General features: G+C 41.2%; 10 protein-coding genes across 13 annotated transcripts; 5 read left to right on the forward strand and 5 right to left on the reverse strand.

The window, feature by feature from the left end:
* The first annotated feature begins 14,111 nt into the window (after window positions 1-14,111).
* Window positions 14,112-16,092, forward strand: LOC108602703 (putative uncharacterized protein DDB_G0288537). The gene is made up of 4 exons (XM_017990855.2): window positions 14,112-14,306; window positions 14,612-14,910; window positions 15,004-15,319; window positions 15,375-16,092. Exons 2-4 carry the CDS (start codon window positions 14,628-14,630, stop codon window positions 15,892-15,894), a joined length of 1,119 nt encoding a protein of 372 aa, XP_017846344.1. The 5' UTR covers window positions 14,112-14,306; window positions 14,612-14,627; the 3' UTR covers window positions 15,895-16,092.
* Window positions 16,093-17,744: 1,652 nt separating this feature from the next.
* LOC108604222 (poly [ADP-ribose] polymerase tankyrase) lies at window positions 17,745-25,549 on the reverse strand. Its single transcript, XM_017993586.1, is given in 7 exon segments — window positions 17,745-19,548; window positions 19,609-19,765; window positions 19,828-20,120; window positions 20,178-20,984; window positions 21,040-22,319; window positions 22,379-23,161; window positions 25,054-25,549. Coding segments are annotated over 7 exon segments (4,809 nt in total). The 5' UTR covers window positions 25,244-25,549; the 3' UTR covers window positions 17,745-18,249.
* Window positions 25,550-25,909: 360 nt separating this feature from the next.
* Window positions 25,910-28,684, forward strand: LOC108601899 (transcription factor mef2A). Its single transcript, XM_017989876.2, has 5 exons — window positions 25,910-26,265; window positions 26,344-26,747; window positions 26,815-27,517; window positions 27,578-27,876; window positions 27,938-28,684. Exons 1-5 carry the CDS (start codon window positions 26,194-26,196, stop codon window positions 28,278-28,280), a joined length of 1,821 nt encoding a protein of 606 aa, XP_017845365.1. The 5' UTR covers window positions 25,910-26,193; the 3' UTR covers window positions 28,281-28,684.
* Window positions 28,685-30,489: 1,805 nt separating this feature from the next.
* Window positions 30,490-40,115, forward strand: LOC108602590 (relaxin receptor 2). Its single transcript, XM_017990729.1, has 10 exons — window positions 30,490-30,577; window positions 31,828-32,100; window positions 32,558-32,738; window positions 32,799-33,083; window positions 33,641-33,712; window positions 34,635-34,706; window positions 38,560-38,631; window positions 38,695-39,138; window positions 39,195-39,264; window positions 39,319-40,115. Exons 1-10 carry the CDS (start codon window positions 30,490-30,492, stop codon window positions 40,048-40,050), a joined length of 2,289 nt encoding a protein of 762 aa, XP_017846218.1. The 3' UTR covers window positions 40,051-40,115.
* A 276-nt stretch (window positions 40,116-40,391) lies between these two features.
* On the forward strand, window positions 40,392-41,025 carry LOC108602229. 2 transcript variants are annotated; one of them, XM_017990275.1, is made up of 3 exons: window positions 40,392-40,600; window positions 40,691-40,885; window positions 40,935-41,025. In XM_017990275.1, exons 1-3 carry the CDS (start codon window positions 40,481-40,483, stop codon window positions 40,962-40,964), a joined length of 345 nt encoding a protein of 114 aa, XP_017845764.1. In that variant the 5' UTR covers window positions 40,392-40,480; the 3' UTR covers window positions 40,965-41,025. The 2 variants fall into 2 exon arrangements, with proteins under 2 accessions (XP_017845764.1, XP_017845766.1); XM_017990277.1 differs by having other exon boundaries at window positions 40,944-41,025.
* LOC108602228 (S-adenosylmethionine mitochondrial carrier protein homolog) lies at window positions 40,970-42,380 on the reverse strand. The gene is made up of 4 exons (XM_017990274.2): window positions 42,093-42,380; window positions 41,753-42,019; window positions 41,270-41,688; window positions 40,970-41,201 (listed from the first exon to the last, which is right to left on the reverse strand). Exons 1-4 carry the CDS (start codon window positions 42,159-42,161, stop codon window positions 41,087-41,089), a joined length of 870 nt encoding a protein of 289 aa, XP_017845763.1. The 5' UTR covers window positions 42,162-42,380; the 3' UTR covers window positions 40,970-41,086.
* A 161-nt stretch (window positions 42,381-42,541) lies between these two features.
* LOC108603792 (isocitrate dehydrogenase [NAD] subunit gamma, mitochondrial) lies at window positions 42,542-45,321 on the forward strand. 2 transcript variants are annotated; one of them, XM_017992887.1, is made up of 7 exons: window positions 42,542-42,696; window positions 42,821-42,898; window positions 42,966-43,745; window positions 43,807-43,993; window positions 44,055-44,130; window positions 44,682-44,998; window positions 45,093-45,321. In XM_017992887.1, the coding sequence occupies exons 1-6, from the start codon at window positions 42,640-42,642 to the stop codon at window positions 44,710-44,712; spliced, it is 1,209 nt and encodes a 402-aa protein (XP_017848376.1). In that variant the 5' UTR covers window positions 42,542-42,639; the 3' UTR covers window positions 44,713-44,998; window positions 45,093-45,321. The 2 variants fall into 2 exon arrangements, with proteins under 2 accessions (XP_017848376.1, XP_017848377.1); XM_017992888.1 differs by lacking the exon at window positions 44,682-44,998 and having other exon boundaries at window positions 42,543-42,696.
* Window positions 45,322-45,533: 212 nt separating this feature from the next.
* Window positions 45,534-46,519, reverse strand: LOC108603793 (60S ribosomal protein L27). Its single transcript, XM_017992889.2, has 2 exons — window positions 46,434-46,519; window positions 45,534-46,034 (listed from the first exon to the last, which is right to left on the reverse strand). Exon 2 carries the CDS (start codon window positions 46,024-46,026, stop codon window positions 45,619-45,621), a length of 408 nt encoding a protein of 135 aa, XP_017848378.1. The 5' UTR covers window positions 46,027-46,034; window positions 46,434-46,519; the 3' UTR covers window positions 45,534-45,618.
* Window positions 46,520-46,527: 8 nt separating this feature from the next.
* Window positions 46,528-51,338, reverse strand: LOC108603791 (maker217). Of its 2 annotated transcripts, XM_017992886.2 has the most exons (7): window positions 50,856-51,338; window positions 47,929-50,797; window positions 47,376-47,813; window positions 47,175-47,314; window positions 47,004-47,109; window positions 46,910-46,944; window positions 46,528-46,607 (listed from the first exon to the last, which is right to left on the reverse strand). In XM_017992886.2, the coding sequence occupies exons 1-7, from the start codon at window positions 51,300-51,302 to the stop codon at window positions 46,581-46,583; spliced, it is 4,062 nt and encodes a 1,353-aa protein (XP_017848375.2). In that variant the 5' UTR covers window positions 51,303-51,338; the 3' UTR covers window positions 46,528-46,580. The 2 variants fall into 2 exon arrangements, with proteins under 2 accessions (XP_017848375.2, XP_017848374.2); XM_017992885.2 differs by lacking the exon at window positions 46,528-46,607 and having other exon boundaries at window positions 46,855-46,944.
* Window positions 51,339-51,522: 184 nt separating this feature from the next.
* LOC108602158 (probable cardiolipin synthase (CMP-forming)) lies at window positions 51,523-53,159 on the reverse strand. The gene is made up of 5 exons (XM_017990190.1): window positions 53,004-53,159; window positions 52,286-52,903; window positions 52,015-52,230; window positions 51,816-51,951; window positions 51,523-51,755 (listed from the first exon to the last, which is right to left on the reverse strand). Exons 2-5 carry the CDS (start codon window positions 52,826-52,828, stop codon window positions 51,640-51,642), a joined length of 1,011 nt encoding a protein of 336 aa, XP_017845679.1. The 5' UTR covers window positions 52,829-52,903; window positions 53,004-53,159; the 3' UTR covers window positions 51,523-51,639.
* Window positions 53,160-63,278: the final 10,119 nt, after the last annotated feature.

Below are 63,278 nucleotides of genomic sequence, written 5' to 3' on the forward strand. Positions count from 1 at the left end.
ACGTACACTGAAATAAATGAAAAATTAAATTTTAACAAACGAAATTCTATTTAATAAATATAAATATAGTACTATATTTTATGTAGAGTAAATGAATGAGACTAAAAATAAAAATATACTTATACTATAAATTAATCTCACTGTTTTTGAAATACAGGAAATCTATTAAAAACTGTACGCGAATTTGCTCAAAACTCGTTGAAAAGCAATAAAACTACGCATTGAATTGCGTACACACATAAAATAATTTATGCAACCCCCATGAACAGGACACAATTTGCGCATTGGATCGCGGGGAGGCTGTGAATGGGGTGGCTCTGTGGATACCTTAACAAAGTTTGGCTGCTCCTTTTTGTGTGATGATGGGTTGAGTATTGCGTCGTTGCTGAAACATTTCTCACGCTTTATGCGCAGCTCCTTGCCCGCGTTCTCGTTCTCGTTCTGGCTGTCGTCCTTGTCCTTGCCCTTGTTGTTGTCGGCTTTGATTTGGGTAGGCCTCGGCTGCTGCATTGCGTCTTTGTGTCTCGTTAGCTTCCTGGGCCAGCTCAATAATTATATGTCAGCCTTAGGCCAAAAAAATGCATTCATATTTAAATTTTCTTTATTTATTTATGAAGTGCAACAAGAGTTTTTTTTTTTGCCGCGACACATCCGTTTAATTGTTCAATTCATTTGTTCATTTTGTTTATTTGCTTGTTGGCTCATAACGGTTTTAAAGGCTCGAGATTTCCGTTTACATATGTAATTGCAATATGATGTGATTTAAATTGGATTAGCATTATCCCATTGAGCGGCTGTCGCCCTATTGGCAGCTGCTCCTCGCTGTCTTATTTTTGCCAACTTTATGAGATTCCTTAACGCATAAACATATCAAATTACGAGCGCCGGAAGTTTTTGAAAACTTGTGCGCGCTAAAAAACAAAAGCTTGATTTTACATTTCATATATTGTTTTATATATATTTTATTCTCATAAATTTTTGGGCATACTGAGTTTCATTGGCCTCGCTGTGTGTGCCCTTGAATTGAAGCGCTAAGGATCACAGCTTGAACTTGAAAGCCTCAACTCAACGCGCTTGATTTCATTTCATTGCTGTTGAGCGCAAACAAAATTTCAGTTACATTTTATTTTTGTTTTTGCCTTAACGCTTTTGTATTTATTGAGCAAACATGCGATCACTCAGCAAACAGCATCCCAGATCGAAGATCGCAGATCAGCAAAGATCTTGAGCTTGTAGCAATATGGTAACCATAAGTTCATTGACGCCCAAGGCGCGTCACTTGTAAAAGATTAATAATAAAAGCTGCACCAAATCGAAGAAAGATCATTAGTTGAACTCGATCTTGACGAGCTCTTTTTAGCATAACATGCTAATTAGCTGTTGCTATGCGCTTCACTGCGCTTTTAGCTGCCGCATGCATAGATCTGTCCTTGTAGATTAAAACGATCATGCCAAATTTGCACCCCAGTAATCGGCAGCTTAGGATCTAAGCAAATGCATTCTCTCATACCCTGCGGGAAAATTGGCCAACAGCAATAGATCGATCAAGAACGAAGAACGAAAGAAAACTTGTGTGTTAGCTAAATGAATTGTAAAATCCTCTTGCGCAAGATCTAAAGCAAGCAGATAGATCTTTTCGCAGGCTGCGCTGCTTGGCCAGTTCCTTTGTCTTTTGGCTAAGCTGCAAACAAATTTACGTAGCGCTCGAGATCAATCATTGCTGCTAGTGCTGGGAGCAAAGTACAGCACGTATTATAAATCAAAGAAAATGTTTTGTGCCCATGTAATGTGGTTTCGTTGTGCAGGACTCTTGGCTAACGTAGCATGTCCTTGCATGCACAGCAGTAGGCAGCTGCCTATTGTGAGTGTTTGATCCTTTTGTGCTGAGAATGTTGTTTTCGTTTCGTTTGTTGTTTTGCATTTGCAAATGCAAAATATGAACAAGCCAGCGATAAACAGATTCAGGTTCAGGTTCATGTCCAGCAGAGCATACGGACACATACACACAGATACAGACACATACGTATGTATGCATGTGTATTTGCTTTTGTCAGAAATGTGCGGCGATCTTCTGCTGCGATATGCAAACATCTGCCCAAATTGCCGGTTGGTCTCGCTGCTTGGCGTTGACTGTACTAAAAGCTGCACGGACGTAGCTACAGGTGCCGTTGGCTTATAATGCATAATCCATCAGTCATCAGTGCGATACGTGCTTCCTGGAACATGTAAGCAGATATTGGGGGCTACCAAAGGTGCATAGAAAACTAATCACTCCACACCTGTTATTTGGACAAACATTAGGGGCAAGTACGTGCGCCGACGCGTAGCCAATTTATAACCCTTACCATATAGCTATGCGTGATCCAAAAGCAGACTGAGAAAATGAGAAACCTGTTGGCTAATGCGGCACACATTAATTCAATAGCCCAGACACGCAGATCACCCGCAAGCAAAAGCAAGAGCAAAACCAGAGCAAGCGCAGGTAGAAGCAGCAGCATATTGTCTGCAGGATTAGCATTAGAAAAGAAAAAGGATACGCATCTAAGTAGCCAGCTTAATGTAAGCCAGTTCAGACCAAGCCAAGAGCCCAACGGTGGCCAACTCTGAGCTCATTTAAGCGGAAGTAACAGCTGCGTGTTGTAAAATGCATTCAGCTGCAAAAGTTTTGGGACTTGGCAATTATGCGCAGCTGTAAGATCGAACAACCAATAACATGCCACAAAACGGATCGAAAGCTACGCTCCCACACAAGGCACCAACAAATAAAAAAAACCGAAACCAAAACCAAAAGCTTCTGCCAGCTTCCCAGGCTGCTGCCAGAGATTCTGTGGTTTTGCTTTTTGGCTGTTTTATTATTTTTTTTGGGCCAGTTGTCGACATGGTCGCACCTGTCGCACAATTTATTTTACGCCACAGACAAAGTGAAATGCCCCAAAAAAAAAAAAAAAAAGCCAGAGCAAACCACCAAAACAGTTGCTTGATGTGCAACGCATATCCGTTTGTCTTTAGCTTCCTTTTCGTAATGACGACGCAACAAGCAGCAAGAAGCAGCTGCCAGCAGCAGCCCAAAAAAGAAGCATTATCTAAAGCCCATTAGTTGGCATAATACGAATATTAAATATGCTGCAAAAGTTGCAAAAAAATTTAAAAATAATGCTTAAGCTACAATACAAAAAATATTATATGCAACAAAACTTTTCGCTACGCAACTTTGACTATTTCCAAAAGTTGCAATACCCTGACTAGCAACAAATGCTATTGAGAGGTGCTCCAAATGCTTACTACTGATCGCCAGATGCACTTCCCTTTGCAGCCTCTTCTCAGCTGCATATGTTTTAAAGTCGATTGGTTTTATACTTTGGCTGTGCGAACTTTGCTTGTAATTTGCAATCGTTCACATGTTGTTCTTGTCTGATTTTATTTACTTTGATATGGCAGTGGCCTTTTTTATCTGTTTGTTGTTGTAGGTTTTATTTTGGTGATCATAAAGTTTGCCCTGATCACCTTAAGTAGCTTTTGCGTTTATAAAATTGCCGAAATTTACGCAAACTGTCTCCCAGTAAGATACAATGCAGCCTTTTGCTGTGAGAAACAAAGGACTGAGACGATCGTTATATGCGCTGAAATGGGTTGTAGATCAATGTCATTTTTATGTGTGCGTGTGTGTTTTTAATCTAATTTATAACTTTATTAAAAATATGTTTATTTAGGCTGTATGAACGAAGGGGTTATTATTATATTCGCAGCAGCAACTGTTTGTGATGCACGTTTTTAGTTTTCTTTTTTTGCATTGACTGATGGCTTTTGCATTTCCACGTAGCAGTCAACCTTAACCCTCAGCTACTATATATCACGTTATAAATTGCTTAGAAAACATAAACAAATTACAAACAATTAATAAAAATGTTACCTCTGAATGGCAGTGTGGCGTGTAATGGCCCATTTGATGGGTTAGAGGGCTGGCTGGCTAGTCAGGCCAGACATCGTGCCACATCGAGGGGTGGCAATGGCTTGTAAACGACTTTGTAATGCTGTAGACCCAAATCCGAAACCGAAACCCATCAAGCAAAACATAGACTGTCAAAGGTGTGAAGACAGTTTGCAGATTAGAGAATTTGGCATGGTTCGTTAGGAGTTCGCCAGTTAAAGCATATGGAAAATCAAAACATAATTTTCAATGCTTCAATGAATTGCGACGAATGCTAGTATGAGGAAGCCTTGGCCCAAGCCCATGCGCCCATAACGGTTACCGGTTTTCAAAGACCACGACAAAGACGACAGCAACAGAAGCGAGGAGTAGCGAACCGCAAGGAGACGCAGGAGAGGCTGCGGCAAACTAGTTTCGCTGCTGTATTCAATCTTTGTTCTTTGTGTGTGTGATTCTCTATATATGTATGTATGTGTGTGTGTTTGTATGCGTGTGCTTTCTTTGAGCGAGACAATGAGGTTCATTAGAAATGCAGAGGCAGGATCACAATCCTTCGGGTACAGCTGCGCGTCTTAAAACTTTGCAAGAGCTTAAGCAAAGAGTAGTTTACCCTCATACAAATCAATTGGCATTTCGTGTGACGCTTCATGTGGCAGCTGCTGTCCTGGCCTGGTCTGGCCTGTGCTTGTGGCGCATCCTTTGTAATTAACAACAAGAGCAACAACAGAAACGCAAGCCAAACGACGCTGCCGCAGGCACGGGTTAAACTCATTAAAGCCAATCGCCGGCTGTGGCCTAAAACTCAACTCAACATGAAAATGAAATGAACTGCTTGGCCCGCTGCGTACAGTTGCCAATTGTATGATCGGGCAGTCAGTCAGTCAGCCAGCCAGCCAGCCAGCCAGCCAGTCAGTCAACCTGCCACCAGCCGAGCAACTGTTTGTCGGCCTCACAAGCCATCACCTGCCATCGACATTCCCATCCCCTTTTCCTCCTTTCCCAATCCACGACCCAGTCAGTGTGTGTCTGTTAATGTGTTTAATGATGCCTGTGCCATTCGCGCAGTTATGCTAAATTGCTGCTCTGACTGCCGCTGCCCCAGCCTACAGCACATGTCGCCATTGTCCTGCATCTGCATGCACACCAAGCACACCATGCGGGCATGCCCAAGTCTCTCTCTAGCCACGCGCCCGATCAAAAACAAAAACATAAACCCGAAACAACTCTTGATCGAACACAGCGCAACTTTCCACATGATTTGCCCATTTTTAGTGATAAAAAAGCACCTGCCAGTTCCGACAATATATAGTAGTCCTCCCTAATGGAGTTGTCTTGCGGGTCTCTAAAGTTTCTTTTTGAACCTTTGGTTTGCGCAACTTGTGAATTTTTCAGCCGCGAGCGCACACATTAATTACCGAAATTTGTAGCTAATTATTTTAATATTTTATTCAAAGTCTAAGCCTTTGGCAAGGCTTTGTCTTTGTCATTACGTGTCTGGGAATTTGTCATAAAAACATAGTTGAGTTATGTTTATTGTTGTTTAAAATTAAAATTAAATAACTTACTTTACTAACAGTTACAAATGTAGCTACAACTAAAGAGTTTACCAGATACTGTCTCTAATAAACGTTAAAACTATTAAAATGGATAAGATTGTTTTATAGCTAACATATATTTTAGTTTAATTATACATACATATGTATGTATGTATATCAAAAGTATTTATATAATGTTAACTATGGACAGTTGACGGTATATCAAAATGATCAAATTAAATAAAAATATATTCATTAAGAATACTTCTAGATCTTTTTAGAATGAATGCTATGGAATGTAGTCGAAGCGTATACAGAGTTCGGCGCATGCGCATTAAGGATACAGTTATGTCTAGATAAAGATACAGTGTGCACTAGAACTATTGAATGTGTATGACTGTATGATTGTAGTTAAAAAAAATAATAATGAATATTGTTACAAAATTTAATGCTAAGCAAATAGATATGTTTAATGTTGCGTAGGTATATATATTTTTTTAGAATTAAGTTAAACTACATTTAAATTTATATATCAAAGAACACAGCTACATACATACATATGTATAGCTATGTATGTATATATTAATCATACATATATACGTTTGTTGGAGTTGCTCAGGTAGGGATGTATATGGATATTTAAGCAAGCAGCGAAGGAAAGTCGCTCTTCATGCTCAAGTCATGCGCTCTCGCTCTTACGATCTCACTTACGCCCTCTCGCATGTACGCTCTCATTCTTGCGCTCTCTCGCTCGCTCTCGCTCACTCTCTCTCTCTCTCTATCTGTGTATGAATGGTCTCGAGAGTGGGGGCAAGTCATCATACAGCAGGAGTTCTTCCTCTTCTTGGTCTGGCTTGTGCTGCTGCTGCTGCTTGGGCTCTGGCTGACGCTTTCGAGCTGCGCTGTCGCTGAAGTAGGAATCAATTGCGCGCGCACCATCAGCGAGGACGGTTGTGCCTCTGCCTCTGGCTCTGCCTCTATCGAAAGCAAGCGAATGCAAAGCAGAAGCAATAAAGAAGTTCTTTTTTTGCAATCTCTCCGGTTGGCTCTGATCGTTGAGTTAAATTTGCAAGTTGTGTTCGGTGCCTAAGTGTTTGTGTTTTTATTTGTTAACTGCAGAACCGTTACTTTTAATGTACAGATGTAAAGCCTAAAGAGACAAAGTGATGAAGCAAACGCAACAGCAACTAATTGTGTTTGCATGTGTGTGTGTGTGTGTTAAGTGCAAAGAGACATGACAACTGCAAATAAACAAATATGCCAAAACAACATTGCGAATGCTTCCAACTTTACAACCGACAAACTAAAAAAAAAAAGAACAGCAACAACAACAACAAAAGCGCAATGCAGATGCAGTTAACGATTTGGTGGGTGCGGCGACGCGACTGCGACTGCTGACTGCGGCTGATCTTGAACTTAAAGCAGAGGCCAAAGCTAAACTTCGCAGCGTTGAGCTAACGGTGCTAGCAGTACCTCAGCAGCTGCTGCAAGTGCATGAGCGCCATTGCATTTCTTTTGATTGCTTGTGTATCATCTTCGGTTGATCTTGGCAGCCTGCGCCTGCGTCTGCGTCTATTCTAGAGACTTCGTCTGTGCCTGCGCCCACTCGTCCGTTAAATTTTCGTCGCCCAAATGGTTTTCTTTTGCACTCGCTATGCTTTTGTTTTTGTTGTTGTACTTTTTTTTGTCGTTTTTTGTTTTTGGCGATGAAGAACAAGCTGAGGCTATGGAACGCAAGAGGAAGAGACTTGTGCACTCAAAAGGTAATCTTATGCTTGAGTTATAAAACTGCCGTTAGTTTTTATGTTTAACCGTTTGGGTGCAGCCAGCAGCAGCAGCATCCCATAGAGCTACACTCCAACATATTTTACAGCCAAATTCCTTATATCTGTTTAGCCATCACCATTCGCCATCAAATAAACTGACGCTTGCAATTTTAACGTCACAGCAACTCTCTCGCCAGTAAGTCTATGACGCAACACAGACAGAGAGACACACATACAAGCGTAAATGACAACTGTATGCGAGATGGCAAAAGAACCAAGAAAAGAAAGCCCTTGGGCAAAGCTTTTTAACGACGCAAAAAGCTTAAGGCCAACAACGTCGTCACTACATTGCTTTCATTTACTTTTTGATTTATGTTTGAACTACATACAAAGGAAGTAGTTCTTTGTGCTCAAATATTTTCATATTCTGAGTCATCCTTGCTTTTTACGTCTTCCTCTCTTACTTACTTCCTGCTGGCTGGCAGCAACCCTCAACTCCCCCACATTTTGAACTTTGTGCATTTTGCGCGCCAAGAAAACAGCAGCAGCCAAAGAGAGAAAGCATCATAATCATCACGTGTCTCTTATGTGCTTCATATTTTGCTTTGGCTTTTGCTTTGCGCCGCGCTTCTGCATTCATGTCAGCGCCTTCATTATTATAATTTTTATTGCTTATGCATAAATCAAAATGAAAAAAAAAAAGCATAATAAAAAATCACCTTTGGCCGCCTGCACTAATTTCGCAAAATGTTGCTGCTGATCCTTTTTTTTATGTGTTCCGCATTTCCGTTAAAAAGTTGGCTCTTTTGTTTTTGTGCCAAATCATTGCCAGCCAACATACAAAACATAAAAACTCTCTGTGGTTTGCATACAAATTCATTAGTGCCGGCAGCGCTGCTTGCAACATTCGTGGCCACAAGCAGTCCACACACTGTTGTTGTTGTTTTTCTCCTCCCCCAATTCCATTTCTTAGAATTCTGCAGAGCACCTTTCTTACAGCGCCAGAGGCCAAAAGGAACTCACACGCTGTTTGTTCTTTCTGTTTTCTGTTGAATTGTCATCATCATCCAAAGCTTTCTTTGCCAAAAATCAACGATTGTTATTTTAATAAATCGAAGTATTAAAATTGATCAGAAATGCTCTTAGGCCCATCATTGCAGCTTTGTTTGTATGTCAAGCACACACTTCAGTATTGAAACAAGATTTCTCACTTATAAGAAAACGTTTAGCAAACCTTTTCCACATAAATCTTCGTTATAGTTATCTCAAATCAATCTTAATACATTTGCCTAGTTTGCAGATCGCTCTGGCACATAAATTAGGCATCAACATCAACACTTTTAAGCTGCGACGACGAGCATGAAATTTATAATGTTGAAATTAATTTTTGTTCACATACCCATTCATATATATATATTTTATTTTTTTATTTTTTTTTTTTGATTGCTGTGTAACCAAAAATGTGACCCGAAACTCGTTCTGCACGACAATTTGGCCACTAATTTTGGGTCCCAAATGCCTGAATACGAATACCTAAATACAGTTGTCGGTAAAATTTTATTGATCTTCTTGCACAAAAATATAAAATTGTTTCATGGCTGCTGCCCCTTTCGGCACAGCCTTGGTAACGAAATCGAAATCGAAAACGCAAACGGAACGAAAAGAGTCCAGAATTTTGAGCAGCGGGACGACGACTGAATCTGTTGTGTGTATCTGTAACTTGGAAGTTCGATTCGCAGACGTCGTCGCCGACCATAACAACAAGAACAAAATACTAATAATACTATAAACAACAAATACGTTGGCTTAGAAGAGTCCAAGTCCACTACTGTACGGATGCTGCTAGCAGCTGCCGGCTGGGTCGATTCCCGGATTGCCAAAAAGGGCAGCCGCAAAATATTTTTATCTTGATAATTTTGTTGTTGTTGTTTTGGCCCTGGCTTGCTGTTCTAAATACGCCAAGAGCTGCTCTCAGGGCATAAATATATGTCTTTAGTGTGGCATGTCTGGTTGCGTTCTTGTTTTTTTTTTTCTTCTGTTTTGAGCTTGGTAAATGGGCCAAAGGCAGCAGCAGCCTGAGCCTGAGCCTGAGCCTGGGGCTGCTTTGGGCCTTGAATTGAGCTTCGTAGAACGTACGACTTGCCGAGTGCCGAACGTCTGCCGAAATTCAAGGAATTAGTTAACGATTAATGATTGGATATTGATTTCGTTCCGTGTGTGAACAGCGCCAAGTTATTTATGGTGCAGCTTGGCTTTCAAATGCTCATTAATTTCACAGCTATAAAATGTGCAAATTTAATTGAAATATAGCAACAAAAAAATATATACATATGTATATATGCAGTCTGGTATGTAAATGTCTTTGCTCTAGTGGCAACCACTGTTGAGTAATCTATTCGCTATAATTCTAACTTAGCATGTCAAGCCTTTCTACTGCCTTAACTATCGCAGCTTTACGATCGTCTCGAAATGAACGACAGTTCATAGACTCTAAAACTTAAAAGAGTAAAAAGCAGCTGCCCAGGTAGCGAATTTTTAAATGCTGCCGCTTCCTATGAAACTGAGTATATGCTCCTTGCCATATATCAAATTGGCGCTATCGAATACCTAAATACACAGACACTCACTTTGAGAGTTTGCCCCACATAACTATGGGGCCTGGGCCCGACTTAATAATAAGCGGCAAACACAAAATTTCTGCTTAGCTCTTTGAAATTTTGTGCGAAACTTGAGGCTTAAATTCTAACCAAAGCACACACATAATTGGTCTACATTTAACGTCACGTTATGTGGCTGGGGCTACACAGCATCAGCAGCAGCATCAGAATTCAATATCTGTTTAGCTGCCCAATCTCTGCAGATTCTGTGTGAGAGAATCTTGTGAAATGTGAGAAGCAGCAGCCAAGCGGATTATAGTGGATGTTGCCGCTAATGATTTGCTTACTGGCTACCTCTATCTCTCTCTCTCTCTCTCTCTCTCTCTCTCTCTGTTTTTCTTTCTCACTTGCACAGTGTGCAGGTCAATTAATTACATTTTGGCCAAGGCGACTACATTTATTGAGTTGTTAAGCATTTAGTATACACATGCATGTATTTCTCCCTCTCTCCCCCCTGCCATTTGCATCGCTCTCTCTCCAGCTGTGGGGCGCGCAATTCACAGAATGTTACTTTTATTGCTAACGAGCTGCGCTGCACACTTGAGGCGCTCGACAGGATCGAGTGTCCAAGTGAGCACCCCGCAGTTGTTTATGCAAATAAAATGTTGGCAGTTGTTGTAGCCTGTCGTAAAAAATGTTCAATATTATTTAACAATAGTTGGTAGTAATTTGGTAAATAACGGTAAATGCTGTGCTTACACTTTGAACTCAAAACATTTCATAAATGCTGTATAATTTATTGGCAATTACATAGCTTTGGCATAAAGTGCTTCGAAATTATTTCAGCCATTAGGCTCTGAGTATTGAGCAACAATTTTGTGATCAGCAAGTTTTGAAGATGCGGCCAATAAAAGAAGCTGGAGCTGAGAGCCGCTGATGATTGGTCATTTGCATTTGATTGCAAGAAAGTATTGCCAAACTGCTGCTGACCGTTGCCGAGCCATAACAATATCTGGCCAAATGACTGGGGCAACAACAAGAACAAGAACAACAACAACAACAATAAGTGCATAAAGAATGCTTTTGTGTGTGGATTGCCTCAGCATCCAACTAGGAGACATGCCCACTTATTTGCGCCAACTAATATTAAAACACCGTTATGTATATCAGCCATACACACACACACACACGCATACACATGCATAACTCGTACATGGCGTCTCGGGCGATAGTCTTGGCCATGGCCGTAACCCTTTAATTATGGCTCAAATGCAACGGCAAGTCCAGGCCAACGTCAACGCCTTTCGAATGGCACTCGCCCAGTGTGCTAGACACTACACATTAGATATACTACTTTCTAAAAGCCAAAAACTGTCCAACTGACAAAGCTACATATGCACATATATATATATCTGTATATCTGTATATATGGCTATGACTGTGAGAGAGCCTGCCAGAGCACTGTTGGCTTAATTGCATTTCGATTACGAATTACGTGAATTGCCACAGACAAAATGCAAGTTGGCAACCAAATCTGAGAGCACTCAGCAACAAAGTAAATGTTGCTCTGGTAACAGGCACACAGCAATGGCCAAACAGCCAAGAGCAAACAGAGGCGGAGACGTGGCCACCAAATAGACAACAGATATGAGACAGCCAGGCACGGCCCCAGCCCAGGCCCAGCATAGAGAAAACGCCTTTTTAAGCAGCACCACCACCAGCAGCAGCAGCAGCAGCAGACTCTCAAACTGGTTTGCCAAAAGGAATATCACACGAAAGCTGCTCCAGAGCAACAACAAGACTCAAAGTAGAATTGTAACAGACTGTGGCTCTGGCTCTGGCTTTGGCTTTGGCTGTGTGTGCACAACCTTTCTACTGGGCCCAGCCAGGACAGCACCACGAGCGCACGATCAGGTATGGGGCCCATTTAATACAGTTATTTTTCGCAGCAGCGCGCGCGCGCAGACGTAACAACATAACTCTTATGGCTAGCAGGCCAGCTGACCCGCATTGCTGCTTTCAGCTTTCGGCTGCAGCTTCCCCTGCAACATTTTCTTGGCAGCATTTGACGCTGCACTTGGCATTGCTCTCAGTCATTAAATATGATTCGCCTCGAACTAGAACACACAGCCAGGCAGGCTCAGGCTCAGTCTCAGACTCAGTCTCAGTTCTGCGGCCATCATCAGCAGCAACAAACAAAAGGCTGTTCCGCAATCATAAGCAAAGCTTCCAAGAACTTTACAAGCCTGCCTGACTAGCAGATACGCTGCTCTAAATTGTTTGACGTTCCCAAAATCCCAAAGGCATATATTTCATTTATAAAGCAATTATAAATGAATTTTCCAGCCTAGCAACTAAAAATATTTAACTGACATTAGGTGAAACAAACTTCCTCTGAATACAGATAAAAATCTGTAGCATAATTCTTTACACATGCCCATCAAAAACTCTGTTGTTCTTAAAGTCATGTAACATGCTCGTAATCAAACTAGTTGGTAACCATCACCTGCGCCTGCCCTGCTGCTGCCCCTCACCTCCTCCTCCTCAGCTCCTCCAGCGTGAGCGTTATTGTACATAAGCGTATTATGGAGTTATGGGGCCAGTTTGTTGGCCCCCCACTGGCGTCGTTGCTGTCTTGTCAGCTGTTTGCTTAAGCAAATATTATTACATGATAGTGTTGCCGATCTACGCGCCACGCTATTGAATGAATTATTAGTTATTTTAAATTTATGAGGCGTTCTTTTTTTATTTCTGTTGCTAGACTTATTATTTTTATTATTTCTTTTTATCGCACGTCTATTTGCGTTTCCGCTTTCCGTTATTATTGGCATGGGCTGCTTTAACAATTCCTGAAGGCAAAGAAACCAAATCCAAAGCTGGGGCCACTCAGTCAGTCAGAGCTTATTGCTGCTCTTATTTGTTGCTGGTTGCTGGTTACTGTTGTTGTTGGATTGGGGGCGTATTTGCCTAAGAAAAATAAATAAATATGAATTTATTGCAGCGTTTGTACGTTTTTCGTCTTCGTGGGGTGTTCACATGTGTGTGTGTGTGTGTGTCATTAAACTTAAAGCTGCGATCATATAAACAAAAATGTGCGAGCTAAGAGCTACAGCTCCCCCTCTTTATTTCTCATAATTCTTAAAGATAAGCGACATAGAAATACGCTGAGCAACATACAGCCACAAAAAAAAAAGAACTTAAGAAAATAAAAGAGCACAAGATTGAAACTTGGCGCGTTTTTCGCAGCCCCAACGACAGAATCAGCCCCAAAGTCCCCAGTCTACAAATACACACATATACATATATTCTGTGATTTTTTTCTGCTGCTTTGGCAATTCCGCTCACATACATGAGTAATATGCATATGTAATTCATAATTGAGCGAGTTTTGCTGCTGAGGTCCAGTTGGAACATAATCTACAGAGTTTCTACGAATTTGTCACGCTTTGGATTTCAAAATTTGTTGATGTTGGCCAACTGCTGTTAATGGACCCAGTGCACAACACACACACACACACATATACACATAATGGTTCATAAAGTTGTATGAAATTCTTTGAGGCGTAAGTAAATGGCATTTAACGCTTCATTTGCAGAGTTTAATTTTACCTGCGATGTACTTTAGTTTCTCAACGCAAATCCCTTTAGATCCTTAGCGACTATTGTTCTGACTGTCTACGCCCGCACCAAGTTATAGATCGGGATCGGGTTCTCATTGTAGTATGGAGCGGAAATTTAATATGAAATAAGCATTTTTCGTTGTTGTTGTTATGTGTTTTTGAAATATGAGATTCTTAGGCACTGATCTGTGGCTTTGTCTACCTGTTCAATTTGCAGCTTCTTTTTTTCATAATTATATTGTAGTCCTTGTGAAACTCAATACGAAATACACGGTATACCATAAATTTCTTGCAGGACGGGAAGGTGTCAACGTTTTGCATTATGAATAAACATTGCACTTGTCCCGGCCTATAAGCAGTTTGTGTCATCAACAAAATCAAAAGAAAAGTAGTAAATACTAAGAATATTAATTTGCTATAATCATTAGTTACAGCTCTGCAGTTCGAGTACAGTTGTGCTTGAATACTGGTAAGTGCTAAATATAAAAATCAATTTTATTTATTTTATTTGTCAAATTCAAACAACTAAAAACTAAAAACTAACATTTGTAAGTAAATGTCACTAAATAATGTATTTTATTTACAAGTTGTGCATAAAAAATAACAATTTTCAAAAAAAAAACTTGCATTCAAAGCCAACGACTTTTCTCTCTCGCGCGCGCTCTCTGCGGCCAGCTGATTACCAGGGTTACTTTGGTATTTTGGTATTTTTTTCGACGTGCCTTTTGTGCTGCGAGTTTGGTACATTTTGTGTGCTTGCTTTTTCCCCCGTTTAAAAATATAAAAACAAATTGCTTTAAATTAAAATAAACCGTGTCTGTATACTCAAGCAAGTGCAGTTAAGTCGATAAAAGTGAACGGTAAGTAACAATAATAAGCATTGTTTGGCACACACACATTCATTTGGATACAGTTTTATATGAGTGTGTGTACATATAATTAAGAAAATGCCGCACACTGAGTGCTAAGTATTAAAAAAAGCACAATCTACGAATTTTTTTTTTATTTTATACTTTGCTTTTGCGTTTGTATTTTTTTTATTCATTCCGCGCGCTTATTGCTCTGTTTACATGTTAGCGTATAAACAATTGGAAATTAAGAACACAAATGTGCTTGCAGTAATTTAATAAATAAAAGTTTTCAAAAAAAAAAACAATTTACACAGACAGGCAAAAAAAAAAATGGACCGCACTTCGTCGCCGTTGCTGGTTGCGCAAATGGCACAACAGCAGGCGCAGCTGGGTCACGTGTCGCTGCCCACACATCCGCAGCCGCCGCAGCATGTGCCCAAAGGACGTGGACGTCCTCGTGCCTCCTATGCGCAGACAGGGGAGTTTGATTTGGGACTCATACGCGAGTTTCGCGGCAGGCCAGCGCTGTATGATCGAGCCAACAAACGCTTTAAGGATAAAATGCATGGGGCACAGCTGTGGATGCAAATCTCACACAAATTGGGCTACGATGGTAAGGCCAAAGCCTCTCTCTCTCTCTCTCTCTCTCTCAAAGCGCCATATTGTAGACAACTAATTGTTTATTTTATGCTGTAACTTGCGACAGTCTCGTTGCTGCGGGAGCGCATGATTACGCTGCGGAATCGCTACAACATTGAGAAGCGACGTGTGGAGAATAGCGGCATTGCCATCTCGCAGTGGCCGCTGTACGATAATCTCAGCTTTCTGTCGGAGCACATACGCAGCCGACGCACCTACAAGCCGCAGTCGCGTGAGGGCGATGACGACGAGGAGCCCTATGATGTGGACAACGAGAGTCAAAGCAATGGTCACATGAAGAGCATTAAGCATGAGTTCGATCCGGACTTTGATGAGGATGATATGGATTGCGATCAGCCACTGCCAGTAACTACGCTGCTAACGTAAGTGAACTAAGCACGCTTGCTTGATTTATTTAACACATCCATTTAATTGCAGCATTCCACGTAACCTGGATATGGCCAATCATCAACATAACTGCAACGGCAGCGAGCTAGTCAATGGCAAGAGTCATCCTACGAGCATGTTGAGCACGTCTTTGGGCTGTCGCCAGCCCGAATTGCTGGTGGCCAAACAGAAGCGTATGCTGCCAAGGCTAGAGGAGGATCCGCCGGCAGCCAAGCGCACTGCTGTTGCTACAACAACAACATTAGCCGAGGCCACAAACACGTATCCAAAGTTTCGCGCCTTTGGCGAATTCGTTTCACATTCGTTAAACGAATTACCGCATGCAATGTCCATGCGTTTAGTTGAAAAGTTTACACGCGAGCTAGTGCAGGCGGCCATTGCCAGTGAGCAGCAGCAAAAGCAGCAGCAGCAACAACAACAACACCAGCAGCAGCAGCAGCAACTAGATAAACAACAACAGCAGCAGCAGCTACTGGATAAAGAACAACAACAACAGCAGCAGCAGCGAGACTCCATAGAGCGCAGCAGCTTGGATGAGCTGGACGATTAACTAGACTATAGACTTTAAGATAATCCAATTTTCAAACCTACACACACATACATACACACACATACGTACATGCAAACTTGTATGCACCTATACTCTAACTTACCTTTTCTACGATATGAGGCTCTTGCAGCAATTATCTTATGTTTGTGTATGTATAAAATTAGAAAAGCAAATTGCCAAAAACTAATAAAACCAACAAGAAGCATTTTCTTTTGGGGCGTTTATTACGATCTTACTTCCAGCACTATTAACTATGTTAATTTATGCAGTGGGACGAGCCTAAACTAAACGCTACTAGCTGCAAATTTAATACGGCGCGCCGCCGGCAAGTTTTTATTATAAATGTGTCTATATTTTAATTGAATTACAGCTGGGCAATGCTGCACTTGTAATTACAACCTGTCCTGGCTTATTGATATTGCTATGGGTACGTATATAGTGTGCTTCTAATTGTCTGTGTCTGTGTGTGTGTCTTAAGTGGCATGCAACATTAAAACGTCACCTGATGTAGGTTGTGCCTGGTGCTTATTTGTTGTTATGAAAAGTACAAATTGCACTAGTCCCGGCCTGCAGTGAGTGTCGCTAACAACGTTCCTCTGACCGCAGCCACAGCCACATGTGGCAAGTGGCATGCATTTGGCGTCTGCGTGTCAAAGTCAAGCTGGCCCAAAACGCCGAAGCATGTGTGTGTAGTCTGTAATTATATAATTTAATCAAATTACTTGCATATGTTGCCAAAATGGAAAAGAAAAAGTGCCCAAAGTATAAGCCCAAAAACGAAGAAGACCCGAAGCCAACTCTCGCAACTTGCAACATTTAAGTGCTGCATTTTGACAGTGAAATGTGATTATGTGCGTGGCCGAAAAAAGTAAGAAAGAAAGATATTTGCGTATTTTAGCATTCATCATCATTACTCTTAAGCTGCTGCTGCTGCTGCTGCTGCCGTCGCTGCTGTTGCTGCTGCTGCTGCTGCTGCACTTTTTGAACATTTCCAACCTGACAGCAGTTTGACAGTTGCAAATTACCGCTGATGCGGCAAAGTGTTTAAAATTTTAAATTGCCGTTAGTAGCAAACTGCACGCTAATTTATATAAATTGCTTATTACTTTTCTTCATTTAAGTTTAGTCAAAGCGTTGCTATTAAACAATGTTTATAACCAAATAAAGTGAAGCTAATTTAGTGCTTCAAGCTTAGCAAGCTTAACATTAATTAATCTTTATTGTCTTATTCATATAGATGACGAAGTAAACATGAAAATGAAATTAAAAACACTCTGTTTGATTAGATTTTAAAATAGATTCTTCAAATTATTTTTGGAATTTTGTGCATTTACAACCGAAAACTTTTCTTGCAAGGCTTTCAAATATTTTATTTGCCACAATATTATCAAATTATTCTACACCTATTTAGTTGTTATTCAAATAAGTAAGCGCATTATAATTAATGATCCAACTTCAATATTCAATGCAAACATGCAAGTTAGCAAAATTAGCCTCATAGCTTCATTTCATTCAAAATTTGTTTAAATCGCGTGTTGCTTAGCTAAGCCTAAAGGCAGTCTACCTCTCATTCTCAGTTTCTATCTGCAATCAAGACAAAACCCACTCACCACCACCCATAGCCCACAGCGATGGAGCATAGGAAGAAAAGACTTAAGCCAGCAAGCGAGGCTCTATTCAGATCAGTGCATGGGCAATTAAACAAGCAGTGAACGAGTTGCCAGAATAATAATAATAATTAATAATACATTTACTTAACTATTAAGCCTCATTTATAAACTTATCGCATCATAATTTGAAAATAAAACACCATTTAAAGTTATTTGTATAATATATATATATTTGTATATTTAAATATAATTGGAGTTTCAATTGTTGTCATTTGAATTAATTAGCTAACTTTAAACAATTAGGTAAGTAAACGCGTGCATATTGCATTCCCGTACTTAGAAGTTTCTTCTCGAATTATGTTTTTGTTTGTTTTAATGTTATCGTATAATAATTTGTTTTATGTATATATGTATATATAATTAAATTACAATAATTACTCGTAGGTCGAATTAAAATCACTCAAAAAATGTGCTGCTCTTTTGATTTATATATAGTAAGTGTATATGTATATATCGATCGATCGAGATAATGCGCCTTGCAGGGCGCTAAGATAAACGACAACGACACACAGTACACGACATTCATAGCTAAGAAGTGTAATAAAAGTCTAATAAGAAGCGAAAGAGTTATTAGGTATTGACCAACAACAAATTGAATTACAACAACGACGACAACGACGACGACAAAGACGAAGAAGAGATCAAAATGCATTTCCGTTTTACTTTTAGTTGGCAGCGGCCACCGTCACAACTCGTACGTAATGTTGTTCAGATGATCGCGTGTCTTGCGCGGCTTAAACGGCGCCGCAAAATGCTCGTAATCATACGCCGTATCCGCATTGTATGAGGAGCAGCGACGCAGCAGACGATGCTGCACAAAGGAGCTGCTAAAGGGCGCCTGATTGCCTGAGTGACCACCAGCGCCAAAGCAGCGCATTGCCGCACAGAGCAGCGTGCACCAGCGCCAGGATGAGAATGCATAAAAGCGATGAGCACCGCGGCCCCCGCCAGTGCCGTTCTTATTACTCGACAGCAAGTGCTGGCGGCTGTGATGCAGATAGGGATTGTAATTGGAGCGGAAGCTGCTGTCCGAGCTGTGGCCGCTGTCATCGCTGCTGCTGTCGCTGCGACGCAGCCCGGCGCGAAACAGATTCCCATTGTTATGCGCTGCATTGGCAAAGTCCTCAAAGTCCAAATGCGTTTCATACTCAAAGTCGCGATCAATGGATACAGCTGGGGTTATTATCATGAATTGACTGTACTTGCGGCTGTGGCTCTGCGGACGCGCTGCTGAGTGCTGCTGCTGCTGGTGCTGAGCGCTGCGCTGCTGATTGGCAATAGAGTTGAGCAACGTTTGATTGGTGTCCGCCGAAGAGAAGCTGTTGCTGATCGACACTGGCGACATATCATTGTTGTTGTTGTTGCTGTTGCTATTGCCGTTGTGGCTGTTGCCGTTGCTGCTGTTGCTGCAGCGACTGTTGTTATTGTTGTTCATCACGTAGCTCTGATTGTTGTTGTTGTGCGTAAAGACGCCTGCTGGCGTTGGCTGCGTGGTGGTCACCGCTGGCGCCGTCTGCTGCGGCTGATAATGTTGATATTGTAGCTGCAATGGCAGCGCCGGCAGCTGCATTGGTTGCAGTCGTGGACGCGGTCGCTGCAGCTGCTGGTGCTGCTGCTGCTGTTGTTGTTGTTGTGGTTCGGGCGGTTGTGGCAATTGTGGTGATATCCTGGCAGGTATTTGCCGCTGCAGATGTAGCTGCTGCTCTGGCGTTTGTGGCAACTGTGGTGTTATTCTGGCAGGTATTTGCCGCCGCTTGGCAACTGGAGCTGGAGCTGTGGCTATGACTGCGACTGTGGTTGTAGCTGTTGCTATCGCTGGAACTGGAGTTAAAGCTGAGGTCTGTATTGTTAGCGGCTGTGGTGCAGGCGATGTGGTTGTGGGCGTGGAGCCAACCGAAGGCATCCATCATCTTGTTTCCTCGGCCCCGCTACTGTTGTCATCGGGCTTGACAATTTGATACGTTATCAAGTACTCTGGATAAGACTGCAAGCGAAAGTGTAAGTAAGTTGCAAGTTGATTGAATTGCCAAAGCATCAAACTTACCTGTTCACCCCGATAGACAACGTATTCAGCAAAATGCAGTCCGCCCGCTGAGGGATGTCCAATTACGGAATGATGTCCCGGTGGTGCATGCGCCATTTTCATTGCGCTATATTGCAAAAAGGATTTGCCCAATGCTACGCGGCACAGCAACAATTGCCTGCAATAACAAATAAATAATTAAATACGCAATACAAAGCGCACTTTTTACTCGAAGCTGACCTTGGGCATATGTAGCAGGATTTATCCTTGTGCGAGGGGCAACCAATGCCGCCGCCAATACCATAGACATACTGATTGCTCTTGGAGCTATGCTCCGCAAAGTAAATGCCCGCACCAAACATGCCGCCAATGTAGGCATGTCGCTCGTCGAAGCCACGCTGCACAATTGCATTGATGAAGGGACTGCCATGGAAGAGCATGCGCTCGTTTGACTGCACAAAGTTCTCCTCGGCAATCTCCTGGCGACGATGCGCATAGCGCTCCCACAGTTTGCGATTCTGCACCTTTTGCACCTGTTGGTAAACATTTAGTTAAAGCAGCGAGTAAACAACTTCAGCTGGCAAACTTACGCGCACAATATTGTAGCGTGAAAAGAAGCCGCCTGCCTGGCCATTGTCGCGATGCTCGCGTATTGTTGCTTGCATCTCCTCCTCGACAGCCACAAACTCCTTATCGTCGGGCAATAGATCGACGAGCAGCGTGCATAGATTCACATTGTTGCCAATGCCAGTGGTCGCGCGCAGCTGCACAATGCCCTTCAGTATCTTGTGGCGAAAGCCGTAGGCGGAAACGCCCACCTGCTTGAGATCATCATGACCCATCTCGGCCAGTATGTCCAGCGTGATTTGCTCACGCTCGAATAGCTCAATCAGATGATGCAATTGCTGGCTGCTCAAGAAGCTCGAGACAGTAGTAATGGAATCGGGATCACTGAGCATCTCCTCGCTGCCTGTGTTTTCGCCACCGCGCGCCTCTGCGCCCTGGGCAGGACTCATGCGCGTAGCACAGCTGTTCAATGGCAACGGCACTGGCACACTCAACGTCATTGAAGCACCAGACGGCAGCAGCACTGTCTCTGTGGTGGGTGACAAAAGCGCAGCTGTTGCTGCGGCTGCTGCTGTTGTTGTTGTTGTCGACGAGACAGCAGCGCTGCCTGCTGGCACCGCCAAGCTGCTGCTGCAGCCAACTTCTTGTGCTGCTTGCTCATCAGGCAATGTTTGTGTTGAGGCATTAAGCTCATGTTGGCTAAGCGATGTGGCCATTGCATCCTGCAGCAAACACTTTACATCATCCGCCGTGGCCAGCTCAATGGGCGTCTGGCCCTCCTGATTTTTCATATAGGCGTCTGCGCCATGAGCCAACAGCAGTGAGCATAGCTAAAAGTAAATTTGCATTACAATTATGCACTTAATTTATTATTAAATGATTTACCTGCGTGCGTCCCTTTTGCGCAGCTTCGTGTAGTGGAGTAAAGCCCCATTTATCGGTGGCATTGACCACTGTCTTGTGCTTGATGAGCAGCGCAGCAATGTCCAGGTGCCCATAGGAGCTGGCGTTGTGCAGCGGTATAAGACCGCCTTTATCCTGCGCATTCACATCGGCGCCATGCTCCAGCAGATACTCGGCGCATTCAAAATTGTTGTAGCCCGCAGCCAAGTGCAGCGGCGTCGAGTTGCGGCCGCTCATGTCGCGGCAGTTGATGGTTTCTGGCGAGACCAGACGCTGCACGCGTGCCAGGTTGCCCTTCTTGGCGGCATCCAACAGGGCTGAGGGGCCGCGCAGCAGCTCGGCCACATCGTGATCCGAATCCTTGACCAAATCAGCCGGCGTCGCACCATCGCGATTCTTTTTCATCGTATCTGCGCCATGCTTCAGCAGCAGCTTGCATATATCGTATTTGCCCTTGGCGGCGGCCTCATGCAGCGGTGTGAATTTCCACAGATCAGAGACATTGACATTGGCGCCATGCTTGACGAGCAGCTCGGTGACCTCGTAGTGGCCATACGAGCAGGCATTGTGCAGCGGCACCAGGCCGCCCTTGTCGGCTGCATAGACCTCGGCGCCATGCTCCAGCAGAAATTGCACGACAGGCACACGATTGAAGCCGGCGGCAAAGTGCAGCGGCGTCGAATGACGTCCATCCAGGTCACGGCAATTGACTGTCTTCGGATCGCTTAAGACAATGCGACGCACGGCATCCAAGTCACCAGCCTTGGCTGCCTCCAACAGATTCGTTTCACTATCTGGCGGATTGTTCAGCAGTTTTATCACAGCGTCCGATGCCAGCTGCGCCGCCGTCAAGCCCTCCAGCGACATAATGCTGCTGTCTACGGCATAGGAGAGCAGCAGTCGCGCCGCCGTCTCGTCGCGTGCGCAATGATGCAACGCCGTCTGTCCCAAACTGTCCAGCGCATTGACCTTGGCGCCCTGCTTCAGCAGCGTCTCCATTGCATCATAGTGCACCATGTCGGCGGCCACATGCAGCGGCGTTAGGAACGCCTTGTTCTTCTCGTTAATCAGCCCGCCCTTGCGTATGAGCAGATCAATCAGCTGCCTACGCTTTGCATCCTGACAGGCTACGGCCATGTGCAGTGGTATATCGCCCGTATACGGATGCACAAAGTTTACCATTTCGGCACAGATGAGTTTCTTGACACGCGACAAGTCGCACTTGCGGCAGGCATCCAAGAAGCAATGTCCTTTGTGCTCAACTAAAAGCAAAACGAATATTCAATTATTTATATTTATTCTCTTTGTTGTTGCTACTTACAGGCAATGCGCTCGCGCAGCTCACGCGTTGGGGCCGCATCCATGGCCGACTTGTTGTGGCAATTGAGTAGCGTGGGATCGGCGCCACGACTGAGCAGCAGACTGCAGACCTCGACGCGGCTTTTAGAGGCAGCCTCGTGCAGCGGCGTGAAGGCCCACAGATCGTTGGCATTGACATTGGCACCCGCCTGTATGAGCAGCTTGGTCACATCGAAGTGACCGTACGAGCAGGCATTGTGTAGCGGCACCAGGCCGCCCTTATCCTTGGCATGCACATCGGCGCCATTGGCCAGCAATATTTCGACAATGCCAATGCGATTGTAGCCGGCGGCTAAATGCAGCGGCGTCGAGCGTCTGCCATCGCTCGCATGACAATTGACATTGAGCGGCGTGAGCAGGGCCAGCAGACGATCCTCTGCACCGGAACGTGCCGCCTCGAGCAACTCATCTTTGCGATATTCGCCTGTGAGCACGGGACGCGTTGCATCATCTGCCAGCTCCAGCGGTGTCTTTTGCTCCGAGTTGCGTATGGTGTGATTGGCGCCATGCTGCAGCAGCGCCAGACAGACATCAATTTTACCCTTGCTCGCCGCCTCATGCAGCGGCGTATAGTTCCAATTGTCGGTGGTGTTGGGACTGGCGCCGGCCTTAAGCAGCAGCCGCACCACCTCCGCATGCCCAAACGAGCAGCAATTGTGCAGCGGATGCAGACCGCCCTCATCGCAGGCCTGTATGGAGGCGCCGTTGTTCAATAGAAACTCAACCACCTCACGTCGACCGTAGCCTAGAAAAAGAACAGATAGCACACTCAATGTTAGAAGAGACTCAATGCTAATCTTGGCTGGCAAGCCCTAAAAGTGACACAAATAGCAGAGGCCGTCGTCGTCGCTGGCTGATTTCCGGCAGCTAGGCCTGCACTTTGGGAAGAGCTAAACACACAGTTGATGACCTTGCGTTTTGGCCCTATAAATCTCATATGTTATTGCTTTAACATTATTATAACCGTTAGAAGGCAAACAAACAAGAAGTTAAGCAAAAATTTGTGCCAGAGTGCGCGCTTATCTATCTCACCTTGAGTGTGATCTGATCTTGGCAGATTTTAATTATTGAGTGCTCAAAAAAATGAAATTAATTGCGTTCAGTTTATGCGTCAGCTAATTGCAAATCAAACTACAGAGCTTTGAAATGAAAGTTATTTAAAAATAAATAATAAATTTGGCGTAGCAGACAACAAAAGTTAAGCTGACACTTTATTTATCAATACAAATAACAAGAACTGTTAAAACATATTGTTGAAAAGTAAACTTTGCGCAATCAATGCAGACTATTTTTAATTGTGCAGCAACTTTAACCATTCACTTGCTGTTTAAACAATTACAAAGCTATGTATGTGTGAAAATTAATAGAATGGAAAACATATATTTATAAACATTTGTGTTGGGCAATCATCGTTGTTGTAACTCGAGTGCGCACATCAAAAGCAGTTGCTAGTTGCTGGCTTAAATTAATTATTGTTGTTATAAAACATTAAGGTTACGCGAGCTTTTTTGCAAGCTGACTAGAAGGCCGTGCATGTTTTCTTTTATCAACACATATTTATTATAAACAATATTTATCGAGTGGCTTATCAAGAAAGCTGTGCAAATAGTCGCACCAGATAATAGAGCCATGAGCAAAATAAAAATAAAAATTGTATAAACAATTAAAGACACCATCTCATGCGTGTGCGTGTGTCTGTTTGTTTATAAGATATGTAGGGTGCTTTTGCAACAGGTGCAGCATAGAAACTTGAACAGTTTAAACGCTGCTGCTCGTATTAAGGTGAAAACTTTATTCAATAACAATAACAAAGACATGCTATGGATCTCACTTTTTTTTCGTTGCTTCAGAACGTGACAAAAGACATGACAAAATGGATAGCAAACCAGTTTATAGAGAGAGAGAAGCATTTACAGCAGTAAAAAGTCAAATACAAAGCAGACAACAGCAAAAACAACATTAAAATAACTGCTCATGATTCATAGACTGCACAAACTTTAACCAAAAATCTACAGCAAATTGATATGCAAAGGGCGTAAGACCGCTGCGGCTGCTGCTCCGCCCGTTGCTTCTTCCGCTTCTACCGTTTCCTGCAGCTAACCGTAAGCTAAGGTAATTTTAATTAGACAGACTAAAGTCGAAGTCGAGTCAAAGGGGGCGCTGAAACGCTGGAGCTTTAGGCGTGACAAGAGCAGCAGAGCAGCAAAAAAAGTGAAATTTCTAGCCCGTTAGCTCGTTTGAAGTTTTGTTTTCGAGATTTGACTAGGGTTAAAAACAAGGCCAAAGTCGCCTGCACTGTAGTCTAGTGTGTATATGTTGCAAAGAGTTGCAAATATTTGAAGCCAAAGACGTCAGCAGCATGCAAACGCATGCAGGCCTCTGGGTGTCGCCTCCCCCCACCCTCAATAAGCTCACACACAATGCTGCAAAGTAGATCAAGGCCAGAACAGCAGTGTACATGTCTAAATATATGTATGTGTGTGTTTATGTGTCAGGGTGCATGGATGTGGCAAGAGTCCTTCAACCTTTGTGATACATATACACACACACACACACATAGTCAAACCCACACGTGCAAGCTTAATGTAAAAAACATAGTTGGGGCATGAATATGTGTGTTGGGAGTGATTTTCTTACCCGCTGCAAAATGCAATGGCGTCGATTTGCGTCCCGCTGTGTCGCGAGCATTAACTGTTTGTGGTGTTATCAGCTTCTTCACTTTGCCCAGTTCACCTGTTTTGCAAGCCTCGAAGAGCTCACGCAACGGATCGTTGGCCATGACCGAATCGAGATTAACATTTAGTACAGCGCGACTGCGATTGGCCATTGTGTTAACTATTTGTTTTGTGTGCTTGTTGTTGTTGTTGTTTTCGTTATGGGAGCAACTATTGTTGCTGTTGTACACTGTTCCCCTTGTCACTGCAATATTGCTGCTCCACTTTACGATTTTTGTTTTGTTTCACACACGCACTCCGCACGACAGCAATATTGAGGAGCAGCTCACACCGCACCCTCCCGATTACAACGGGCACTATAGCAATATGTTTAATTTCTGCACCAAAAACAGTTGCTGTGTCCACTTCGTCCAACTTAAGTTTACCAGCGAGCTCCAAAACAAAGCAACAACAACACAGCTGCTGTAGGGTTGGCAGACTGCCTGCAGAATTAGAGATGGTCAGAGTCTTAACGCAATCGCTATCGCAACATTATTTATCGCTCGTGATGAAATTACTTTTGTAATAGTTTGTATTTAGACTTGCTTTCTGCTCGCTTGTTGACAGCCAGTCTAGTTGTACATTTGACAATTATCTATTAATCAGAGTGTTCAATCTAGTATTAAATTAAATAAAACAATTATCTATTAGGTGCGAGCAGAGCAGCAATAGAAATGCAGTGAGCATTGGAAAGTGAGCAAGACTATCGAATGTGTACTTTTCGATACTCGATAGAACTATCGTATATGCACTTTTTTTTTTTTGCGTTAAATATTCATAAATAGTTTATTAAAAATGTCAAGCGCATAGTTTTAGTATGTGTTTAAAAAGCTTATGGCTCGGCATATCATGTGAACAAAAAAGTGCGTCCTAAAACGCTAAAATACTACTGTGCAACGAAACGAAAAGTGAATCAGAACACATACACACACACACACAATAACAATATCAACAAGCGCACGCTTCGTTGCCCCCGCGACAGCCCCAGCCCTCCAAGAAATCGAAATCAAAACCATTAACTAGTTGGTCATTTGTTCTGCTGGTTACAAACGAAAAAATCAAAATGGAGCTGAAAGTATGGGTGGAGGGCATACAGCGCATTGTATGTGGTGTTACTGTGAATACAACCTGTCAGGTAATGCTGAGGACTTTTGCATATGCATACATATAAACATTGTTTCTAATCAATACAATACTATATGCTTAATTTCAGGACGTGGTCTTTGCCTTGGCACATGCCACAGGCAAAGTGGGTCGCTTTACCTTGATTGAACGCTGGCGTAATAATGAACGACATCTCGCCCCCAACGAGAATCCCATGAAGCTATTGCTTAAATGGGGCGAGTATGCAAATGATGTGCAGTTTATATTGCAACGCTCCGAGAACAAGCAGCAAGCAACAACAGCACAGCAGCAGCAGCATCAGCAGCAACAACAACAATCGATTAACAATGCAAACAATAATAATGTTTATGCTGTCATGGCAACGAAGAAGCCGCTAGGACTTAGTAACACCAACAACGAGAGCAATGTAGTGCAGCCACCGCCCACTTTGCAAAAGCAAAAATCTAGCGTAGAGCTTAGCTATCGCAATAAGGAATTGAAAAAGAGTTTTGGGTGCGTATTTTTTAATGTAGGTGCGCAATAGAGCTGAAAAACTAATCATGTAACTATTTTTTTATAGCGGCTACGATGCTAAGCAACTAGACAACATTGGCATAGTCAAAGGCATTCCACAGCTCCAACAGCAGCAGCAGCAACAGCAACAACAGTTGCAGCCCAAACATGAGAAATCTCTATCGAATCCATTGGACATGACCAGCAGCACTACAGCAAACAATGCGCCCGTTTTAAACGATTATAATGATTTCTATAACAACAATAGTAATCAGCACATTTACAGTCAGCTGAGCAAATCTAGCAACGAACTGCGACGCGCCAGTCCCAACGAGCTGTGTTACAACAATAACAACAACAACAATAGTATTAGCAACAGCAGCAATGAACATATCTGCGACATATATGCAAACAACAATAACAACTCGCCCGAGCTATACAAGCAAGCGCCAACGATTTCGTCAAATGGAGCACTAGTGCCACCGCCATATCGTGATCCACCACCGCCGCGCAACAGTCCCATGTGTCAGAGCCAACAGCGTTTTCCCAGCAGTAATGCTGAGACCATATCCAATGCATCCTCCTCAACAAATCCATTTATAAATGACTATGAACAGCACAATAACAATAATAATAGTGGCAGCAACAGCGTTAATCAGTGCATGGATGAGGGCGAAAGCATGTTTCAGGCCACGCAATATAATGATCTGTTGCAGCTCATTAAGTTCCAGCGTGAGAAGATTACAACACAGCAAATGGAACTGCAAAAGGTAAAGTCAATTAATAGACAAATAATAGTCATTGCCATATATTTATAAATATTATTTCAGTTTGATACGGAGATCGTGTTCTTGGAGAGCAAAGAGCGTGATCATGCGCTTGAGTTGGAGGCCATATCACGAGAGATAAGCAAGGCGGATCAAATTTTTAGAAAAGGCAGTGATCAGCTGCAAACGCTGCAGTATGTGGAGGAGGAAAATGAGTTGGTTAAACAGCAGGAAAAGACACTGAAATCAGAAATTGCGCTATTACGCTCCAAGCTGGCAAACTGTGAGACGGAGCTGCTGCAATGCAAGAATAAAATGCGTTTACTTATGGATGACATTGAATTGGAGCAGCAGAGCAATAGGTAAGCACAAATAACAAAATATAAATTGCTCTCATTATGAAATTATTTCTTCTCTTGGCAGGCAAACAGTAGAGCGTGACTTTCTAATGGAAATGGAGCGCATACAGACTGACATTGATCAGGCGCTGCATAATACAGACACGTCTAACAAAACGGCTGATAGTCTGAAAAAAGAGCTGCTTATGATTGAGCATGCGATTGTGGAGAAGAAGCGCCAAGTGGAGCAGCTTGTCAACGAAATGAAGGAGGTGAATCTGCAAAGTCTGACCGTAACCACCACCGAGGAGATCAAACATATGCTCGAGGGGCAAAATAAGCACAGCAGCCGTCGCATTATTGGCTCGCCACGTCAACTGGAGACGGCAGTGCCCACCAGCAAGAATCCGCACGGCGTCTGGGTGTAAGCAACGAATATACACACACACACACAATATCTAGCAAAACTTTGGGAACAAAGACAAGGAAATGATTAACATATCTAGTACGATCTGCAGTTGTACTTATATCACAATATTCGAACACAAATTTAGAACGATTTCTTTTACAAATTGACAGATATTTGCATATTTTTCAAAACACACTACCTTATGGATCTCTAAAGCAATGTTAATTGTTACAAATTTACACACACATTCCCATTTAAAATCATACACACATACACACCTAACTGTTTATTAGCAAACTACTGCACTAATTTCGTTAGAATTTTATTATATTCACTTGACTAGTTAATTATTACTCTTAAATAATATCACAAATGCCTAGAAAAAAACATTGCCACATTCCCCATACGTACTTTTTATATTTGTTTTATGTACTTATGTGCTATATATATATATATATATTATTATAATTATATATATATATATATATATATATATATATTTTAATTCTATAACATATTCTTTGTTGCTAGTCTAAATAATATGTTACGAATGATCAATTCACAATGCGCCTTTAGTTGTTTAGTGGAGAACAAAAGTAATTTGTTGCAATAATTGTTTAGAATGGAACTGTAAACGCATTTTTAAGACATTTAAGTTGTGCTGTTAGTGATTTTAATGCATCATCAGTATAATTTTTTATAATAATACTATAGATTGAGAATATACTTATATATTATACATATTGTAGCACTTAGCACAGCTTTAGCAAACAAATTAGCAATGCTTTGTTGAAACTATTTCACATTTAAAGTGTTTACAAAACACAAAACAATAATTATGCAATTGCAAAACTTGTTAAACAATTTAAAACTTACCATAAACAAAACCATACATTTGTAGACTTTAAATTAAATGCATTTCTTGCAGTAGCTTTTATTGCAATATGCAGAAAATCGAATACAAATCGCTTATGTATTTTATTACATTGAATTTTCAAAAACGTAATATTTAAATAATTACACATATGGTTCCACAACAGCAATATAAACATAGATATATTTATTATATACACAAATACTATACATATATAATTGAATTAATTAACTAAAGCAACAACAAATATTTAGAACGAATTCAAATTGCATTATAACTTTTAGCTAATAAATAAAAGATTTTTTTATGATTTTTATTTCTCTGAAACTCGAATTTATTTGTTTTTCTATCATTAAATCAGACACCTACCAATTTCACAACAATTTTCAAGCGGCATACGAAGCAGACGACGCCGAGCAACAGGAACACGAAGCCAAGGACTTTGCTGTTGCTGTTGCCGTTGCCGTTGCAACCAGCACAAAATCAGCAACAATTGCTGTTGACAGCTTCAGTTGGGTGCTGTGCCTGGCCAAGTTTGGTCCTTTGCTATTAGTCGAGCGAGATAGCGTTTATCAATTGACGTACGCGCGCGATTCGCAAGCGAATTTAAAACGCGTTTGCATTTTTTGTTGCCTAACTTTGTGGGCAAGCAAACAAGCTCGGTATTTTATTTGTCTTCAATCGCGTTCACACAATCTGCAATAAACGTTTTTGGTCAAGCACAACAAAAAAAAATAGACATTAAAAAAGTATATATAGAAGAAAGTCCTAAATAGATGACAGCACAATTTCTTGCGTTTTTATGACAGCCAAATGTCCACAGCCAATGATTGAGATAATGTTAATGGCAATGTGCCGGTGATGACCGTTTTTTTGTTGCAAGACTTATGATACGTTTGTTTTGCTTGGCCTTGTGTTTATTGATAAGCCAGCTTTATAATTTTATTTGCATTAAACAAATTTATGCAAGTAAAATCTTTTCTTAAAGCCGAAGCAAAAGGCTTTTTTTGGTGTTGAATAAATAATTGCAGAATTAATTGTTAAATTCTTACGCACTAATCGCTGGCCTATTACAGCATTAATTTGAAAAGTTGTGCTTAATTAAAACGAATTAGCATTCTTGCGCTCACAATTGAGAGCTTAAGTTAAAGTGAAGTGAAAGTATCTGAAAAATGTACTAATGCGTCAGCGCTTTCTATTCAAGCAGTGTGTGAAGTCAATGGACGTGCTGCAGTCTCCGCTGGGAGCTAACTGTGCAAATAATGAATTTTCTTCTACAAATCTTATTTGCTGCCCAGTAAGCAATTAAGCAAGCCAAGTGAAGTTAACGCAACGATTAGCTAAAACTTTAAATATGGTATACGGACGCAGCATTGCGATAGGCATTGGCCTAATGGTCATTATCATGTTGCTATCGACGCTGATCTTTTATTTAAGCTTGGGTAAGTAATGTATGCAAATAGTTCGAATCAAAATCTAAACCGTAAACATTAATAAATTGTAAGAGGCTCAAGTATTTTTAAGTAATTTCAACTAAAATGCCATAAAAATAAAGCGTCGTCAGACAATTTCCATATTTATTTTCTTCGGGCGGCTGCTTGTTACTTTGGTTGTTCTGTTTCTTCTGTTTTATGAGCCGCTCGTTTTCTTCGCGTGCACATCTTAAATCTATCTTTTATATCGATATATGTATACGGCTTGTATTATTATTATTATGTTTTTATGTCGATTTGCCTATTGATTTGCAATACGTTTATGTTTGATTTACGCCATGTTAGGCTTAGCGGGTCGTATACTTGTTATGACAATGCTTTATAGTTAAAGCGACGCACAAGCGGCAATGATATGAATTTATGTGCAGAGTCTGTTGCTTTAATGAAAATTGAAATGCTAAAGTGTTGCAAACGCATGGCACGTGCTCCCGCCCAAGGCGCGAGCTTCAATTCAACTTAACTCTTAAGCAACTGCTGCTGCTGCTGCTGCTTTGGCAGCTGTTGTTTTGCCCAAAGTGACGCAATGTGCTTAAATCAATTGAATTGTCTAGCTCTCTCAAGTTTACCACACTGAGCTTTTGATGACTTTCTAGCCAAACGCCTCGCTCTGGCCGTGTGGCCAAAAGCAATCAAACAAATCATAAAGTTGATTAAGTGGGCAGCATATTGTCAATTATCGCCTGATAAATGAAATTGCAGATGTAAGTTGAGTGACCAGAAAGAAAAATGTTAATCAATTTGCACAACTTACCAGAAGTATATTGACGTTGCAGCAATTGAATTTATAATCTATCTATATCTATACAAGCATTTTGCTTTGGTTTATTTATAGCAGCAAACAAAAGCCATCAAAAGTTTGGCGCACATTAAGTTTAATTGATTTGGTTTGCGCTTTTGTATTTATGGAGCGCTCTCTTTGTGAACTCTTTGCCGAACAGCAACTTCCCAGACACACAACAATCAGTTCCGCTCTGTGTAAAGATTACTCATACGCCACGTATTAGGCAAATTGGGGTTCAAGCAAACGTGACATATGAATAATAAACAAAAAATATGAGGCCAAGCGTATAAAATTCAACTATTCATCCAGCTACAGTTTCAATCCAAGACTGCTGACAATTTAATTTGTTAGGCCTTAAAGCGTACGCGTACACGTCCGACTGTGTCTCTTACTAATTATTTTGTGTACATTATTCAAGGGCCTTGTCCCAGGGGCAGCTTTGCTTGCAACAATGGGCAACAGTGCGTGTCGCAGCGTCAAATGTGCGACAAGCATCCCGACTGCGACGATGGCAGCGATGAGCATCCAGTTGAGTGCGGCAATCTTCATGGCAGCAAAGAGCTGTTCGATAAAATTGTACGAAATGCAATTGAAAAGCGTCAACGTCTGGCTTTAGTTGGCTCAAATGGCACTGCCGGGGAATTAGCAACGCCAGCGGGACACAGGAATCAGATCATGGCCATGCCATGTGGTAAGTAATTATGTTGGCAATCCTCAAAGTAGGTGCCTTGGGTCTGGCTGCTTGGACGCAGAGAATTATAATTTGATTTGCAGAGCAAAATGAGTTTTGACTGTAAACTGTTGAATAAAATAAAAGCAGCTCAGCAGCATTTAATCCCTCTGTTCCTTAAGACAACGTAATCCTTATTGATTTTTGAGATTACTATGCCCTTTAGCATATTATAATACGCAAGGTTGTTTTGAGTTGGCCTAATTAGAGATTTAAAAACAGCTTGCAAATTGCTTAAAACACTTTAAACTTCTACTGTACTTAAGTGTGTGCTTTAAAGCATAATAAATATTTTCATATAAACCGTATATTATGGTCGTGTGCAGCCTTGAGGACGTTTTTTCTGTTTGCCTATGCGCCTATTTGTAAGCCAGCAACTAATTATGTCTCTTTATCAATGTCATCGCAACGCGCTTAGATATCGTTACATATCCACGCAGCTGCCAGTGCGGCCAAGGTACGATACTCTACTGCGGTAAATACGCCAGGCTACGTCGCTGGCCACGCATTAGTGCCGAGGTAACGTATCTCATCTTCATACGCAATAATATGACGCTGCGCGAAAATGCGTTTGCCAACTTTACGCGACTGCAAAAGCTGTAAGTGCAAAAGTTCTAGTTTTTAAGTCTGAAGTTTGTTAGTAATATAAGTTTTTGCAGCACGCTAAAATTCAACAACATATCACGTGTACCGCTGGGCAGTTTCAACGGCTTGCCGCTGCTGGAACGCCTGGAGCTTAGTTACAATAACGTAAGTCAATTGCCGACGGGCAGCTTTAAGGATCTGCATGCAGTGCAGTGGCTATTTCTGGGCAACAATCAGCTGCGCCAGCTGGCCATGGAGAATCTGGCTGGAATGCAGCGACTGGAGTGGCTGGTGCTTAGCCACAATCGGTTGACGCTGCACAACGAGCAACTGCCCGAAATTCCAGCGCTACGCGAAATGTAAGTAAAGCAAAGTTTTTTGTCTGCATTGGGGTTCGCACTGCTTTTTGCTAGATTACAAACAAAAAAAGAGCGTTACAACAAAAAAAATATAAGCTGCCACTGGCACTTTATGTGTCGTGCACTCGTTGAGTTGGCGTATTCATGCGTAAAATACTTTACAGTGTCTGTGTGTCTAAAGCGCAAACAGAGCAGCATGCCGAATAGGAATAGGAAAAGGCAACTAAAGGGTGCACTAGAGCATGTGCTCTAATCATAGCCAAGGAAGCTGTTGAGCTGAGTTTGGAGTGGCATATGCCATAGCTGGCACAATAAATGTTAAACACAGCTGTATATGCAAATAAAATGTTTCTATAAACTGCCAAAAATAAAACAAACACTGTTACAAATTGTTTAGGGAAATCTTGCAAAACAATTTGCCAAATAGTTTTAATAGCTAGCAGCACTTACTTGCTTGAATGAAATATATTTAAAGACATTAGTCCGTACACCGAATTAAATAACGTAATGTAGTTTATTTTGTGTTAGTTTTAATGCTGCTACACTTTATTTTACAGCTACTTGGATTACAATCGAATTGAGTATGTTGGCGCTGAAACTTTTGCACAATTGGATAAGTTACATTTGCTGTAAGTATCAAGCTAGCTTTAAATACAAACAATAATGTTAGTTCAGGCTTTTGTTTGCCCACAATATTTGGCAATTTCAATTTCTGTTTTTATTTTTAATGCCGCCTTCGCTTCGCTCACATTTAAAACGCGTGCGTAAAGTGTCGAACAGTCTATTGAAATATGTTGTACTTAGATTTTATGGGGCGTATGCGTAATTTTTACCCTTGACTGCATTTCGCCTTTGGCTTCAGCTGCGCTATCACTTGCGCTACTATACGATTTATATGGGTTAGCTGTCAGCAAAAACAAAAATGAAAAGCTAAATAAATGGATGAAAAGCAAAAAAATATCCTAGCAAATTGCACATACGCACTGTTGACAGCAAAGCCTCAAAGCGTCTATTGAAATAAACACCTAGACGCTTAAATTTATGCGCCAATAAGCATAAATTTCGGCTTTCAATTGTTTGCACATAACATATGCTAGGACAATATTTAAATTTGCGTCGAGTCATGCCCACACGCACACACATGCACCTATGCTTATGTGTCTCATGTGTGTGTGTGTGTGTAAGATGTATGGCAATTTGTAGAAAGTATTTATCAGGCAACTTTGTCTGCTGGCGCACATAATCATTAATTTATGCATCAATAGCTGACAAAATAAGTCAATGGGTCGTCTGGGCTCCCGTTGCGCTGTTTTTTGGGTAAGTGAAAAAATAAATCAGTAGCCAAAATTGCCGCACGTAAAGAAGTGTGTTGGCTGCTGCTCAAAGTCAGTCAAAACAGAATAAAAAATCTATTTAGCTGCCCATAGTGCGTATATTGTGTTTATTAAAGCGTGTATTTTGCCTTTGTTTTTATCTCTATTAAAAAAGCAATAATAAGCCCGACTTTATCTACATTTTATTTCAATTTAAGTTTTATCTTGTTTATTTCAGCGATCTGCAGCACAATCGCATCACGCACATTCACAAAGCCGCATTTGCTAATCTAACAGCGATTGCAGATATGTAAGTATGAAACCAAAAGTTAAGAAACTGACACTAAGCATGAATTATGTAGCGCAATTAATTAACATAATCAACTTGGGTAAACAAACAAACGCACACAAAAACAAAAAGCAACCTACAACGCTAGACTCGTCCACAATAGGCTATGATAATATTTGAATTATTTGCTTTGCAATAACAATTGAGAGTAGCCTTGTGCGAAACTAAAACTGATTTACTCATAATGATACTAGCATTAATGTCTTATTAGCTACATATATGAACTCAAATAAACATTAACGTTGCCAAGTTGTGAGCATCCATATAGAATAAATAGACACAATAAAATGACTCACAATTGTTAAAGTTCATAAGTAGCTGGTCAATACGAATTGCAATACGATTTCAAGTCCATAAAAAGCTGCTTGAGTTGCCTTGAGTTAAATGAGTGAATATTATAATGTTAATGCTTGTAACTCGCCAAGATTTGATTTAGCTGAGTTGCAGTTTCTCAAAGTTTAATTGAATACAATTTTTGTCATTACTTTGTTGAAAGTTAACAATGCTCAATTTAAAAAGAACTAAATTCAATTGAAATGTAAAAGTTAAACTTTTGATATATTGCTTACTATTTTATTAAAATCTTGACTATGTAATTTCGTGTGCGTGTTTATTTATTATGCTGCTTACGCCCACTAATTTTGCTACTTATTGATTGTAAGCATAAGAAAGAATACAGCTCATAAAAATTTTAATAGCTTTTAGCTATTATAAGTTGGTGTTAGTTTATTAACAGGGCTTGGACTATGTGATTGGCTTCACTTTTATAAGAATTTTTTTAGATCAAATCAAATCAATTGAAGCCAGTCAACCATCACTTAAAGCTATTAGAATGAAATGTTTTGTGTTTTTTACAACATGTTGTACATAAATATATCAATACACTGGGGCAGCTTGTTTAATACAAAGTCAAGGCTAGCTTAATGCCCAACAGTCTGCCATCAGGCTGTGGCCATGTTCATAAATTTGCCAGCCCGTTAGCTTCATATATTTAAAGGCAAATACATCAGCATATCAATACTGAGATATGCTTGATGCTGTCACTTGACCAAAATTGACACACTAAATATGTAAGCAAATGTGTGTGGGTATCTGCTGGGACATTGTCTGCTGTCTTTGACTTCTTGTGCTACGCACACACAAGTTGACGCCCCGAGGCGCTGACAGCAGTGGCGTATAAACCAAACAGTGTTATGACCAAATAAAAATGCAAATAAATTTGTATTTTATGTGAAAACAATTTTGCCAAAGCAGCAACTGACGACGCATGCTAGCTGGACTGTAGCAGCTACAGCTACAGCTTGCCATAATGAAGCAGCTTATTGAAATTGGACCAGACTTTGGTTTTGGCCAATATCCATTCCATACCTAATGCCATAGCTAGCTGTGAGTGAAATCCTTTGAAATTGTAACGCCCAGCAATTGATGTTGATATACCGTTGGTATACAAACAAATATATTTATATGAGAGTGTATGTGTGTGCGTGTTTGTGCTTGCATGCAAATAAAATAATGCGCCTGCAAGCGTGCTGTGAATTTTCAAAGCGGTTTCAGTTACAGCACAACTTCAAGTTAATAAAACAAGTGCGACTTTTATGGCCAAGCTGGCCAACCAGGGCTGGCAACAAATGTCACTTCCAGCAGTAAGCGCAAATACATAAAGTTCTTGCTATTAATTAAATTAAAAATGTTAGCCTTTGAAGATTAGCCCTACGTTACAAATCGCTTGTAATCTGTCAGTTACGTACTTAAACGTTTTTACATTCATATGTGTGCTTTGTTTTGTGTGTGTCTCGTTTATCTTTAACATGCCGCTCACATTTCTGCTGAATTGTTATTTTGTTTGCTCCATGGGGCGCTCTGTGCAGTAGTCAGTCGTAAAAGATCGCAGCATCTAATTTGATTTTAGCTCCATACCTTGGGCAGCAACAGCAGCTCTTTATGGTCGGTCTTTATATAAACAGAATGAGTTGAATGACGTTAATTGCAGCCACTGATTTAAGCCCAGTACAAACAAGCATGTCGCACACGAGTACAATGGCCCTATGGGATTTGTTAATGGTACGTGCCATTTCCAATGAATGCTTAATACTTTCATTTATTTGTATAAATTGCCAAGCAGCACAGCAAAACGCAGCTGTTGTCTAATATTTGCAGTTGCAATATGATTTGTTTGAAAATTTATTAAAATAATTTAATTTGTACTAAGCTAAAAGTTAATAGCAATAACTGAAGTGAGATAAAATAACATATACTTTTTTTATATTTGCACATGTAAATTCCATAACGAGCGCCTTATGCTAAATTGCATAAAACTAAATACTTTATACAAAAATTAACTCAAAGTGAGAATTAAATCTAGTATACCCACTCTTGAATTATTACTCTTTTTTTGGCAGCTGCTCCAGCATACGTAGCGCCTTCAATGGCTTAGTCTGTGTGTGTGTGTGGAGCGTGTGCTGAAGCTTTATATGACAACAATGCGTGTGTCGGCAACCGCAGCTGGCCAAAGAGCTCACTGACGTACATTGAAGTGTGTGTGCCTGGGCAAGTGCCATAGGCATTATTTGCAACTCATGTTGGGTTGTGTTGCTGGCAACTTGTTGCCCGGGCTTAAGAAATATGTTAATTGTTGTCTGAAATTGCTAGTGTGCCCCAAAGGCATTAATGCCTAGACATTAATGCAGTTATTAAGTAGACTGTTTATGCCGGGACAACCGCAAGCAGCAGCAGCAGCAGCACAAAGCCGGGTCGGGTCAGCCTGTTTGACTCAAAACTAAATAATTGCCATTTGCATAAAATTGTTTGAGCAGACTTAATGCATAGACTATTAGATTGGGTAAAAGTGTCAGCATTTTTTTTTGGCACATATCAAAAAGCAATTTATGCTTGAAGTTAAACATTTGCTTTACGGCTAAGCTGTTGCCAGTGTGTGCAACTTTATCGCTGGCTAGCAATTACCAGTTAGTATAAAAGACATGTGGCGTGGGGGCGTTGCTTTTGTCTTTGTGCGCTGCCAGGCTATAAAAGCAAACTGTTTTGTTAGTTCGGCAGTGGCATTGATTGACCAGACAAGTGCAGCGAATGGAGCCAAAACGACATTTAGCATCAGCATCAACATCAACATCAGCTGCTGCACTTCACATACCATACCCAAAACACAAAGATGTTCATGGCCAAAACCAGACGTTGGCTACACTTTGAGCAAAGTTTTAATTGTAAACAAATTTACAAATTAAACAGGAAGCTGAGCTATACTTAAAATTTAGCTAGCTAATGTTAAAGTTAGTTTGATATTGATGCATTAAATTCAAGTAAACGCTAGAAGCGTTTATTATTATTTATGTATGTATATTATATTCATATTACCTTTACCTCTAAGTTTTCTAAGTCAGCCACATGCTTTTTCCCAGTGCACGCTTCTCATGAGTGATGCGCTTTTGTACTAAAACTGACCAACTTTTACACATATGTATACCAGTCTCAGTCTCAGTCCCCGCCCCAGTCACTTGCGCTCCAGTGATTTATATTATGCTCTGTAGATATTAAATAAGAATTTTCGCTATTATGTCTGTTGTCATTGTGTGGCGTTGTTTGTGCTTTTATTGTGTGACTTTTAAAGACAGCCAGCGACAGTAGTAAAAACAACTTTTTAAAGCTTATAATACGCTGTATGCATATCTAAATGTATGTTTGGCTAAAAGCAGCAAGAAAATTGTTATCAGTATGAAGACATAGCAACATTATGTGTATTATGCGGCGTATGCGCAATATTAAAATGTTTATACACTGTACATGCCATTTTGTTTTACAGCCGCCTCATTGGCAATCCCATTAAGGAATTATCTGGCAAAATGTTTCTGTACAACAAGCACCTGGATGCACTGTAAGCATGTAATGCTTTCTTTATTTTTGGGCTTTGGGGACTTAAATTGTATTTGTTTCGCAGCTCGCTGGCGCAGATGCCGTTGACTGTTAACGCTGAGCTGCTGCAACATCTGAACGTATCCTTTCTGAATTTGAGTGGCATACACTATGACTACATTGACTTTACAGCGCTGAATGAGATGCCGAGTCTCAAGTATCTCATTTTCGATGGCTTCTTCTATTGTTCCATGGTGCCGCGCGTGCTCATGTGCAAGCCCAAGACAGATGGCGTCAGTTCCTTCAAGGACTTGCTCAGCAAGCCAGCGCTGCGTTATTCCACCTGGTTTATGGCCACGCTATCTATAGTTGGCAACCTAATGGTGCTCTGGGGTCGCTTTATCTATCGCGATGAGAATGTGGCTGTCACTATGGTAATCAGAAATCTCGCCTTGGCTGATATACTTATGGGCTTCTATCTGGTGGCCATCGGCGTGCAGGACTTTCGCTACAGGAATGAATATCACAAGTATGCAGTAACAACTGCAATTATTCAATAAAACTAATTCAATACCTGCTCTCTAGAATGGCTCGCGAATGGACTAATAGCTGGCAATGCCTGGCAATTGGCACACTGGCCGTAAGCTCATCTGAGGTAAATCAAATTGAATACATTAACAAGTTTTACTATACATTTGAAAAATTGCAGGTCTCCATGCTTATACTGGCCTTTATGTCGCTGGAGCGCTTTTTACTCATTGCAGATCCTTTTCGTAGTCATCGCAGCATTAGCGTGCGCATCATATTCTTTGCTCTGCTCTGCATTTGGTTGACGGGTGTGGGCTTGGCTGTTACGCCCGTGCTGCTTCTGTGGAAGACTGGCATCAGTGGTCTGCATTCCGGCATCTGTTTCCCTTTGCATATACACGAGGCCTTTCCGCTGGGCTGGGAGTATTCGGCCTTTGTTTTTCTTGGTGTCAACCTGTTGCTGCTGCTGATGATTGCTTTGTTGTATACGGCGCTGCTCATATCTATATGGCGCACACGCAGTGCCACGCCACTCTCGCTGCTGGACTGTGAGTTCGCGGTGCGCTTCTTCTTTATTGTGCTGACCGACGTGATGTGCTGGGCGCCAGTTATTGCCATGAAGATTTGGGTATTCTTCAATTACAACGTCTCGGATGATATGTATGCCTGGCTTGTGGTTTTCATTCTGCCACTCAATTCGGCCGTCAATCCGGTGCTCTACACTTTTACTACACCCAAATACCGTAATCAGATTGTGCTGCGCGGCTGGAAAAATATCACTTCAAGGAACTGGCGTGGCAATGTGGCCAATACCACTGGTACCACCGCAACCGGTTCCTCACAGCAACCGGAGGACTCCACAACTATAACAGGCATGAAGACCACAGCGCTTACACTGACCCTAAGCCTCTAGATGTCCACCTAAAATTTATTTTATGTCTACAGTCTACCACTATGTAGTATATGTATTTATGTATATTAATGTACCTATGTCTATGTAAAACCAAGTCATTGTTAACCACACAAACAAATCCGTGAAATACATTCAATGTGATATTTGTAAATCAAACGCTATAAAATGGGAGTGGAACTGCGTTAGGCAAGATCTTGTCCAGACTTGCAAACTCGTTTACTGTAAACTTTTTAATTTGAATTTAAGCTATTGCTATAAACTTAACGGCCATGTTGATATCGATAATTACCTTAACTTGTAAACACGAGTAATGCGTATCGATAGCCATGAGTTAGCGCAGCTGTAACGAGAGAATATCGATGTGGACGGTTGTCACAGAGGAAATAAACAAAGCGCGTCAACATTTCAAATCCAGTTAAGGCCATAGAAAATGGTGGTGGAGCTAGCTACAACGACAAAATCAACAATTTCGGAGCCAGCTCCACAAGATGCTCAGTATATTTGGCTGCCATTTCTGGTGCTTGTGGGGGTCGCTGTACTAGCCGGCTTGGTAAATAGCTTAACGTTGTTATCTATGTGAATGTTGTTTGTACACCTGCATATCCAATTTATTTACATGTATATGAATATAATTTACTAGGTTTATGCGATGTCACGTAATCGCCGCAGTTGCCTGAACTGCTCATGTTTCAAACGTGTAAAGGCCACGCGTAGTGGCTATATCAATGTGGATATAAACGAAAACGATTCAGATGTATCCATGGCAATGGGTGAAGACTTCACAGAAGTAGAGTCGCGGTACAGTCTAATGCAAGGCCGACTGCATATAGCGACAGTAAGTACTTTAGCTGAATTTATGCAATTTTATATGCATGTTATAACAGTTTACACAGGAGGCGCCCAGGAGAACCTAGCAAAGAATCTACTCCATATTTAATATTACAAAAGAAAACTTTTGCTTTATTGTCTACTTTGATTTGGTGTTGATGCGCCTTTGAGGTACAAGATCGGTCGATGTTTACTAATGTGAATTATCCTAATTATGGTTGCGTGTGGCGCCCAAGAGGCGCGTTGTTAGATCGTAAAAACCAAAGAAGAATGCACCGCCCAGTGTGATCCAAAGCACGCGCGGCACAAAGCCCGCAAACAAGCTGCAACATAGATATAACAATTATTTTTATAAATATACATATAAAGAAAAGAAAACAGTTTTACTTACCCACTAAAGCCACGTTCCTTGTAGATGCCATAGAGTATGCTTTGCGCATTGCGACGTCTATTGAGGCTCTCCCGCTCCGCCAGCATAATGCGCGTTTTCACCACATCTAATGGTGTGGTTAGACCTGCAGAAATGCCGCCTGCCACGGCACCACACAGTGCCACAGACAGCGGTGTGGACTCGTATCCAGTCATCGGCGTCCATTGCAATTTAAAATACTCCCACAGGGGAAACTGTATTAGGCTAAAAGGTATCTCCCGCATGATTGTTGAGCCAAAGCCGCGATAGAGTCCACGACGCAGGCCCTCAGTGCGATAGGCACGCAGTAGAATCTGTAGACCGCTTTGCTGCTTGTGTCCCGAGAGAGTTTGCGAACGTTGCTTAGCAATTTCTACAGGTACGCGTATGAGGCAAGCGAGCTGTAAAGATTTAAGATTACAACTTGTTTGTTTTACGTATAGTTGGTGGTCATTGTTGCCTTACCACTTCCGCAGTGGACGCGGCTGCCATATGCACATAGGGTGAATCTTTGGTATTGCTTATAGTACTAAAAAGCTGCTTGCCGCATTCATAGGCGCAAAAGAATAAGGCCGCAGTAGGGGCGCTGCCGGCTGCTGCAGGTGCCAGACCCTTGTAAATGCCTCGAAATCCGCCAGCGCGCCAGAATCCTAATTCGCTCTGCAGTCGAGTCTTGACAGTGTCTATGGGAAACAATGCAATATCCACCACAACGCCAGCTACACCACCTGCCTATTAAACAATTCAAACGTACATATATAAATACACTTTCTTATTAAATTTTATACAAATGTGTGATACTTACGACTAGCGCGTGTAAAAAACTGAATTTGGTGACAGACGTCTCTTGCATTTCTCCCTGTACCGCTGCCATTTGATACGTTGTTGTAAATAAAATGCGTTTTCTTGTGATCACATGCTGCACAAGCTTTGTTTTAATTCATAAACAAAGTGCCAATCCACAGTTGTTAACGTAACAACATTAGTCAAAATACAGGTTGGACTACAACGAAGATTGTATGCTCTATATTTAAAGTGATTTCTTAGCAATCTTTTCTTGTAGTTTATCGTAAACGGCAAGTTGCACATTTATTTAACTGCTTTACATCTTAAATATAACTGTTTTAAACTTATTACAATTTCGTATACTAGTGACGTCACAAATAGAACAATAATCTCAGCAGCTTCATTTTCGATTAGCAAATGAACGTTCATTTGAATCAGTATAAATGTAATCGTCAACACTTTAGCAAACATATGATTTTTCGTTTTGGCCAAGATATTCTGCAGAAAATCCAAAAGGGTTAAGATATACCGCTCGTTTGCTTTGTAATACCAATTGGATACAGAATATGGCTATACGCTTGACACAAAGACTTTTGCAGACGCAGACGCCGTTTCTAACTCGGGTAAGTTATAGCCGCTGCATCATTTTTGTATTGATCAATTGCAGCTAAGGAAGCAAATTACATAATGTGCCTGGCTGCTGTGTAAAGACAAATATTAAACCGTTTCTTTTTGTGAATCCTGCAGGGTTATCCATTGCTAGTGACCAAGGAGAAGACCGAGGATGTGGCGCACACAAAATCTGCGTTGCAGAAGAAGCTAACGGTATGTGTTTGAGGTTATAACTGCATAAGTGCTTAAGTGTACATTTTTGGGTTGATTTTTTCCACAGGGCACAGATATACCCTCCGCTCAATATGGCGGTCGCCATGGAGTTACCATGCTACCCGGCGGCGGTATTGGCCCTGAACTAATGGGCTATGTGCGTGAGATCTTCCGTTATTGTGGCGCTCCCATAGACTTTGAGGTCATCGACATCGACCCCTCCACCGAGGGCAACGATGATCTGGACTATGCGATCACCTCTATAAAACGCAATGGTGTTGCACTCAAGGGCAACATTGAGACCAAGTCACATAGCCTGGAGGAAATGTCGCGTAATGTGGCCATACGCAATGAGCTGGATCTATATGTGAATGTGGTGCATTGCAAGTCTTATCCAGGCATTCAAGCTCGTCATAAGGACGTTGACGTTGTGCTTATTCGCCAAAACACAGATGGTGAGTATGCTATGCTGGAGCATGAGTCTGTTCCTGGCATCGTGGAGAGCATGAAGGTGGTGACCGTAGAAAATGCAGAGCGAGTTGCACGCTATGCCTTTGAATATGCACGCGAAAACAATCGCAAGCGTGTGACCACCATTCACAAAGCCAACATCATGAAGCTGTCGGATGGTCTCTTTTTGGAAGTGGCCAATCGTGTGTCTAGGGAATATCCAGGAATCGAGCACAACAACATGATCATTGACAACACCTGCATGCAAGCCGTATCCAATCCACATCAGTTTGATGTCATGAACATGACTAATTTATATGGCACCATTGTGTCTAATGTGATTTGCGGACTGATTGGTGGCGCTGGACTCATTTCTGGACGCAACTACGGCGATCACGTAAGAGTCTCTTAATGATATACCAATTAGTGCATCTAAATCAATTGTTTATATTTGACAGTATGCCGTGTTTGAGCCTGGCACTCGTAACACGGGCACCGCCATTGCTGGCAAGAATATTGCCAATCCTGTAGCCATGATTAACGCAAGCATTGACATGTTGAATCACTTGGGACACAAGGAGCATGCTAAGGTTATCTACGATGCCACCTATCAAACGATTGTCAATGATGCCATTCGTACACCAGGTAAGAAGATGCCCAAGGACAGCATCCTATTGATTAACATTTTGGCTATTTTTTTCTATAGATCTGGGTGGCACTAACTCCAGCACAGATGTTGTTGAAAACATTCTCAAAATCTTGAGTGCCAAGCGTGTGAATTGGTAAAATAATTAGCTTGCATTTAAGAGTATTTAGCTTATTTGTTTCGAGAACTTGCAATTTGTTCTCTTCGTTTTTTAATCTTATGAAAACTACATGTGTAACGTTAATTTGCTTATTTTGTATACTTCACTGTATTATCTGCTGCGCCAATATTGTTTTATCATTGCCCTTTTCTTTATTAATTTTAGTGAAACTGTAAGTGTTTCTATAATTGTAACTTTGTTAATCCAATTTTGTAAATAATCCACCAACCCAATCAAACAGACACTTCAGTCACTAACCATCTGATCAACACAATAATTGTTTTGCTTTAAATTGAACCCTTGATTTGTATCATTCATAAGTAGTACGCCCGTAGTGCACAGTATCCAAACACACAACAGACACACTCTCACATCACACGTACGTATGTAGCTACCTTTACGCCGTATTCCTGTCTGAATGTACATACCTGTAACTCAATTGTTTTAATACGAACAAATCTAACCATTATATTTATCTACATATATTCTTCTACTCCCGAAACCAATCATGTCTAATCGCTACGCAGGCCACATGGAAACTATTTCAACCAATTTTAGGCATCCCTCTTGCACACCCGCATTTTGGAAAAGCAAGCCATACTAAAACCGTAAACCAAAATTCTCTATTAACACATAACTAAGCCAATCCGATAAAAATCCTCTAATTTACTCCAAAATCAAAATCAATATTGTGATGTCAAGATATGATTTAAGCACAAATCAGTTATATTTATACATATTGTGGTCGAAATTATTACGCTGCTTTGCCAACCAAATATCCCCGCCCCGCTCCGGCTAAGTGTTATGTGTTCTGTGCACCACATCTGATGTCAACCATCTGCAGGTAATATGCATCTCAATAACGCATGAAATATCTATGTAAAATCCTATATATTTATACAATTTATTAAACTAAATTTGATTGTTCTACTTCACAGATTTATCTCGCCAAAGAATTCTTATATGACCTAAATATGAAACCAATTGATTAGTCCGTATATCTAAGTAAATTTCAACTTCAAGTTACACTATAGAATGGCCACTGTATTCGAAAGTTTTAAAGTAATTTATTTCAGATAGATTGTGAAAAATTTTTAAGTAAAATTTTATTCAATTCAAATGTATTATTTTATTTCGAATATTAAAAGGAATTAAGATAACTCCGTATGTTTTAGCTTTTTATTTATTGGGATAACGTACTGTATGCTTCTCTAAGCCTAATGCATAATAAATAAACTATAGGATTCGGAGTCTACACATTGATCTGCAATTATATTGTAGCTTAGTCTGGAGCTGGTTAATGTTTAATATGTTCGACATTTGTCGATGTTGCAACCGTCATTAAATATCCCAGTAACGACCACATTTAGAAATTTGAGTTTAATGTTTATAAGAATTGTTTTTTTATTTAGATCTTAAAAAAACCGACGACAAATCAAGAGAACTTCACAGATAGCAAACTGTTTAGAAGCGCAGCTTTTGGAAGAACCACTTGTTTTTGCCCTCCTTGTACACGGACTCAAACTTGACGCGCGTCTGGAAACGATGGGTCTTGCGCTTGACAGGATCCTTAAGGTCCTTGGGCGAGAGCTTCTCGAAGCTGATGTCGTGCGCTGTGTAGCGGGTTGGCATCAGATGGTTGTAGTTCAAGCTCTTCAGGAAAGGCTTGACCTTGGACTTCTTCTTCAGCTTGTTCTTGCCCATCTTCTTGGTCACCTTGCGTGGGTATCTGTCGATGCCAGCGACTAGCGCATGACCGAAGGGCTTCTCGGGGGTACCATCGTCAGAGGTCTTGACGATGATAGCCTTGCGGCCGGCGTAACGTCCACTAAGGACGATTACAATTTTGCCCTGTTTCATAATTTTCCTCATCTTGGCGGCTGCAATTCATTTGAGGGATGTTGTTGTTGTTATTGTTGTATGGACGACAGCAAACGTGCATGAAAAACAAATAAAACAAAGTATTGTTAGCACATTGTTGGCATTTTACAATTTATGTACGAGTACACTACTATAGAATCACTTTAACAAATTAATCGCCAATTATTTGCACTAGTTTAAATGTAGTAAACAATAGTTTCAAGCTTCTACTTGATTTGTTTGCTCTTTATGAGTATCACTTTTAAGTGCACATTGGTTGATATTTCACTGCAATAATAATATGTCTGTCTTGCGCACACTGATATCATTCAAATTGCGCGTCAAATAATTGGCGTTGGTTTGTTAATTCACTATAGTTTTTCGATTTTATTTTATAAAAAAACATTACGCGAACTTACAGGTACGTTTGCTAACCGGAAAAGAAAGAAACGGGTGACAGCTGATGTGTCAAAATAATAAATCGATGACATTATTGGCAGACATGCTTGCGAAATATCGGAACCATCAATGTTTGGTGGCAGCACTAGTGGGCAGTGTTGCACAAATTACGAAAATAAATAAATGAGCGCCACCTATTGCCGAAAAGCAGAAAGCGTAAATGTAAACAATATTAATCGCTACCGCAGCGTTCGAAGAGCTACAGTTAAAATTTAAAAAATATTAATTTAGCTAATAGTCGAAAGGTTTTTATTTGTACAAATTGAAAAATAGTTAATTACACTAATTATATAAAAATTAACTATATATAATTATGTACAAAAGATTTAAGCACTTAATTATTTCAAATAAAACTAAATATACTAATTTAATATACTAAGAGTTACATTTACTAAGAGTTACTGTCGTAATTGCGATGAACCATTAAAATGCTTACATTTTTCGAACAATTTTGAATGTTATAGCGACAGTCTGTAAAAAACAGTATTAAAAAATAATATTAAATTTATATTATGCATGTGTTTACTTACTCGCTTTGACCTCCAAATAGTCACCTGCTTTTATTTTGAATTCCTCTATATGTTTAGACTTGTTCTTGGTCCTAACTTCAAACATGCCGTGTAGTACAACAAACATCTACGGGAGAAACAAAAATTGTATTTAATAATGGCATTCAAATTAACGTTCAATGTAATAAATACCAATTTTATTTTTGTATGCTGTATGCCCTTGATTTGGAGTGGTTTGAATCGCATGTAACCCATCTGTAAACCTGATTCAGCTTTATAAAAGGCATATTCGACGCCATCCAACATGGCAAACTGCAAATTGTTAGCCCGAGCTGCAAGCAATACAAAATTCGTTACAAAGTTGTTAAATGGTTATACTTAAAGTCGACTTACAGATATTAACATTATCGGTTTGTATGTCTTTATAGTACTCATCATTATAGCCCTGTTGTATCATTTTTTCGTTACCACCATTCAGCCAGTCCATCAATGGAAATCCCTCAGGCACCTGCGGAAGCGATTTTGTTGCTGTTCCCAAGGCAGTATTGTCCTTTTGCTTATCATCTTTTTTATTTTTCGTGGAGTTCATTACTTTAAAATTCGTCTTTTTTTCTTTAGTTTTCTTGGTCAGCTGCACCTTTTTAGGTCGTCCTCTCTTCTTAGGTGCCGTTTCTTTGTGCGACTGCTTGCCTTCTTCACTTTCCTTAGGGTCTATCAGATGCTGTCGCAATTTTAAATCACCATTGAAAATCTCAGCCAGGGGCTTTTCAATAGAATGCAATAAGCTGGTACACAATGGTATTTGACCACGGTCAGATTTACGAATTTCACCTATTTTATATAAAAAATATATTATTATATAAATATAAAATATATAAATTAATTTGAGTAATTTTTCAAAGCTATCAGTGAGCTTCAGTTTTGTATATCTAAGTTAAAATATTACTTGTGTTGTGTTCGAGAGTAGATTCTATATCACTGGACTGCGGTGTCGTCAGTGTGTTTTCCAATTCCTTTAAACGGTTGGAACGTGGCGCTGGGTGCAGAGGTTTCTTAAACGTATCGTTCAGTGGCAGCTGATTTTGTACCTCTGTTGGTGTTGGCATATCTGTAGGTTCCTCCTCTATGCGTTCTAAAGGCTGTTCAACTTGCTCATCAGTACCCTCTACTATTTCCTCATGATTCACTGCGTCGATATCAGCTTCGGGCGCATTTATAAATCGCGCAGAGAAACGAAACTGGGCTGGCGGAGTGCAAATTGCTGATGCAAGTTGCTCAACATTTTCTATCTGTTCGCTTTCATAAACAGTCTCTAAGCGCATGGAACTTCTACGCGCTTTCCCAGTATCTGTCCTTGCTTGGTAATCGGATAGTGAAGCAGTGTATCCATCATTAGGATTCTCGAAGCGTGTGCGTCGTTTCTGCAGTTGTATAGAATTATCCTTGAATTCAATGGGCGGTGGCACTGTTGACAGTCTATGATTGAATGAAGATGCAGCTGGCTCAGCAGAGCGAGATCGACGCGAGCGTCTGGGGGTTTCTTCGTGCGGACCAACGGATTGACGGTTATTAATAGTACTGTCGTTAAATTGGTTTGGAGGTGCCAAAGGCGACGAACAAACAAATGAATTTGCCAATTCGTTATAAATGTTACCAAGTGTTTGTTGGTGCTGCTGATGGACTTTCTCCTGTTGTATAGGACTATTATTAAAGCCACTTGGTGGTGCAAGTGGCGTTGTTAATAGAGTTGCATCAATGGGTACATTGCAAAGACTTTTAGATCGAGTACGTCGTTTTACGTCCGATAGTTTCCCGCTTACGGAGCTATTGTTGAATCCTTGCGGTGGTGGCAACGGCGATCCTGCCAGAGCAGTTCCATTTAGGCTTCTAAGCCGCAAGCGCTGGCTGTTTTCTTGTACCTGCATGGAACTATTATTAAAGCCACTTGGTGGTGCAAGTGGCGTTGTTAATAGAGTTGCATCAATGGGTACATTGCAAAGACTTTTAGATCGAGTACGTCGTTTTACGTCCGATAGTTTCCCGCTTACGGAGCTATTGTTGAATCCTTGCGGTGGTGGCAACGGCGATCCTGCCAGAGCAGTTCCATTTAGGCTTCTAAGCCGCAAGCGCTGGCTGTTTTCTTGTACCTGCATGGAACTATTATTAAAGCCACTTGGTGGTGCAAGTGGCGTTGTTAATAGAGTTGCATCAATGGGTACATTGCAAAGACTTTTAGATCGAGTACGTCGTTTTACGTCCGATAGTTTCCCGCTTACGGAGCTATTGTTGAATCCTTGCGGTGGTGGCAACGGCGATCCTGCCAGAGCAGTTCCATTTAGGCTTCTAAGCCGCAAGCGCTGGCTGTTTTCTTGTACCTGCATGGAACTATTATTAAAGCCACTTGGTGGTGCAATTGGCGCTGTTGATTCATTTCCTTCAGGGGAAACATAGCAAAGACTTCTGGAGCGTGTACGTCTCTTTACATTCGCGTGCTGGCTTCCAGATGGACGCTCGCTAATAGAGCTATTGTTGAATCCATGAGGTGGCGGCAACGGTGATCTTGCCAGAGCAGATGCATTTAGTCTTCTAGACAAACGTCGTCCTAGAGACTGCATCTCTTGCTCATCGCCTCCATCAGCTGCAGCTTGAATTGTTCTGTGTGGCGAGCCGTAAATAGATTGTTGCATGAACTCTGCTGTTGGCCCAAGTAACGTGCTGCTAGAAACATGGCACATACTGTTCTCTGACATACTATCCAAGTTACGTCGCAATATTTCAAATTCAATATTTTCCTTTACAGTTAATTTATCACTCTTGGATAATCTGCGCTTTCCATTCCATGCCTCAAGCTTACCCTGAGAACTGCATTTGCGTAAGTCCAGAATCTCATAGTTGCTCATGCGCGCAAGCTCCTTGGCGAAATCTTCACCATTTATGGGTCGCATCGACGGTTTATTCAAAACCGAATGTTTTGCGGCTTGGCTTTGTTGATTATGTATGTTCTTCAAGGACGAGGTGTGTAAATTATATATTGTCCTTTTGGGGCTTTGACGATTGCGTTGCTTCAATGTTTTTGGAGCTAAATTTAATGGAACTGTGCTGGACTCTGCCTCATCGCTTTCATCATCAGTCATAATTTCACTTAAATCTTTAACCACTCTAGGAGTTACAGAAGTTTGCATGCTGCGATTGGCTACTTGAGGCTCTTGCTTGGATGATGAATTTGTTGCTGTGGGTTGTATTGGAGTTCCTGGCTTGGGACTGAGACAGGCAAGCGGCACGACCATAAAAGGGGAATTTCCAGTAGCATTCATTGATAAATTGTGTATCAAGTTGCTCAATTGCTGCGGCTGCGTTTCGGTTTGTGTCTGGCAAAATGAAACGGCACGTTTTGGTGACATGGCTTCGGGCGTTTTCATTAATGAAGGTGCACGTAGTATACCCGGTTGTGGCGCTCCAAGTGTAGTGCTTAATGATGAGTTTAGCTGTTGTGATGCAGTGACATTAGCCGCTTTGGGCGAGAGCAGCAACTGTCCAGGCTCGGGTCCTCTTTCTACTGTATACGTGCGATGCACGCTCTTGCTTTCCGACAAGCTTGACTGCACTGTTGCCTTCGGCAATCTGAAAGTCTGATTGCATTGTTCCATGCTCAGCATGTTGTTCTGAAAGCTTGAAAATAACTTATCGTGTTGCTGTAGGGCATCATCTGCGACATCCAATTCAAGCACTCTTCGTACCGACTGTGCTTCAGCAGCAGGCGTCCTTACCGTCTGATTTATTAACGGTGATAATGCGGTACTATTTACATCTGGTAGCTGCAGAGGCATTTAACTAATTACCTGCATAGGCATATAGGCAAATCGGACTACTTACAAAATTTGATGATGTGTTAGAAGACTCTTGTGGTATTTTCCTAGAACCACAGCTTCGTGAGCGTCTTTTTAAGGTCATTATACGTAGCCGATCTGAAGCACTGCGTCGCAGCGAAGACCGAGGTGGTAAGCTGCTAGCACGCGTTGGTGTACCATTCTCCTTTGCAATTGTTGGTTCAGCCAGTTGGCTATTATGTTGCGTTGCCTGCTCATTGTATGTGATATTTGGCTTGAATACGTCTGTCTGTGGCAGCTGTTGTTCTTTTGGGGGCAATTTAATTAAATCGACATCAACATCGAATGAGAAGTCAATGCCGCCCAATACAAATGAATTATTCTTTTGTGGCTTGATTGCTGCTTGAGCCTTCAAAAATTCAGCCAAGCGGTCTCCATAAGATTCACTATCGTTAAAGATTTTGTTTAGCTCACACATTGCATTTTTACTCATCTTGCTTTGGATATAATTGCATAGACATATAATTGTTAAAAGATATGTTTGATTTTTGAGTGAAAACAAAAAATGATGCGCCTTTTATACAAGTAAGGTGGCAACGCTGTTTTCATACGAATGACGCTTAGGAATTAAAGTCCGGCAGCACTGAAACACAATCGCTGGCAACCCTGGCAGTAGTACAACCGTTGAGCGTTTAAATTAACAGCTGATTGATAACAAAATAGAGCGTTTAATTTATAGATAATCATTTACAAAACACTATTTACTAATCATTGCATCTGCTGATGTATTACTATTGCTTGTGGACATAAAAACTGAGAACTGCCCAGTTCTACGTCTTCTTTTGTATGATTTTAAAAGTATTACGGCGATTAATTACATAGCTGAGAGCGGCAGCAATTGTTGTAGCGCCTGTTAGATACCAAAGTCCATGGAGAGCGGCATGATCTGTAAACAATTGTGTGAGTTAACTTAAAGATCATTGTTAAATTAACCAAATTTGCATACCAATATAGTTCCATATAGGTGCGCCCAGGCTAATGCCAATTGTAGCCAGCTGGACTCCTGTATTCACCTTGCTGATGAATGTCGGCTCTAGCTGCGCAGTCACATGGGTGGCATCGAAATAGCGTGAAAACGTTTTCTATAATAAATAAATAAATCCATTAAGCTTATAGTTGAATAAACTTCAATCATTATTACTTACAGGTGGTGGCAGACTTATGTAGCGTATGACAAAGCCAGCGCCAATTAGGAACACATCACGGAAGACCACAATGCCAGTTAGCCACATTGGAAGTAGCTCGCTGTAGCACAATGATATTACTAACGAGCCCATGAGCAGTTTGTCGGCCATGGGATCCAGAAAGGAGCCAGCCTTGCTGGCCTGCGATGGCCAGCGTCGTGCAATTTGACCATCAAGCTGAAAATACCAGTTAGTTGATAAGTGATTTGTGAATAGAACACGAAACACTTACCAAATCTGAAATGCCTGCGACTACAAGCAGGCTCATGCCAAGCGTAAAGTCACCTTGGACAATTACATAGCCAATATAGGGAGAGAGTATGGCACGGCTTATAGTTAGCATGTTGGGTATGGTCATAATGTTTTCTTTCTCTTCGCGTATCTCAACAATCTTCTCGCGCACACGTTCTTGGACTTTGTGACGCGCCTCGCGTATGTCATCAACCAGAAAGTTCTTGCGCTCAATAAACTCGGCGCGCTGCTTGTCAATAACGCCCTGCAATAAATCTCGTCCTTGTTGTGTGCGTACGTGGAGTGAATGTTTTTTGGCATCCGCATACAGACGCAGTCGCGCCACATCCCAATTCCGGCACTGGTTGATGTCCAGGAATGATATGCGTATGAAGCCAGTCGCCGCGGCATAGCGATTTAGGCAATTGACAACGCTACTACCGCCTACTCCCAGCACATGCTTTAGCGTCGTCGCGGCTCCATGATGCAGGCCACCGGCATTCAGCGGGCGCTGCAATTGTCGGAAGACCATGGCTGACAACATGGCAATCGATGGGAGTCCCAAGAACGCGAAAAACAATTATTTAAAATTGACACAAAGTCAATTTTCGTGTACGCACTGCAAATAAACAAATGTGAATTATTTTTGTCTCTTAATATGCGACCTTGGAACTGATTGGGGCACGATGACCGGAATGTGTTTTCAGTGATTACTTTACCATTTGTTATGTGTCGTTTTTTTTGAGTAATGGTCAATACAAAACACAGCGTGTGTGTAGCTCTGATATTTAAATTACATCAATTGTAATTAGGTTTACTAAAATTTAAAGAAATAAGCTGTTTTTATTACACAAGTTGCCGAGGAAGGTTGCCACCACGTGCTAAAGCGTTGCCAGATTAGGTTTTCTACTTGGTGGCAACGACATGCTCAACATGTTGTCAAATACTTGGGCGCGCACATTCAAATATCACTACCATAGATGTTTATAAATTTTCGCACTTCACTTTGATGTCCTTTAAATAATTAAGCAGCTATTAAAGCTTGTGAAGCAATAGAGTAGTACATACCGCTGCATATTTAATGTGCTCGTTAGTAAGCCACAAAGGACAAAGTCAACGGCCTCGCTGCTCTTGTACGTCTTAGTCATTTAATTGGATTAAATTTAATTATCCACTCACTTGCCAAAAGACAGCGCTGACAGTGGCCGTGAATATGCAAATGAAACTGCGGTAAACGTTTATAACCGCGCTGCACGGCCTTTAGCCTTATCAGTATACGGCAGCTAATGAATTTTGGTAAGCGTAGCAGCAGGAATCTGTGCGAGCCAAATACGAGTGTTACGCTTGCGCTCATTAAATAATTATTGAGCCTCAGCTGTCACTCAAATGCATTCTCGTTCACAAACACACACCTGTTTACACATTTTATAAGTGTAAGGCTGAAACGCAAACATGACACTGTACGTTTGCTCAATTAAAAAACAGTACGTGTCGCTGGATGACGTCCATTAAATATTAACACAATACGGCGTCGTCTTTCTCCCCTTTAGCGTCGGCGACGTTGTTTCCGCTGTCTGCATTCTCTGGGGATGCCGGTTACGTTCATAATTACGACAATGCCAAGACGACAACGACGAAAATGTATGCCAAAGAAATTGCAAACCTTGAGAGAATGCCGTACAGCTGAGCTCTTGCTCTTTTCTTGTCCTACCTCGCCCTCTCGTTTGCTTATATGCGTTAAAGCTCAAGTGCAACAACATTACACGGCTTACATACATACATACATACTACATTGTCATGAGCATGTCAGTCGAGAATTTTTTATGAACAAAGACAGGTTAATTTCCGACACTGCCAATGAGCAGCTGCATCCAATCAACATTTTCAATCAGTGATGAAGAGAAAAAGAGAATAAGTTAAAAGCGCTGAGACAAGCTAATTAGTAGCTAATTACAAAATGAGGCTTGCAGATTTTTAGGCCTTAATTTGATTTAATATTAAAATTTGGATCTTAACGCGCAGACCTGCTGTTTGGCCTTTTTAATTTAAACATTTTTTTTCACAGCGAATTTTGATTGCATGCCTTATGACGCTTCATTAATCAAAAGTAATTTTCCGCATTTCGCAAAGAATGGTGGCAAGATGGCGAAAATGTCAGCAGCTGTGAAAATGGCGGCCATTTTGCATGGCGAACGGACATTCGTTATTGCTGCTGTGTGTGTGTGTGTGTGAGGCAGGCTTGTTGCTAATTAACTGTTTTACATTAAGTGGCCATAATGGCTGCGAGGAACTGCTGCCGCTGCGAATTTTAGTCTATTTTAATGCGACCACACAAAAGGCAGGCGTGATCGGCTTGGCCAATGAGCTATGGCACCCGCAACATTAACGGTAATAGAAAGGCAGTCGCAATGACCAATGCCGCCCATTGGCAACTGTCGTCGTCGCTCTGGGGCTGGACTTAAATGATTTATGCACGCTTTAAGGACCGACCATAAAAACTCTAACAGCCGACAAAGCTGCAGCTTTATGCTGGCTGCATGCCTGCTCTTTTGTATTTTATTTAATTAAATATCTTGCCTGGTCTTATGCTCTGTAAAATGGTTAATGCGGTCTGCATAAATTCTAGCGAGCTGACTTGCTGTGAATTACATCAAGCTAACAAAGCCACATTTATACAGAACGATGATGTTTGCGTTGCTTTTGTTTCGCCTTAAACAACAACAATTTGATTTACAGATAATTTGCTGTGTAGAGTTTCAAACGACGGTCAGCTGAGCACGAAGGACGAAATTCGGCCCAGTAAGTGCTCGCAGGCATGCACGGCCGACCAACTATTGACCTGAGATTTATGAGGCCGTACAATGTCTCTGTGACCAAAAACTAAATCAAAATCCGCAACTAAATTACTAGTTGAATTTTGTGGCATTTGGCAAAAGTTTGTTTGCGCAAAGCACAAAGTGAAAACTTGAAGCAGGTGTGGCATTCGTTAGCACACAAATCACAAACCAATGACGGCTAATTAGAGTGAAAAATAACAGCAGTGCCGCAAGTGTAACAATGACTTTTGCACAAAGAATTTTCAACTATTTCGAGAGGCTGCCTCCACCAGTCAACTTTTGCGTTGCCCTGCGTTGCTTTGTTTTAACTTATCAAGCACAAGTGGCTGTAAACTTTTTTGCCCATAGTGTCTGTTGGTCTGGCTGGCAGGCCGACCATAGGGCGGTTGCTTGGGGACTGGGTTGATTTTGAATGCGGGCTAGACAATTTAAAAGAAGATTAAACCGCAGCTGCCATGGGTCGCCATGTGCGCTTGCAGTTGCTGAAGCGCTGTGGCAACATCAAAAGACGCCCAAACTAAACTTTTGTGTCCTTCTAACTACTACGAGGCATCTTGCGACACACACTGGGGAGACGCTGGCGATTTATAGTACAACACTTGTCGAAATTTCTGCTGTCCTCCACGTAATTACGACCATGTGCGGGCAGACACAGCGTGTGGCAAGCAGTCAATATGACGTCACGGCGTGTGGCAGTAAATCTATAAAGTCTTGCGATTCTCATGAAGCTCGAGCTTATAAATATAACTTTGCTGCTGCGTAATATGATTAACATTATTATATAATTACAAACAGTTCCCGGAAGTTGTTCTTTCAGTGGATTCACCTTAAGAATTTCAATGAACACGGATTACAGCTAAGTGGGCATGGACTTCAGAAAATAATCTGCAGCTAAAAGTTTACAGCGTTGAAGTATTTGTATATGAAAATTACAAAAACAATCTTGAGCTGCGTAGGATATATATGTAGCTAGACTCCAATTTTGATATCTGTAGCATTCAGCTGGACAGGCGTTTTTTTTAGTTGATTTACTAAATTGACTCTTGCATAAGTAAATTGCAATTGCTCAGCTTATCCCTTTTATTTATTTCCAATAATTCGTAATTCATTTCAAATTATAAAGCAACATCATGGGCCTTTGGTAAAGCCCTTTGTAATTTAACTTTTCAATTGGAAAAAAATGTTAATATGCTAGCATGACATTCAGTGTGATTTTAATGTAATGTAAGCAAACACTTAGCTAACGACTCACTTGAGTACGCAATGAATAAGCAATATGGCTTTGAAGACAACATTGCGATTAGATGCGTAGCGCAGCAGCAGCAGCAGCCAACACACACCATCAATCACAGACGTAAGCTGAGCGTATGAAAACTATAATAAAATCATTAGCCTGGTAATCCCCCAAACGTTTGCTGCCGAAATCAAAATAAAATCATCTGCCCGAAATGATGATGAATGGTCTGTTATGGTCGGGACCGGTTAGGTTAGGCCACTTGGACGCATCTATTTGGACATGACAAAATCTTTTTGCGCTCTCCAATCTCTTTTTAATAAACAAAATACACATAGGCAGCTACAACTACTTTATATGAACGTAAGGCATGCGGCAAATGATTGTGTTGAGCATGGTCCAGTGGCCAGCACTCCAGAGTGGCAACAGCAACAGCAACAGCACGAACAACAACAATGGCAAGTTGCCTTGGCCCAACGGCGTCATTATCAGGCAAAACAACTTGCATTGCGAACTGTATGCTATTCCTTTGCTGTTTTTGGGCAGCCTCTGCTGGCTTGCGAGCTGCCTCTGCGAAGTGAAATGAAAATGTTTAACGGAAAAAATAAAATACTCACGTTTCTCTCCCAAGCGAACGTGATTCAATTTGTTTTGTTGGTTAGAAAACTAAAATAGCAAAAAAAAAAAAAAAGAAAAAAACAAAGCAAAAGAAAGCCAGTGTAAAAGCAAAGCAAGCACAAACAAAAGCTTAAGCATGGCGTAAAAGAAAAATTATAGCAATGGCACAGTAGCATTAAATGTGGGCGGGTTTAGTCTGTCTGTCTGGCTCTGGCTCGTCTGCCATTTGGTCTGATGCGACTACGACTGTGCGCCACTGGCTGCAGTTTGGTTCTTAAAGCTAAGATCAAGGCGGCATTCAAAAGTAGGCTAGTAGTGGACTCTCTCACTGTCTAAGCTATGAATGAAGCCGCAGCACCACAGCAATGTGGCCCAAAAGTAGGCAACAAAATTGCGGGCAGTACAAAGAATAATAAAATGAAAAATAATTAGAGTAAATAACAAAATAACAAAGTCATTAGACGCTTATTTAACAAACTGTATGCGTTGGAATTTAAATAAAATATATAGCTAGCTGTTTATATAAATTGTTATTGCCACCCTCGCTGCTGGCACAAATGAAGTTAAATATGTGTGGCCAGCTTCCACACTCACACACCCACAACCGCACTTGTAATGCGGCTTGTCCATTGTGTCTGCCTGTAAGGTCATTTTAAATTAGATTTGACTCTAGTTTTTTGTTATTCGAGCTTGCTTTCATTTCGCTTTTTATTTTTTTTCTGCTGCTGCTGCTGCTGCTGCTGCCAACTGCTGACTGTTGAGCTTTAGTCAATCTTAAGCTACGTTTGTTTGGGGAATTAGGTTTTGGCATAACAGGGTGTGGCTTGTTATGAGCATTTTGTGTAACGCGCATTTACGTCACGTAAGTGAACGAACGCTAGATAACACCGTTACGTAGAAATCTCAATTCACGTTGCTCTTAAATGTTCGCACTTAAGTTAAAGCGCTTACTCATGCCATCTTCGATTTGCCCAGCATGACATGACATTATGTTGCAGCCACGTGTTAGATTGTCCGTCAATAACAATAACGGCAAAGCAAACCCAAAAAGAAAAAAAAAGAAGAAATACCTACAACTTTATTTAACCTGCGTTTGGCAAATGCGAAAATTAATGCTTTTCTTGTAATGCCCCGTCCAGTTGTTGACAGTTGTTGTGCATGTCGCAAAATATATATACTTATGTATATATTGATATTGAATACAATAACATTAACCAAGTGTAGTCGCAACACATTGACCCAGCTGTCAGTTGCCGGCGTTATAAAAATAATAATGTACTTTGGCTAAATGCTATAATAATTGTAGAATAATTTATTTAAATATTTTTATGAATAGGAATAGCAAACACATTGAGTTTACATTTTTGAAATAAATACAGCAAGCATTACATTTTATTACGCATACGCAAAGTTGTTTCAAAAATATTTTCAATTTTGTAAATTAGCATATTTAGCCATAAAGTGAGTGCCACTTTAGGTTAGCAGAGCAAGTTGAAATCTTTCAATAATTTGCACACAACACGTTTTGTCGTTTTTAGGGCATGTTCACGCTCTCGTTACAGCCTCATCCGTCGTTGCGCCCCCTGTGCTTTCTAAGAACTGTGTACTGTCAGCAACAGCCGTGGTTATTGTCTGGGTGGCGCCTTTATTGGAATTGTCGTAAAAGTCGATAACAGAGTTAACAGCAGCTGGTGGAGAGGATGTGCAATGGGCAACGCCTGCTTGCATGCAGGTCACAAGAAATTTAATGTCAATTTTGGTATTAAACGTGCTGTCCAGCCCAACTCACCTGCTGTTTCTGCTGTCATTCAGACACACACACAGAGCAAGCGCCTAAGAGTGTTTGCCCAGGTGCTACGCACATATGCACACACACAGACACACACACATAGTAATACAAAAGCAGGTGAAGGCACTTTGGGTCTTGGAACAATGGGCTAATAGCAACAGATTTTGCTGGAGATTTTGGGCAATAACTTTTGCAAATTAATGTTGACACTGACCGCTGGCACTTGATTAAATGTAATTAATTTCACTTGAAACGCACGTGTCGAATGTGTTTGCCTATAGTCTTTGCTCAAGAAGCAAATGTTATTCAAGCAAAGTTATGTTTGCGTTTGTGTCAGTCAAGGCTGTGTTACAACATTACTAATCAATTAAAATATCATAATGTAATATTATTAATAGCGCTTACAAATAATTGAAAAATAGCGTAGTAACAGTTCAGTTGTGTTAAAAGCATTTAAAATTGGCTAAGCATTATGTGAAGTGATCACGTTAAAGACCGCACAGCTTCAGCTCTAGTTGTCAACTAAACTTAGCGCTACCTAAAGCTGTAGCTTAGACATACAACGATGCTAATCGTGTGGTTTGCTGCCTAAGCAGCGCAGCTGAGCCAAAGAGCTCGACCTTAGGCAGATACTAAGCAAATAACTAAAGTTCGTCTTAGCTAAACAGCAAATGCAACTCGATTGACTTGACTAAGTTGAAACTAGCAAGCAATATTCATAATGTTTAATCATTTTACATTTAATGCTAGAGTTAAATTGTTTATTGTACAAGTATTTAATTAGTTAGTGCATGCCGTTGACCCTTCAAGAAGCCAAGTGCCTGCAAATGGCAAAAGCAAAGTCAAGCTCACCTAATGCTAAGCGACTCATGCACACATGCATGCAAATGTTAATCACACACACACATACACACACACACAGAGGGAGACAAACTAAAAGCTGCTGCTAACGGCAGTTTAATTTCACTCTTTATACTTTTTATTTCACTGAGAATAATATTTTTTCATCGCTGCACGCGTCTGTTCTTGCTCTGGCGCTGGCGTTTCAAGTCGAAAGACTACAGCAGACAAAGATGCTGGCGTAATTATATGCACTATAACTTTAGAGTTGGCAATAGCAGCACTTTGTATGCGCTACAGTTTTAAATAAATAAATAACAATTGCACTGCTCGCTGATGAGATTAACAGTCCACTGGACTGCTGACTTTGTATATTTGCAAAGAAAATTATAAATTCCTTTTGCTAATAGTATAAAATGTAAAATATTTTCAATGTAAACCCAGCGCAATGACTAATAAAATATTTATAACGCTCACCCAGGCAGCGTATACAAATATTTCCAAACTTTTAAACTCATGACATGCATAAAAAAAAGCAAAGCAAAAGAACTCAAAATTTAAAACGCAAGAGCAAGAGATGAAACAGTTTGAAGGCAGCGACAGTTTTGCAGCAAGGCCGAGACACTGCGTGTGTCCAACACCCACACACACACACCCATACACACATGGCTGCATGCATTTTGTTGTCAAGTCAGTTGCCGCCATTTTTGTAAACATTTTTTCATGTCACACACAAAGTGTTGGCCCTCTGGCTCTTCTTCCATTTCCATGGCTGTGCGCTTGATGAATTTTTCGCTTGGCCCCCGCCTGCTCTGCTCTGTCTGCAAAGTTATTTTACTGACTGTGTCGAAAATAAAGGAAAAACTCTTGTGGCTTGATTAGAAATTGTCTCTTTCTTGCTGCTTTTGTCACCGTGGCCAGAACCAGAGCCTGAGGAGTGAGTGATTGAACCAACTGAACGCCAGTTCAGTGGGCGTGCCTTTGTTTTTGTTTCGTTTTTATATGTGGCAATTAGGCAAATTGCCAAGCTGCTGTTTGCTGCCGAATGAGTCTGCAAATTCGCTTTAAACTAACACACGCTTATCGAGAGTTGAGGCTTGATTAAGCTGGTTAGCTTGCAATGAATAGTGGCTGCTGCTGCATTTAGATTGCCAGGCGGGCAGGCTTTCAGGCATAATTACATTAACAATTCCAAAAACATTTGCAAGCATCGGGACCGAAACTCGTGTAATGTCACTCACTGCTGGGCATTCAATGTGCCACAAAACGTATCCATTATTCAGCACGTGGTGCAAACAACTCAACCGACGCAAGCCCCCAACAAGCAGCGCTACGTGTAAGACGCAGTGGGCAGTCAACACACACACATAGCAACACCCACTGTACTGTAGGCTGGCTGGCCAACATGTGGCCTCAGCATATTTGACGTATTTGAACTTGCTGCACAACCTTGTGTGCCATGCTTGCCATGCAACTGGCTTCGGGGCAAACAACAGCAGCAGCAGCCCCATTGAAGCGCTTGGGCTTGCAACTCATACTCGTTGGCGCTGGGCTGCAGCACAAAGCTGGCGCTGGTTAGCTGTAATTAGGATGCGTCCAGTTAGCGCATCTAATCGCTTGCATATGCAGCTTGCCGACCTTCGATTGCACAGGTACAGTCAGACGCTTGCTGCTGCTGCTGCTGCTGCTGCTGCTGAAATGATGAGCAGAGTTTAACCGCATCGTTGGGCTGGCACTGAACTCGATTAGTGAGCAAGTTGATCAATTACTAGCTACAGTTTGACTTGGCAGCCAGATGCAAGCCAAAAGTTTAAGACAAAGTTTGCCATTCGCTTTATTGTGCAGCAAATATTTGAAACATTTTTTAAATGCCGCACAAACACAACAAAAAAAAAAAAACAGCTAATGGCAGTCAAAGTTACTGCAGGTTGCTGCTACTTGCAACATAAGTTACATGCTGCACAAAAACCTCAAGCCGCAAGTTTTGCCACACAGCGTGCAAGGCAGATGTTGCGCCTCATTGCCTTTTTGGTTTCGGTTAGCTGTGCTATGTGTCCCATTGTGTGTGCGTGTGTGTGTGTGTGTGCATTACTTTTGGCTTGAGCTTGCATATACTGCGGCTCGCGGTGTGTACGTGTGTGTGTGCGTCTGCTGTTCCGGCTGAATTGCAGATTTAACCAGTCGAGTCAGGCCGCAGAGCTACGTGCCTCATACCACTCACACTCGCATCGCATAGCCCCATTGCAATTTAGCTAAAGCAGCCATTTGGCTGAGCTGATGTGACAATGTTTTTGCTAATGGCCACACACACACAGACACAACACAGCTACGTGCGCAACTTAAAGAGTTAACTGTGTACAATATTTGCTGACGAATCGATTTAATTGAAGCAGCGTTAAGCATCTTGGGGCGCGCAAGCTGCTTACGAACTTGAGCCGGCTTGTAAGTTGTCGATGACAGGCGGCTGTCTGGCAAACAATAAACAAAATATAATAATAAAGCCAACGCCTGCAGGCGTGCTACATAAATTATAGCAATAAAGACAGCAACAACAACAACAACGGGAATGTTGAACAAAAAATTCTTTATTTATACGCCATTTGGGCACACACAAAAATCGCTGCGTTTGACTTTGCCAGCGCCAACGTGCGCTGATAATTTGCGCCCATAAATTAACCAAAACTTTTATGCGCACCACACACACACACACCCATAGAGATAGGCATGTGGGTTCTATTGAATGACCACACGAATTGGCATCCGATTGGTTGTCCGTTCCACATGCCACATGCCACATGGGTGAAATTAAAATTTGCTGAGCTGCTGTTCACAGCCACCAAAAGTGCTAGACCCATTACTGATTGCTGCTCTCAGTTACAGCCGTATCTATGGCATGACCCCGACCCCAACCTCCTCCCTCTCTATTTAGTTTGAGCTTAAGCAATGCAATCTGTTAATTTGTGCGCGCCGTGTGCGTTATTTGTCCATTGACTGGCCAACATGGCGTATGGATGAGCTGCCAACTGAAATAATTGACGTCGTTGTGCCTTTGTGTTTAATAATTCACGTGTGTGGCCTTAAGTCAAATGTGTGCAACCAACACCAGCGGCATACCACGTCACTAATGTGTCTGCTTCACTTGCCGCAAATCTCAGTTCATTTGTTAGTAAAACGCATTTTGTACAATCATTAACACCCTTTGGTGATATTTTAAAATTCAACTTTATTTTTGGAATAAACTCTATTTATACAATATTATTTATTTTTATTTTCGAGTTTTTATTTAGCATATTTAGTTAATTTACTTAATAATGCATAACACAAATGCTAGCCATGCGTTATTTATAAAACAATTGTTTAGCCAACAAAATTGTGTGTGTGCTTCATTTATTATTTCCTTTTTTTTTGTTGCAATAAATTAAATGATAATGAACTTTTGTTTTTTTTTTTGTAATTTTTGTACGCATGCTTAATAAACGCAAAACTCTTTTGTGCTAAAAACTAAATCAATGATGAATTCGTATATTTATATACTTTAATGTTTTTAAATTGATCACAGCAAATTGTTTTGTATACCCAAAAAACACAATGAGCAACTTATAAAGTTAACTGAAGGGGAAATACATAAGTTATTAATTCACTTGCACTTTTTATTTTTCTTTAACTTTATTTCATT

The sequence above is a fragment of the Drosophila busckii genome, chromosome 3R (assembly GCF_011750605.1).
Source record: "Drosophila busckii strain San Diego stock center, stock number 13000-0081.31 chromosome 3R, ASM1175060v1, whole genome shotgun sequence".
In the NCBI taxonomy this organism is placed as follows: domain Eukaryota; kingdom Metazoa; phylum Arthropoda; class Insecta; order Diptera; family Drosophilidae; genus Drosophila; species Drosophila busckii.

Excerpts from the sequence above, each read along its gene's own strand:
- LOC108602703 (XM_017990855.2), top strand. The coding sequence starts at position 14,628 with ATGGACCGCACTTCGTCGCCGTTGCTGGTTGCGCAAATGGCACAACAG. Across the intron at positions 14,911-15,003 it reads ACACAAATTGGGCTACGATG|TCTCGTTGCTGCGGGAGCGC; the intron begins GTAAGGCCAAAG and ends AACTTGCGACAG. Across the intron at positions 15,320-15,374 it reads CCAGTAACTACGCTGCTAAC|CATTCCACGTAACCTGGATA; the intron begins GTAAGTGAACTA and ends ATTTAATTGCAG.
- LOC108601899 (XM_017989876.2), top strand. The coding sequence starts at position 26,194 with ATGGAGCTGAAAGTATGGGTGGAGGGCATACAGCGCATTGTATGTGGT. Across the intron at positions 26,748-26,814 it reads GAATTGAAAAAGAGTTTTGG|CGGCTACGATGCTAAGCAAC; the intron begins GTGCGTATTTTT and ends ATTTTTTTATAG. Across the intron at positions 27,518-27,577 it reads AGCAAATGGAACTGCAAAAG|TTTGATACGGAGATCGTGTT; the intron begins GTAAAGTCAATT and ends ATATTATTTCAG.
- LOC108602590 (XM_017990729.1), top strand. The coding sequence starts at position 30,490 with ATGGTATACGGACGCAGCATTGCGATAGGCATTGGCCTAATGGTCATT. Across the intron at positions 33,084-33,640 it reads ATTCCAGCGCTACGCGAAAT|CTACTTGGATTACAATCGAA; the intron begins GTAAGTAAAGCA and ends TTTATTTTACAG. Across the intron at positions 34,707-38,559 it reads CTAACAGCGATTGCAGATAT|CCGCCTCATTGGCAATCCCA; the intron begins GTAAGTATGAAA and ends TTTGTTTTACAG.
- LOC108602229 (XM_017990275.1), top strand. The coding sequence starts at position 40,481 with ATGGTGGTGGAGCTAGCTACAACGACAAAATCAACAATTTCGGAGCCA. Across the intron at positions 40,601-40,690 it reads TCGCTGTACTAGCCGGCTTG|GTTTATGCGATGTCACGTAA; the intron begins GTAAATAGCTTA and ends ATAATTTACTAG. Across the intron at positions 40,886-40,934 it reads GCCGACTGCATATAGCGACA|TTTACACAGGAGGCGCCCAG; the intron begins GTAAGTACTTTA and ends ATGTTATAACAG.
- LOC108602228 (XM_017990274.2), bottom strand. The coding sequence starts at position 42,161 with ATGGCAGCGGTACAGGGAGAAATGCAAGAGACGTCTGTCACCAAATTC. Across the intron at positions 41,689-41,752 it reads CCGCGTCCACTGCGGAAGTG|CTCGCTTGCCTCATACGCGT; the intron begins GTAAGGCAACAA and ends AAATCTTTACAG. Across the intron at positions 41,202-41,269 it reads AAGGAACGTGGCTTTAGTGG|CTTGTTTGCGGGCTTTGTGC; the intron begins GTAAGTAAAACT and ends TCTATGTTGCAG.
- LOC108603792 (XM_017992887.1), top strand. The coding sequence starts at position 42,640 with ATGGCTATACGCTTGACACAAAGACTTTTGCAGACGCAGACGCCGTTT. Across the intron at positions 42,899-42,965 it reads CGTTGCAGAAGAAGCTAACG|GGCACAGATATACCCTCCGC; the intron begins GTATGTGTTTGA and ends TTTTTTCCACAG. Across the intron at positions 43,994-44,054 it reads TGATGCCATTCGTACACCAG|ATCTGGGTGGCACTAACTCC; the intron begins GTAAGAAGATGC and ends TTTTTTCTATAG.
- LOC108603793 (XM_017992889.2), bottom strand. The coding sequence starts at position 46,026 with ATGAGGAAAATTATGAAACAGGGCAAAATTGTAATCGTCCTTAGTGGA.
- LOC108603791 (XM_017992885.2), bottom strand. The coding sequence starts at position 51,302 with ATGAGTAAAAATGCAATGTGTGAGCTAAACAAAATCTTTAACGATAGT. Across the intron at positions 50,798-50,855 it reads CTAACACATCATCAAATTTT|CTACCAGATGTAAATAGTAC; the intron begins GTAAGTAGTCCG and ends ATGCCTCTGCAG. Across the intron at positions 46,945-47,003 it reads CTATTTGGAGGTCAAAGCGA|ACTGTCGCTATAACATTCAA; the intron begins GTAAGTAAACAC and ends TGTTTTTTACAG.
- LOC108602158 (XM_017990190.1), bottom strand. The coding sequence starts at position 52,828 with ATGTTGTCAGCCATGGTCTTCCGACAATTGCAGCGCCCGCTGAATGCC. Across the intron at positions 51,952-52,014 it reads ACATAAGTCTGCCACCACCT|AAAACGTTTTCACGCTATTT; the intron begins GTAAGTAATAAT and ends TATTTATTATAG. Across the intron at positions 51,756-51,815 it reads ACCTATATGGAACTATATTG|ATCATGCCGCTCTCCATGGA; the intron begins GTATGCAAATTT and ends AATTGTTTACAG.